Here is a 68,328-nt window from a genome sequence, read left to right as displayed (position 1 = left end):
GGCTGGATATTTAGCTTGGTAACTATAGGTTGGAGCTACATGTAGTTGGAGTTAAATACTTGTAAATAAATGTAGAACTGAAGAACTGAGCAGGACTCAGAGCCACTGCTCTGTCATGCCATCATTTGCCACTAAACTGATCAACTGGTGTAAGTTCACACAAACATATCAAAACACATGTGACAGATGCCACACAATTACAGTCACATTTTCTGATAATAGATTACAAAATCCATGACCAAGTGTATCTGAGTCCATCTTCCTAATGGTGTCCATCTTCTGGAGTCTCAGAATCAACTCTAACCCTAACCCAACGTCTGCAGGCATACAGAAATACTAAGCACCTTGGAAGTGCCCGACCTTTAAGGGTTTCAGATCCTCACAGGTAACTCGCAACACTTACCCACTTAAGAAAAACCCATCAGTAAAAGATCATTTCATGCATGAAAAGGTTGAATTTATTCTGAGAGCAGTGATTTCTGTTTCTTTGCTCTACAAACATTGTTTTTCCAATCCTAAATTGAACCGGGACATCTTTAGTGTTGAACAAAACGAGCTGTGAGGTTGTAATGCAAGTGTTTTCCAGTAGTCATCTGACCACAGCCCATGACAACAAACCATTATGCAGCCCATACCGCGGGGTATGCTCCTGTATGAAACGTGCTTCTTCTCCCCATGGAGCAGCAGCCCAACATAAATGACATCTGGCTGGCCACCATCCTGCTCCTGCTTAGCTATGTAAGTCATAAGAAGTGCATGCATGGATTTATCTTTAATCCTGCATGTCTGACAGTCTGTTCGGCAAGCTTTCACAAAATAAAAAATAACCAACATTGGATGCTCTCAAATAGAAATTTGCAGGCGTCTCAAACATTCAGTCACAAATAATACAGCTGTATCTAAGCCCCTGCAGACTATGTAGATGCCTCACTGACTGTGCAGATTTAGCAATATGATCTGAAGAGCTGACATAACGGAAGATAAAAAATGGTTTATGCAATCGACGGGCTAAAATGAGGTCTTGTTATTGAATGACATTGGCTCTTCTTAGCATATGTGAATAGTATGTAAATCTCTATATAGGGTAAGTGCATTGTCGGTGGAGATCGTGCATCAAAAAATGCAATGCAAGCATTTATGTGATTTATCTTAAGGCTTCCCGAAAACACGTGAATAATACAAAAAGACAGCTTCTGCTTGGCCTAACAAGAGCAGGATGGACTTTTCTTTTCTTCACCTGTCAACATTTCTGACAAAAGTTATTTATTTATTTTTTCTATAAAATAAGAAATGCCTATAGAGCCATATAAACATATTGAAACAGTCCATGGGGTAGATTTACTACTGGTGGCAATTTTCACCAGATCTTTGACATAAGCTCCTACATGTTATGAGAAGTACCAGAGTGTAATTAATTACAGATCATTATGTTGTTGTCCAATTAAATTGTTAAAGCCAAATATGAGACTAAATTATATAAAATTTAGTCGGCACCTGTATGTCTTCATACGTCTGTTCCTCCTCTATGAATATAAGCCGAAGGCTCAATACTCACTACTGCATAAATGTAAGATGGTGCTTAGCCTCCTTCACTCAAATCCCTAAACTCCAGTCACCTAATTACCAAATGAAGAATACCTGGGTATAATTTAAAATAGGTTCCTGTGTGAAGACTTCAGAGGTTTGATAGAGAAGATTATTGAACAAACTGAGGAACACAGCAGAAGGGTCAGGGATAATGCAGTGGATAGGCTGAAAGCAAAGTTAGATTATAAAACAATATTCCAAGCTTTGAGCATCTCAGAATTCTGTTCAGTCCATCATCTGAATCTGAAGAAAATGTTGCACAACCACAAATCTACCAGACAAAAATGTAGGACAGCTATTAGTCTTTCAGTCTGCAAATGTGGCCCTTATGCGATTTGAAAGCCATTGTGGAAAGAATATTTTTCACCAGTTATATTAGGGGCACTGCAAATATGATGGTGTTCTGGTCAAAAGAGACACAAATTGATGCAATGTGTGGAGGAAGACTAACACAGCACCAGCAGATTAATTACGTTAAAATGACCCCATCAAAGTCCAAATTAAAATCTGTGCATAGATGTGAAAGGTGATGATCACAGCAGCTCCTCATTCAGTGAACCTCTAATATTACCAGGGATTAAAGGTGACAACCACTGGTGAATAGTTGCAATCCACAAAAAAGACCCCCTGTTAAAATGCTTACAGCTGCTCATTTCACCACCCCAAATACCAAATACCTTAATGCGCATTGATTTGTACGATCTCAGTACTACTGAAGCCAACACATACAGTCTTCCTTATCTCTACTTGTGGGAGTACAACCAATCAGCAGCAAGAAAAATTTATTGTGTTCCTGAATTGACTGCAAATGCCAGCCAATAATGTGTCAAATATCATTGCAATAGTTGGTCCAAAATACCTCAATCTTTGCCCAGCCAGACTGTCTAAAGTTTGCACAGAACAAGATATAATTCAGATACAGTAAATATCATGCTTAATGTGATTACCTCCATGACAATAGGAACATTTCCATCCTTCAAAAGAAATCTTGAACAACTCCCATGGGGGTTGTAATTTAAAGTAAAGCCAAATACATCAGCAGATTGAACACTGCAGAATAATGACGATATCATTTTAGTCAAGAGTTACACTTAGTGTCCTGTCATCTGGAAAAAAAATTAAAACTGTAAAGACATTAATCCGGTACACCCAGATTCATTTTTAAAATATAAACCTCTCAAAGCAATTAACTGTAATCAATTCCAAAAAAGCAAAAATAATTAATAAAGCATGACAAGGGAAAAACATGACAGAGTGGCTCTAAAATATTATTTACCTTCTTCCTAGCTAATTAGGATTTTCTGGCTATGTTTCCAAAGGAAAACATTGATAGACCAGTTGCCTTTTTCCCCTTCTTTGTAACTTCATGAAAGAGGAAACCCAACTTTTCAGGTATTGAGGGATTCTACTGATGTTAGCTGAAGTCAAGTCAAGTCTTCAGAGAACTTGACTGTTCTCTGAAGACAGATCTGTTCCAAGCTTGTGCCAGACCATGAGGTTTTTATATATTCCCTTCTTGGGTCTGACAGCTGGTATTGGATCTTATACTTGGCATTTTACCCCATTAACAGGCTTTGAAAAAGTCAAGTTGTGTTTTAACATACCTGTCAAAGTCTTCAGAACTTTGCCAACCGGGTTACAATGGCAGGCGTCTGGACTAACCTTTGAACAATCCAACTTCAGAACCAAAAGCAATGTTTAATAAGAGAAGAAATAGACAAATGTGATATATAGCAACATATATTTATGTGTTAAAAAAAGTTATTCATGCTGAGGTGTTGGTTTTGTTCTTTTAGAGTTGTCAATGTAAATGACTAAAGGGAAACCAATTCTTGTTTAAATGGAAAGGTTTTACATGAAAAACTAAGCCATAATAAATTATTAGAAAGGTTTATTTTACAATAAATAATTGTTAAACATTTTTCACCATGATATTCATCCCAGTTCAGCTTATCTGCCTTTGGAAGTTTGTAACTTTGGAAGTTTGCTTTTCCACACATTTGGCAGTTTACGGGTGTTTTTACACCTGAAAATCTGTTAGACTGTTGGAATTGGGGCCAAAATTGCCACAATTTGTTACATTTTCAGTTGGTACAGTTCACTTTCTGTCAAACAAACCAAACCCTTCCAGCTACCTATTCACCCACTCACCTGTGGTGGCACTGTACCAAGATATGACACAATAACCTCTGAAGAAGACACTGATGCAACTCCTCTCTTTACAAATTGTAAACAAAAATTGATTTTAGTGGTTGTAAGATTCCTCTTTTGTCTTTGGCAAATGACACAATTTCTCCCATTAGCACTAGACCCACACATTTGTTTTGGTGTATTTACCCAGGATGCCCTAGTCATTTTCCTACTTTTGAAGCGGCCTCCGGTCCGCTTGGCGTCCACATAAGCATTCAAACTGCACTAGAGTTCACTTCAACAGAACCAAGATCTAGTATTGTAGGCAGATCAGATTTTGCTTTTTTGGTCTACATCAGAGTTCAATTGTGTGTTCACATCTAAAAAAATTAACTGGACTTTCTAGGCAAACAGACTGGAGTTAGATTACAGCGGGTTACACAGGACTGGTGTGAACGCAACCTATTACACTGATCCTGGAATTAAGGTACGTCTCTGGTCCAACAAATATAGGTTTCATAGCATTCAAAAGTTACCACTGTAAAAAAAAAAAAAAAAAAAAAATCAATGTCCAGTTTCCTGCAGTGATGTTGGTGTAGAAAAATGCCTTAACCTGTTTTCTGCCCAGACATTTGTCAGTGTTGCCGTTTAGACAGCAGGTACTGTCCGTCAGGGATTATACAAAGTGCTTTCTGTTCTCTAGTTCCACATGCTTTTTGTTCAGGTACCTTTACAGTCACCTACACCAACACTGTCACTACCCACAGAGACTTCTGACTGATTTTAAAAAACAACTTGAGAGGACATTGTGATGGATGAAGTTATTATTAACAAGTTTCTTTTATGTGCTGGTCTTTAATTTGGATCAATAACTCAGGTGAAAGCAATACTCTCTGTGCCTCTCATCCATTTTTTCTCCATCAGATACCTGTCAAATCACACTACGACTTCCTATTGTTAAAGAAAAACCAATGAATAAAATATTAGTGAAAATTGTATTTTTATATATATGAATAATGTAAGAAGGTGCATGCTGTTAACGTCCACGTCTCAAGGTTAGACTATATTGCTAGTTTCCCCACCATGGCTCAGGCTTTGTTCTTGTTTGGTGCAAAATCAAAGAATCCAATTCTATCAAGTTTTTTCTTGTTCTAAGGGACACTTTGCCTCATCTGCCAGGATATGTTATTCCTGGAACTTGAAAGAAAATTCCAGCATGAAATATGCAATGTCAAGGCAGTACCATATGGTATCATTTGGAGAGTAAGCCAAACTTTTCACCTCAGCCTGTTTCCTTCTCTCTGTCACAATCAGCTGCCTCCTACTGGGAGCTAAATTGAAACAGATGAAAAATAAGAACTAATGGAAAGAAATTTGGGATATATGCTCAAGTGATTCGACAAATAACTAAGAACTTTATGCCAAAATTGTTCCCCAAAGGAAACTTTGTTTGATGAGCATCTTTTCTGAAAAATCCACATCATTAAAGTTTGACCTTTTTTTGTCTCCATCAGTACTGAGTATGAGGGAGAATAAACACATTTTCCTGCTTGATTCTGCGTAGAAGGGAAGGAAAGATGATTGCTAGACCTCAGCTTTTTATGTCTTGTAAGCAAAACAAAAACATTGATAACTAAATAGAGTGTAAGGACTTGGGAGAGCAGTACCTGTCTGTCTGTTGATGTCTAAGAAACAGATCTCACAGTATTCAGTTAAACTAAGTCATTAAAAATGTCTGTTCACCATGATGCGCTCAGTTTCCACGGTAACCAACTGTTGTATACCAGCCTGTGGGTGGCGGTCTCCACTCCCTCCATTATTTCATGGGGATTTTAAATCAGGCATTCACACTAGAGACCTGGACTGGATCCCCTGTTTTGTGGATTTCAGTTGTCAGCACTATGGATGCAAGTTATCATGAATGAGTTCATCTAAAGTTGATTGAGCTCATGCATCGACTAACGACTAAATAGTAAGCAGCTATTTTCTTAAAAATATTAATTTTATATTGGAGAAGGTTTTCTTCTCCATAGAAAGTTTTCCACCGTCCTCCAAACATCATTAAAGACCATCGTTATGTCCCTCAAAACACAGAATAACCCTTCTTTGCGGAAACTGATGCAACAACTGAAAACCTGTAAATATGTGTACAACCACAGTATTTAAATCTGATAAGATCCTCCTGACTGTAAAGACCTAGTCGCTTCTGTGTGTTCAAATACATCCTGCTAAGTGTTGCTCCCTACAACCATTCGAGTTAGTTATTTTATTGGTCAGCTATAGCAATTTACTCGATCAAAAGTATCCACTCTTCATCAGATATGCTGTAATCAAATTTACCCTTTTATTAAAAATACTAATAAGAAATGACTCTTTTGCCCTTTCAGAGTCAGAAACACGTGGCCCTGAAATGAAAAATGAGTTATATCTAAATGGACATGAAAAAATGTTTTATCGATCCCAGAGGGGAAATTATTTTTCCTCTGATGTTAATGGAATGTGGTATTTACTAATTCATGAAAGAAAAAGCAAACAATCAGAGCATATGGAAAGGCAAGTCATTGGTTTTATCTATAGAGTTGCTGGCAGATGTAGTCGCTGTAAAGTGTTGTATCAGTGGGAAGGAAAGACTTTTTGTACCGGATCTTGTTGCAGAAAAAAGGCTCCCAGTGAAGCCACTTCATTGTTTAATCAGTTTGCTGTAGAGGGCGTGTACTGCAATGTATCAAGCTGAACATCTTCTGTAACTATTTTCTCTCAAAGCTGTAAGGCCTCAAACACATCATTTCTCTCAGTTTAACTTTCCTCTTGTCTCTGGCTTTGATGTTATAGCACCAATATATGACTGAAAGGACAAATGCACCGTCTATCAAACCCTGAGATGTGAAATCTCTTCTATTTTGTAGAAAGCATAGATCTTCCTTTCCACACCTTTTCTGCTCAGGTGGACAATCATGAAGGTGTGCTGGTCTGCTTTATGTGTGGAAGTAACACTGCACATCATCTTGAAAAACATCACTATGGCAACACATGGTGGTGTAAGCATCATGCTTTGGGATACTCTTAATCAGCAGTGACACAGAAGCTGGTCAGAGTTAATAGGAAGGAGAGTGAAGCTAAATACAGTACAGGGCAATACTGGATGAAAACCTTCCAGAGGGTCTGAGGTTTATCTTTCAGAAGAACAACAACCTTAAACATTCACTCAGAGCTACAATCAAGTTATTTAAATGAATTAAATTGGTCTAGTCAAAGTCTCCAGACCTGAATCCAACACAGAACCTGTGGCAAAACCTAAAAATGGAAGAGGACATACCTTATTGGTGTGAGCTTTAAAAATTTTGAAAAGCAATAAATATTAACAGGGTCACTTTGGAGCAAAGTTGCTAAAGACAAACAAAACCAGACTTGTAGATGAAATTGCGGTAAAAATTTAAAAACACTTTCCTTTGACTTAAAAAACACCAGATAAAATGCATTAAAAAGTTTCAGAGCCATGAATACATCTACAAAACACTGCGATCTTTGCAGATAAAGTCCAATCGCTTTTCACTATATATTTATTATTTACGCACTGGTCACAAGTATTTTTGCAGAAATTAAATCTCTTATTTGTGCTGATGACAGAACCAAGTTCACCTGAAAGTTGTAGAGGATAAAGAGAAGTGCTGAGTTTCAGCTTCCCTGCGGTGCAGCCGTTCTGCCAACCACCTCCTCAAACACAACTCTTCTTTCTTACGAACTGTGATCTGTCTGTCAGTTAGTCAATAATCCAAGCGGTTGTGGGGGCAAGTACCTTTATTTTTTGGAGTTTCTCACATAGTGGTAGTGAACGCTGAATTGTGTAAAAAGCACTGGGGAAATCAAAAAAACATTATCCTCTCAGTGTTGCATGCTCTGTCCAGAGGGTAGTGTGCTCACTGAAGAAGGCAGCGAAGTGCTCATACTGACACTCAGTAAAGAAAACAAAGCCAAGCAAAACAATATAGAATAATATAAAATAGTTGGGATCATAACACTGTTTCCATGAGTTTGGAGACTGGCAGGACCCATCGTGATGCAGCAGAGAACATCTGGACTCATCAGACCAAATGACCCATTGCACTTCTTCAGAGTCCAGTCATTATGCTGTCTATGTTGCCTTTTTAACCCTTACTATGGACAAAGACAATCTCCCAGAACCCCCAAATTACTGCTGATTTTCTCTTGTTCATTTAAGTGTTTGCCAATTATGGTCATTCTAAAGTTTATTTCACTTTTTTCCACTTGAGTATTCCGTTTCATCAGTCTCCTTGAAGGTTGTAGTAATGCACTGAAGCCTTGAACCAAATGTTAGTGTTTTTGATAATATCCTGAAATGTTTTTCCATTTTTTTCTTAGAAGACTAGAAAAGTAAAATATAATTCTGAATCAGAATGGCATTGATCCATAATTTATTCTGCTTTCTTATTATTTCCATCAATAGATCCATTGTGGGGTGCACAATTCACTAAAAACCTTCATGGAGTGTCATGCAGGATACAACAAAATTAGTTACGAACCTCACATTTTACACAAGAACAAATTAGGACAATTGAGGAAAACAAACATGTTCTAGGTAAATGAAAGGAGTCTTTGCATTTTGGGTTGTGTACTTTAAAAAAGTGAATCGGTAATGACAGACCACATTTCATGGTGAATCAAAACTGCTGATGTTTTGTTTAGATTAATCAAATAGTAAAAGTATCACAAACATCAAATTACAGCAAATATAACTTCAAGGCACTTTACAAACAAGTTGTTTACTTATAATGGAAAGTCTTTTATGTTGTAAATTCAGTTCAGGTTAAGTCTATTCATTCCAGTTTCATGCAGTGCGATGCAGCACAATCAGTCAGTAGAGCAGTTGGTCGGTTACTTAGTACTCGAGTTGACATTTTGCTAAATACCTTATCATTCTTAATTGATTAAAAAGATGTTAAAGTTGTGCTGCTCTTACTGGAGCACAGTTTTTGGTTGTTCCACTGATGTCAGCTCCAAAATAAGTTACATTAGAACTGCAGGTCAATTTCATGAGGTCAGAGAGAGTCTGAGACAAAGCAGTTTGTTTTTCAGATGCTCTGGTTCAGCAATAATACTTAATTAAACAGAGAGTAATAATTAGTACTACTTATGTGTGGAAGTATGTAACAATTTGTTGCGTAAAACCTAAAACCCCACAATGTTTTGTAGATTTTTCTGCAAAAATATAATCCCATAAAATTATGCACATTCAAAAGAGGTGGTACAGATTTAGACAGGCACTTTATCAACTATGAAACAATCCTAAGGGCAACCGTAAGAAATGATATGGAAGAAAAATCAGAAAATGATGTGAGCTGTAGCCAGCAAGGGCCGCTTATTGAGCTTGCTGACATTTGCCAAGCACAAACAAACCATCCAACATCTACAAAAGCACATGCAGCAAATACTTACCTTGGTTTCCTTCCGTCTCCAATGTAAATTAAACCCTTGAGAGGAGTCATGGAGATCCCAATCTGCCAGCAGCACAGCAAGGTTTCACTTTGCACCGTTTAAGTGGTCAGCTTGGAGCATGCTGGTGTAAATAATGAGCGTGGCTTCTGAAGCAAGTCAGAAGGATGTGCACCTATATAAAAAAGTGGATGCCATTTCTCGAGTAAGTTAATATGAGAGCAGGTCTGTGTCCGACTACAGCAACATTTTACAAATGTTGGGATTATTTCAGATTAAGGGTCACAACATAATAGTTCTAAGAACAGAGCAAAAAAAAGAGATTTTTCCAGAAGCACTTTTGGAAACGTTAGCAGTTCTGCTTCAAATACAACTACAGATGTAAATTTTGCCTCATTTAACATCTCTCTCTGCATATATGATAAAAACTAACTAAAAGTAAAAAGTTTATATCCAAGTATTCATTTGGAACTGGTATAGGATCAGCTTGTTGAAGGGAGATTCAGGAAATGCACGATACAGTCTGTTTTTATAACTCTTCAAAATGTTTCCTTTACACTTTTTAACCCAGGCCGTCTTCTTCCTAATTTTGTAAAAGTCTACTAAATCCGTGTTGAAGAAAGATGTGCAATGTCCCTTTAATGCCGACCCCGCCCACTCAGCATGTGACACAACAAGGAAGTCTAAATACAATATCCTGACAACTACAAGAGAAGTAGTTCTCTTTAAAGCAACTTCTCTTTGAAATCTCTTTATTTTTAGTTTCATATCACCTGACAGCTTCATGTTTTAGAGTCTATAAGTTAACAGAACAGAGCAAAAATGCTTTTATCTCTTCATTTTTTATTTTTAATGCTGTATTTTCGTCTTGGACATACCTCGCTACCGCTTGTCATCAACACATGGCCATTTAAGAGTGCAACGGCTGCAGGTAGGTCACAATCCCCTCTTGTGTGTGTTTACATGTTCACTAAACAGATTTGGGAAAAGTGGGGTCCGCACCATTTATACGCCGCTGGAAGTAGCGGCGCCGCAAGTGATGTGGGTGGAGTTTAAACACAAATCCCTGGACACATAAGAATACGGTCCTCATCAGTTTCGAAACGATACGTTGGTGCATCCGCCTAATTATGAGTAACAAATATACTTTGAAAACTTAGTAGGGTTATATTTTCTAACTGAGACTTCCTAATAAAATAAACATGACTGTTTATGTAAATCAAATTTGAATTGTTTTATACCAACAATATTAATTTTAGTTGCAAAAATGGGGGTTGAGATAAAAATGATTCATTGTTTAAAATCAGATAAAGCAATGAAACACGGATTTACCTTCTCTGATTAATTTAAGCTATTGTTATAATTGGATTTTTTGCAACAATATTTTTTAATACTATTTAAAATAAATATACTTGCAACGATCTATCAACGCTCTTCTGCCTAATAGGACAAAAAGTCCTTATGGAATGAATAAAATCTCTCTGTCAGGTGAATCATGCTGTAAATAACTCGATATATTACATATTATTATTTGGTTTTATTAATCAGTTTTATTTGAATTGCATACATTTTCTTTTGCGTTGATGTGAGATAAACTCCTCCTTCACAGCTTGTAATTAGCGCAGCTGACGGCTGCTGGGAAAGAAGCAAATCCATTCCTTTAGTTTATGCTCAATCATGTGACAAAACGTCAATACAAGACAGTTTTTAATGTAGAAATGTTTTTGAATTGTTTTGACAGAAAATATTGTTTATGTGTTTGAGCAGAAAATGCTGCATTTTTACCTTGTTCAGTTTGATTCTCCTTTAGTCTTTAAAATTCAGTTTACTCAGCAGTTAACCAGCATTTAATATTTACTGTTGTTGTAAAATTGTATATTGAATAATTACGTTTATACTTTTTTTAAATTTCAAACAACCTTCTTAATTTTCATGTAGACTTTTGTTGCTTTACAGATATAATCTTCAACCACTGTGATATCTGATTAGCTGACTGAGTGATTAGATCCATCTCTGTTAATTATAACAGGTTTAAATGTCACCTTTACCTTTGAGAAATTATGGACAATGACATTTCAGTGAATATTCAAAATCCCTTACCATTCATTAGCAAAAGTAATATGTTTTTTACTTACCTCTTGTGGACTAAATGATTAAAAAACTAGGAAGTATAATGAAAAATGCAAATGTTGCAGCTCTGAAAATATTTGTGTTGTCACAACTTAGCTACAAACTTATTAATGCCTGAGAAATGAATCCCTTGGACTAATTTTCAACCATAAAAGCGGAAAAACGAGTGTGTGTGTGTGTGTGTGTGTGTGTGTGTGTCTGCAGAGTGTATGTGTGGTTAAGTTCAGGCCGTGGCCGATTCATAACTGCTACTTTCACGTTTCTCTACTCACACCATTAATTTTTTTTTCTTGTATACTTGTGACTCAGCTAGAGCTTATCCGTATGAAAGACCAGCCGAGTCTTAGATGAGGGTATGAAATGGGCTGAACCCACGAGGCTTCATAGCTGCCTCCAGCAGGCCTGCCCTCACTCTGTTTGATTTGCTTCAGGGTGATACATTGGACATGTTCAAATTGAAACTGAAAATATTTCGCTGTCGCTTGTGACTTATCCATCAAGTCGATTTCCGGTGGGTGCACAGCTCAGCGCCAAAAATGATAGAAACGGTATTCAAAACATCTTAAGCATCAGCTCAGGGCCGTCGATGATTTAAGTTCAGCTCAGAGTCTCACTCTTGGATAGATGGTTGCCCGTTAATACATCAGGTGTCTGTCAGCTCTTTCTTTTTTTTCATGCAGAGGAAATGAAATTGAAAAATACACCCAGGATTATTTTGTGTGAAATATTTAACGATGCAAGCCGCAAACGTTAATTTACCCCAGCAACTGTTTTCCTTTGGGGGATTACAGTAACAGGCATCAGCGGGATCATCTCCACTTCTATTCTGCTTGTTTTTGTAAAAGAGAGGGGAAAAAAAAAACATAATTTAGGTTTGGACTGAAAAGAAAATAAAGCCGAACTAACCAGAGCATTTAATGGGAAGATGATGGCTGTAGCATCAGTTGGTGTGTTGATCCCTCAGGGGCTCTTAGGGGATCAGTGACCAAATGCTAGTGAGCCCCCCTGTTTAGCAGGAAGCCGTCGCATTGGTCATCTCGGAGATCTTGCAAAACTGACTTGTTTTGGCTCAGCACAGATTTGTGTTTTTGCCAAGTGTGGCTTCTTTTTCACCAACTTTTCCACATTTTGTCACGTTACAAAAACAAAGTTTGCTGTACTTTGGGGAGATTTTATGTGACAGACCAACACAAGGCTGTGCAGAAATGTAAAATGAAAGAAAATTATAACTAATCTTCTTTTGTTTTTACAAATAATAGTCTAAAGTCTGGCGTTCATCTCTATTCAGCCCCCCATTACTCTGAAACCCATAAATAAATGCCTGTGAAAACAGTTCATGGATCCATTTTGTAAGATTATAAAAGAATACTTCCAGCTTTGAGCTTTTCAGGAAGAACTGTACAGACAAAAAAATTTAAGAATTACCAAATAAAGTCTTGCCAAGACAAGTAGGGCAAAAATCATAGAAGAAAGCAAAAGGCCCATGGTAGCTCTGGAGGAGCTGCAGAGATCTGCCACCTGAGCGAATCTAGTGACAAGAATCATTCGTTAAGAGGCCAGAAGACGATGTTCTGCTCAGAGGACCTGAGAGGCAGAAAAAGGAAACCTTACACCTGCACATTACCCAAAAAACCCCACCCTCACCACCAGACATGGAGGTGGCAGCAGCATTCTGTGGGTTCACTTTTTATTAGCAGGTACAGGAAAGCTGTACAAGCATGGGAAGTTGAAGTTTTTTCTTATTATTATTTTCAAATTGGTGTTAAATACACCGGAGTCTGTGGTTGTCAAACTATTCTAGATTCCAAAAACAACAAATATTTTCTATTATTGACCTAAAATCAGCTACTTTCTGTTGGTTTATAATATTTCATTTTAAGGCTGGTAGGGTAACTTTTATCTCACAGTTTTTGACATGCAGAGTTATTCTCATGCTGTTTGTGGTATCTTAAACATATTTCTGACCCTGCATCCTGATTGGTTGTCTTTCTGTGTAGCATGGCATGCCCTGCAGTCCGGCGGCTCCGTGTTGGACGCCGTGGAGAAGGGCTGCGCCCGCTGTGAGATGGACCAGTGTGACGGCACTGTGGGCTTTGGCGGCAGCCCTGATGAGACCGGAGAAACCACACTGGATGCCATGATCATGAACGGGTAATGGGCAGACACCCTGCTTTTACACAAAGAAAAAATTAGAATTTATACAGTAAAATCATTTAGAAAACAGATACATTTATAAGTGAAGTCGGCATTATGAGCAGGAAATGTTTTTCTTATATGGTTATTATTGATAACTAGCTACCATTTGCACACCATGTCAAGCCACTGGAAACAAAACCAGCTCAAAGCAGCTTTGTTTTAAACCATAATGCTTTAATATTATCTGATATGAGCGTGAAATATATTGAAATTGACAGAAAAAATGATGCGAAGAGGTTTAAAATTAGAATGTATGTTTACATGATTCACATCTTAAAAATGCTAATCAGTCACATGCGGCTATCAACGTATTCCTTTTTATTTATTTACTTATTTTACGATTTGTGCTGCTTATTTCCATGTATCTTTAACATTTCCACACTTAACTGGCTGACCTTTCCTTCAAGCCGTCTGCTGGGAAGCACTAATTAAGAGTCTCATTATGATCTGAAAGCGTTCCAGTTATTAGCTCCTTAAATACTAACATTTACAGTCTCAGAAGTTATAATGAGAAGTAAATGTCAGCTTACAACAAAAGACGAGTAGCAAGCTGTTTACTCTTTCCATAGTGAATGCCCCCTGAAATTTTACCCTTTTTTGTTTCTCAGTTATGACTATGTTGTGCTGGGATATTTTCCATTACACGATTCAATATACATGGAGAAGAAATTTAATAAACACTAGCAGACACATTGTACAAGCAGGAATCTAGACAAACACCTGCCTGATGATCCAGTAAAGCAGTCAACAGATAAATACTATATATGTAAAAAAAAACAACTATGCGCACTCTTGAGATTCAAGCTGTTTTATTTTTGGTTAAATATGATCTTCGTAATCTTCCCCAACACTGATTTATAATGGAGATATATTGCTCACAGATGGTATTTGGCTGCAGTCAACCAACAGGAATGTCTCCTGTCTGTGTGCTCTCTGAGTAGTAACTCGATGGAGGTGGGAGCAGTGGCAGACCTGAGAAGAATCAAAAATGCTATTGGAGTCGCCAGAGCCGTGATGGAGCGCACTGAACATACGTTGCTAGTGGGAGAGTCAGGTATGTAGGGACTGCTGTTCATACATCCTGGGTGATACAGCCAGGAATAATGGACTCATTTATTTCAACAACGCACAGAATGTAAATTGCATTTCACACATAACGGCCTGTTTTAGTATAATTCTATAGAGTGTAAAAGGAACCACTTTCAGCGTCTGAGGACGCTCGACTCTGCATTAATGATCTCAATTAGAACCCAAACCTTTTAGACACAGCATAGGCTTTTAAATGAAATGGCAATCATTAGGAGTAAGTGAAAAACACATGGGTCATATAGTCCTCTAAGCCTGGAGAGCATAATTGTGCAGTAGTCATACAAAAAGAAAAAAACCTTCTTCAAGAGCTCCCTTTATGCTGTGGATGAGGAGAGAGGGATGAACAGGAACTGAAGGCTAAAACTGAATCTTTTTCCCCCAGCATGTAGTTCTGTTCACAATGTTAGCAGTCAAACATCACTGCTTACAAGCAGCAGGAAAAATAAGTACCAAACATCTCAATGGTTTTAACTGGAAATATGTTTTGAATATTTAAATTTAGATGAAATTACAGATGTAACACACACAAAGAAATAAAAAAATACACAATCAATCAATCAACTTTATCATAATAATAAAAAGCCTGAGCCTAAAAACCAGCTGTAGGGTGACTGGAGACGGCCTGCAGGTCTCTGCAGCTACCTGAAAGCACTGCAACAATCAAAAGACAATCAGAAAAACTCCCTGCAAAGTCCCATTGTTGACAAAACAACAATGGTTTGACAAACCAAGAGATCTTAAACACCTGTAGAGTGCAGTCCAGTCATTATGGGCTGTTCACCTGTTCATAGGTACTAGAAGTTGTTTGACTCGATGCAGTCCAGATACAAAGCAGTTGTCAAAAGCAATGCTTATGTAACTAAACGTTAGTTCAGGGATTCACAGGAAAACTCAATCTCAAGCATTTTTCAGTTTATACAGGAAGTGTTTGAGTTTGCATAGAAAATTGCAGATGCAATTTTTTAAACAACCTATAATTCCTTTTCCTTTAGAACATTTTTATTCATGTTTTTTTTTGTAACAGAAGGAACGTTGTTCTCAACGTCTGTACAGCTTTAGATGGAGCTTTACTCTCCATTATTATGAACATGACAATATCTGGGAGATTTAATCATTTCTTTTGTGCGTCATGATATCCTTCTGATGACCAATTCATCATAGTTGCTACGCCATTCCTCCCAAAGTTGAATGATGAAAACCTTTCAAAGCAGCAGCTCTTTTTAAACCAGATAAACCGATGCTGAAATGAACTAAAATTGCTTGCAGTCCCTTCTTTGTCTGTGAACCTTTTTTAAGTCCTAACCGGAGGTCAAAGTGGTCTCCTATGTGCAACTTGACCCCAGTGTTTCCCCTCTCTTCGTAGCCTCTGTGTTTGCTGAAAACATGGGCTTTGTTGCAGAAGACCTGACTACCAACGAATCTTTGAATGTTTTCTCACAGTGGCTGAAGGGCAACTGCCAACCTAATTATCGAAAGGTAAGTGCATGTGTGTGAGGCGGTTTCTTTCCTCGCTTGTATCTGCCACGGGCACACTGCTTCCAAAAGATTGATTTCAAAAAGGAAAATTGACAGGCATACTAAAGTACCTCAGAAAAAAAATATCAGCTTTTGTGGTAAAGGTGATGCCCTACAGCAATGAGCTGTTGCTTCTCTTCAAAAGACTCCCCTTCATTTCCACAACAATGTCACAACATCTATAGAATCAGGGAGGCGTTATGTATCCAGAGATCATCCACTGTTCCATTGATCAAATTCTCTCTATTCATACTTTTAGGAGTAGAACTTATGGCTCTGAAGTTCCTGGAGTTATTATTGGAAATATCTGCAGTGCAGAAAACTTCAGACTGAGTGGATAGGAAGGTTGGAAGTTGGGTTTAAAACGTAACTAATCAATTACTCTAAAATTATTCATCTTTCTATCTATGATTGAATTAGAAGACTTGATTGCAGAAGAAGACCTTCCAGCAGACCAACCATCCTAAACATACAGCCAAAGAGGCAATGGAGAGGTTTAGTTGAAAGTACTTTCATATGTTAGAATGGCCTAGTCAAAGTCCTGATCTAAAGCAGTCTGAAAAGCTATGGAAAAGAAGACAGAGCAAAAACCTCCGTTTTTAAAGCAACATGATTTACTCAACTTAAACCTTACTCTGTCGGGTTTAAAGTCTTCATTTGGTTCTTTAATACAACTGAAAACAGCTTTCCTGAAAATGGACTCAAAGAAGAAAGAGAAGGAGACACTGAAGCTTTTGATTCTTTTGAAAAACTTCTGCTGTCGGCTGGTTTATGCTTCTCATGAATTATTTGTACAGCTGTTGAGAATATCAGTTTTACAAATGTTTAGTTTGTTTTCTTGGTTTGTTTTGCGGATCAGCTAAGACGGGCAGTAAGCCAGAGAAACGGATGTTCTGAGTTCATCACAACTGACTGAACTGAAGTTATTTGGAAAAAGAAGATGACTGTACAGCAGTACCTTAAAGACTGCAGCTGGAACTGCAGCCAGATGTGTTGAATAGAAAAGCAAACCACACATTCTTAAAACATTTTGGTGTTACACTGCACCGGCTCCCTATAGCTACAGAATAGACTTTAAAATACTGTTGTTAGTTCATAAATCACTGAATGGTTTAGCACCACAAAACATTTTTTTCATTAATATCAAAAGTGGACATTCTTTAGTTCTTATCAGAATAAAACTTCTACATTAACTGGGTAGAAAAACTGATCACACTATGCAGCTTAAACTAAAATGCTCCAACTTGTGTGAGGTAATCACACCTGAAATGATACCTAACCACTCTGAATGAACACGGAGGGACCTCAATTATGTCTTTTTTCTTTTAGTTGTCAGGTTTTAGACCTGACAGCCAAAATTACATTTTAGCTGCGAAACCATTTCCACTGAAAATCTGCTGATTTTTTTATTTTATTTTAAACTGCTTAAAATTTGGGGTACTTTGTCATGTTTTGCTGCGGTGAATCAGACCCAGGACAAAAAACACGATGAAAGAAATGATCTCTGTTCATCATCTGTCAACAGAACGTCAGTCCAGATCCGTCAACGTCGTGTGGACCCTACGGACCAAAGGCAGCGCAAACACAGTATAATGGAGAGCGGCAGATTAATATACACTCCCATGACACCATAGGTGTGTGTTGCTGAGCCCCGGACTCAGCTTTCTACTTCCTACGGTTGAATACTTGTGTTCTGGATCGGTTCAGATATGAAGGAATGCTCATTATCCTTTTTCCTCTAAGTATGTCTTCAGGGAACCACTTTCAGCAAACAGAATCTGTTTCAGTTCCATTTCATAATAAAACTTTACATTAATTTAACTACAAGTTAATATTAGAACTAAAAGTCTATGACTTGATGCAATCTGCTGGGTTTCTTTAGATGTAAACTTTTGAATAATAACTAATTTGAATAATAAACTGACTTAGTGCTCTGTTTGATTGTCAGTTGGAATGTATGTGTGATTGAATTGAAACAACTTTATGCTGTGAATTACAAATAAACTGAACTGACTTATCTTGCATTTGTTCTTTTCTTTGCACCAGGGATGATTGCCATGGATAAAGATGGTCACATGGCTGCTGGAACGTCAACTAATGGACTATCACACAAGGTTCCAGGGTGTGTAGGTTTTATTTCACTGATGTTCTAAATTTTCAATGTTCTGGGAACATTTTCTTCCATATGGGCTGATTTTTTCTGCTTATTCTCTTCAATAGACACAGACTCACACTAAACATAATGGAGACTACCGATCTTTAAACCTCTCTTGGCCTTCCTGTAGAATCATTATAAACTTTCTTACAACATCGATCTGAAATGGATAATGCTTCTCAGGGTGACAGAGTGTTTTTTTAATAATTGATCATGTCTCAGGAATGTTCATGAATTGGATTCCGAGTTTCGCCTAATAGCTGTTTGGAGATGACCATGTTGGTGAAGAAAAATACTTTCCTGTCTGTCAAAGAGAGTCTGGCTCCTCTCATGCTAAATACTGAGAAATGTGTGTTTGCCCAGCTCTGTATTTATTTGCAGGGAGCCGCTGTGAGAATTTTAAAATCATGCCTGCAGACTTTTACTGTCTGATGACTGTTCTGTGTTTGAACAGGAAAAATGAAGCAAGTTAGAATTTTATTATGAACAAACAAAAGCAAATTTATCACTCAGTACTTCACATTAAACACAACCAGCTCTGTTTACATTGTCAACAGGTGCTGAAATTTTAATAAGTGACAAAATTTAATTTTATCAAGTAAAGAGCAAGAGAAGAAATTAGAGATGGACATTCTTCCAAAGAGCTTCAATAAGTGCAATGGATGTTCTTAGTGTAATGTAGAGGTGGGCGATAATAATAATTTTATGACAATATTTTGACTTTAGTTCTCAGATTTCCACAATGTCGTTTGGAAATCTGAAATCATTTGACTTAATCCTCCTCTGTATTACTGTGATGGTAATAGAAGTGACAATAAAAAGGAGTTTATTAATTTGAAATTTTTAAGGTAACTGTATCTAAAATCTGATTTTAGATATTTCAGTTGCTGAACTGATGCAAACACTTCATGATTACTTAATTCTGAATGTTTCTCAGACCCTTCAAGGCCCATGTTTACATTTACCATTCATGTAACTTATGTCAATATCTTCTTTTATGTGCATTGAAGCTAAGATTTAGTTTGAAGGACTCTGCATAAACTTCAAGCATCTGGCAACCTTCTGGAAACGAGTGAAGTGGTTCTTTTAAAGCCATGTTTGGTTCATTTCCTCTGATCTGCTGTAAAAACATGCTGCTGGAACACCACTTTGGAGAAGTGATAACAGGCTGTATTTTTGAATGTAAAATCCTCCTTCGAAGGCATTTTCCCTTCAATTGCAAACTAATAAAAATATAGTGGGCTGCATAAATCAAGCATGAAATATTTACTTAGAACTTGAGTTTTCATTTAGGTAGATGAGTCTAAAATAAATAGAAACAAGCTGCTTCTCAGTATGAAATGAACAAATATTTGTTTGCATCAGGTATTAAAGCTTCATGATGGTGTGGACAGGATAATATCTACTTAAAAGCTGATTGCACTAGCTGAGACATACTTGAGCTCAAGTATTTATTTCTGAAAATGTTAAGTTCTGGGAACAAATAAATGTCGGATTCTGGATATAAAGATCCAGTACTGTGTGTATTTTGTTGAGTAGGACTTGTTAATGTTTAGATATTGTTACTATCTGGTGTGCTGCAGCCGCGTTGGGGACTCCCCCATCATCGGAGCAGGAGCCTACGCAGACAGCTCAGCTGGTGCTGCCGCCGCCACTGGAGACGGAGACATCATGATGCGTTTCCTGCCCAGGTGATTTTTTCCTGTTTCCCGGTGATAAGATATAAGGATGGCATCACAGACACAGTCAGGGCTGTGAAAACATGATCAGACCCCTTCATGTTTTCCACCTCTGAATTCAGCCCTGAGTCGATACTTGAGAACCCTTATGGGGTATGTCTGTCAGCTTTGCACATATTCCCAGATGGTTTCTTTTATGGACTTTGACTGGGCCATTCTAACACAAAAGCATGCCTTGATCTGAACTGCTCAGTTCATGTTAAACTGTGAATATCCATGGCAGTTTCAAGTCCTTTTAGCCTCTGAACACATTTTTTGTATAAAAGAATCACCATAGCAAGATGCTGCCACCAGTATGTTGGAGTAGCTCTGCAATGTTATATTATATTAATGTTATATATTGTTCATTTTCTTCCACATTGTACTTTAATGGTATTAGATCAAAGGACATTGAATACAAATTCAAGCCACACTTTTCAGTTTTTTATTAGCAAAAATTCCCTTCCACTTCAGAATCGAGTACTACTGTGTGTTGGTGTTTCACATAAAATAAGATAAAAAAGGGGGTATGGATACATTTGCCAGTCACTTATCAGTGTATACAATAATTGACTAGAAGCCCAAAGTCTTTTAATGTAGGGAAGGTACAGCTGATCTGTCTTGACCATGATGGCTGGATCCATCTCATGGTTCTGAAGTTTGATTTTTATTCTTCAACTGTTAAAAAACAACACATCTGTGATGTAGTTTTCTGTTTGCTTCACCTCAGCAGCAAAAAACACCCAAAGAATATCAACATTTGTGATGTGTTGGTTTTAAACCCTCAGCTGCTTGTGTCACACCTCAAACACCAGTCACATAAATAGTATGGGGAGAAAAAAAAGAGGCCATGTTGTCCCAAAACTGTCATTGGCACATTTCTGAACAGAAGTGAGATTTTACCCTTTTCTTTTATTTTGTTATGCTATAGCTTTTATTAATGTCAGCCCAATTTGGTGAACACATCTGAGGGCTGTCTGTTTAAATGATTGTTGTTTTTTTCATCTACCTTCTGAAATAGCTGCTTATTAACAGGCTGAGATGTGTTTATGTAAGCCCACATTTCTCCTCCTAATGGTGTGATTGGAGGCCAAACTGCTAACCATTATCCATATTTTTATAACCGTCTCTGATGTGTATACTGGGGAGAAACAACCTCTAGTTTTAGATTTTAATAACATAATGCACTGCTTCAAAAGAAGAAAAGCCTGGTTTCCTGGTATCTAACGCGTAACAAACAACACCTGGATGGATGTTCAGAAGAATTCACAAGGGAGCAGGATTTATAAATAGCATTTTGAAAAAGCCTTGGTTTTTCACTTTAAGATTTTCAGCTCAAACAAATTCAAAGACAAAAATAACTGGACCCAAACAAATAATTTTAACCTTATCTTATTATAAAGAAGAAAACAATCCACACCAACCATGTGAAAAAGTAATTGCTCCCCTGTCTTTTACATCTCTGGAGGAGTTCTGGCCCACACTGTTTACAGAAAACATCAGTCAGATTGGAGAAATTTTAAAATGAATGACGTGTTTAAAGTTTTTCTACATCATCTCAATTGAAGTTTAAGCCTAGACTTAGACTAGGCCGCTTCCAAACCTTTTTTTTTCTGTCCCTGTAAGATGTGAATTTTTTGGTGTGCAATTTCTATTTTCAGTTATGGCCAGGTTAGTTTAGTTTATTTTTGCTCATTTTATTAATAAAATAATCTTTCAAAAACAGTGTTTCATATTTAATTGGATTATCTTTGTTTTATTCCAACACTTTCATTTAAAAGTGACAAAAACAGAAGTTATGCAATGTGTAAGGGGACATTGTAGATGTACCATCAGTGGTATTTTGTACTGGAAATGTCTAATGGAATGAAATGAAACTCTTATCACTTTGACCTCAGGCTAACAGGGTTAACAACACTGGTACTTAACATTCCAGCAAACTTAAAAGCAGAGGAAACTCACTGATTCACTGTTTGATGTGTATTTTCTGTGCTCATTTCCAGACAAAATTAATATTCTGAAGGCATTGTTAGCTTGATCCCGGTCTGTGACCCTCTGCATCCTTGTTAGCTTTGCTCATGTCTTCTCCGTGTCATGCTGCCAACAGCTACTTGGCTGTGGAGCTGATGAGGAACGGGGCCGATCCGTCAGCAGCCTGCAAGTCGGCCATCTCCAGAATCAAGAGGCATTACTCAGACTTCTTTGGAGCCATAATCTGCGCTAACACAACAGGCCATTATGGTGAGTGTATGGGTTCACAAATGGACTCTTTTTCCAAAGGTAATGACGCATACCCGCTGGGATGAAGGAGGGGAAACTAAACATAATGGATTGATTTTCACCTAATAGTGCTATGATGTTAATATACAACTTTTTTCACAAGACAGTCCTGCATAAATGAAGCCTAAAAAGTTCCTTCTCAGGCATGGATATTGACATCTTCTCCATTTTTTTTAGTCCAGAGCCAAAACATTTTTAAAGGAATAGCAGCCTGACACAAACATCGCTCTTTTTTCTGCAGTTCAATTTATGAAAATTGTTTAAATGTTCCCTGCCATAAAAAAAACAACAGAAAACCAACAAAAAACAACACTTGACAGATATTTGTCTTTGACGGGAATGTTTGATCCAGTGACATGCAGTGAAGTTCATGACCTGTGAAGTAACGATTCCTCTGGAATCAGACGTACAGAAATTAAATAAAACCCAAAACTGAATCTTATATTTCAATTTTGACCTCAGTTGAAACATTTAGTTACACTTTCATTGATTCCATACTGTTCAACAATATGATAACTTTAAATAAAGTCTATGTAAGCTCAAAATTTACATAATTTTTTGCTTGATCTCTCCTTTTAAAAAAATAAATAAATAAAAATTCTAAATCATGTATGATCTCATCTTTATTTGTATATAAGGTCCATGCATCTTTCCTCTCCACAAATTTCTCCGTCATCTGTTGCAAAATCTTCCTTGCTTGGCTTCAGTTTCTAAATAATGCTGCTTCCTACAGCATGTTTCTGATTGTTCTCAGTTCTTTCAGCCACTGCTGCCCATTTTGCCTTTGGAGCTCAACACTGCCCCCTATCAGCGCTGCTTTCTGCCTCACCCTAAGAATTTTCACTGCACATTTGTGGCTGATCAGAAAGATTCAGTGTCACGTTTATAAAATATATTCAACAGATTGTGGAGCTTCAAGTACATTTTGAATGAAACATGCTAAGTGATATAAAGATGTAACAACTTTATTGACCATAAATATTTTGAAATTATACAGAAAACTGGTTTACAGGACAGTGAAGTGGCAAACTGATTTTCCACTTATACTTGCCTCTTCTGACTTTACATTACTGTTTTTAACACATTTCCCCAACTGCAGTGCAAGCTCCAGGCACAGATGATAAAACAGGTTATGTGAACAAAATTGGTAATTCTGTGTGGTTCTGCTTGATGCAGAATGTTATACAAGAAGGTAAACACCAGAATAGCTGTTTAAATGAGAATATATCTGACTCTAGACTGCAACATGATACTGTGAATAAAAGCTTAAAGTTTTGGATGAATCTCAAAGCTCCTTGGAAAACAGAATAAACAGTATATTTCCCCCTGAATCAAGTGGAGATATAAAAGTTTTCAAAGAAAGATGAGACCTAATCTGAAAGAAAAAGGAAAGTTTTAGCTTTAGTTTTTTAACAGCTGTGTGATGTTAGTCAACAATCAGGATTTCTACATATTTGCATGCAGACACCAACTCAAACTTTGAACCATTACAAGTCTGATGGACAGATTTTGATTTGGAAAGTATCTTTTCTTTATTTCTTTTTTCACCATTCAAAACCAGTATAAAATTGAACAAAGTCTATTGTTCAATTTGAACCAACAGACTTTAAGATTGAACAATGGACTTAATTTACTGAGTGTATTGAACGATCCAAGGGTAGTTGGAGCAGATATGGTGCCAATGTCAGCATGAGAACATTAGACCCAAGATCTAATCTGTTAAATTTAAACACCCTCTCTTTCTATTTTGTGGCCATTAAAAATGAGCAGATGTACAGAATTTTAATGATGAAAACAGAAACTCACCAAGAAAAAAGGAAATAAGTCGGCCAGTTTCTGGCACCATAATGTGGATGAGGAAAGTGATGTCACTTCCTATTTATGACTGGGCTGAGAATGAAAAACAAACTATTTTTTAACAATCCTCATTTAAACACTGTGGTGTACAGAAGGAAAAGCAACTCCTGGTTATGAGTCGAGATTTGTCATATTGTGAAAAAAAAAAATTAAAAATTTAGATTTCTTGAGTTTAAATAGAATTTTAATTGTGAATATTCCAAAATCCATCTGAATTTTTTCAATGTTTGTCATGAAAACATTAATACATTAACAAATATTATTAAACACAGTTAGTGAAGCCTGTTTCAACTGAGTGTTATTTAAGATAAATATCTGTTTGTGGGATTATAATTACTGCAGTTACCTAAAAAAAAATATACAAAGAAGTAATCAATACTTTTTTAAAATTATTATTACAACAGTACTACAAAATAGTGTGATCAGATTTTAATTACATATGACTCACTCCTTTTCCAATTAGGCACCTTTGTTCGCAAATGAAAGAACTGATTCATGTTTATTCTACAAATTTTGTCATTTTTATTTTACACAAAGAAAAAATAATACAGAATAAAACAGAATACCAAACCTAAATTTCAATTCAGTTCTGAAAACAAAAGAAATTTCCGTGTATATTAATATTAAAAAAAACTAAATAAATAAATAAAAGGCCTATTAATCATTAATGTGAATACAGCAGCAAAACAAGCAGTGTTCACATGATGTGCTTAGGATTATAATGGTACAACTGAGGAGTGAATTTTCTATTTGATGTTTTAGAAAAATACTTTTTTCTTTTCTTTTTAACCAGAGGTTCTGCATTAGTTGCATCGATTCATGTTTTCGCTAAAGGTTACTGGATCTGAGACCCACATCAAAGTATCTTCTGCTTTTAGGTTTGTCATCCATTGTTCCTCCAAGAGCTCCCCCAAATCTGTCCAGCCCTCGAATTTAGTTCTCATGGCAACGGTGGCAAACTTTGAAACCCACACATTTTTTTGGCTTTCCTTCTTAATGCAGGTCTTAACCCTCTTTCAGCTTCAAATAACACATTTTCTCTGATATTTACAGTATATACACTATAATAGGAAAGAAGCAGCAGGATTAATAAGTATCTGAAAAGCAGGTAGAGAAAGATTTCAACATGCATTAAACAGGAATGTAGGAAAAAATAAACAAAATCACATTGTTTGAGTTATGAGGAAGAAGTTTAAGTATTTTTGTCTAACAGGTGTGTTTATGTTTTCTCAGGTGCAGCGTGTAATAAGGTCCCCACCCTCACAGAGTTCCACTACATGGTGGCCGACTCCGAGTCAGACACAGCAGTCCTAAAATCTGTGCCTTGCTTTTAAACAAACTCAGTCAGACTATCTCTGGATTACAAGGTGAAATTTTATTCTGGTGATTTCATTTAATAAAACAAGTATAAAAATACACAAATAAAAAAATTACAAAATAAATGGAAATATATTATTTTTATTGGGTCATAATCTGAGGAGGGATCACAATCCAGGTGTCATCAAAATTTTTATTAATTTTAAATTCACACCACAAAGGCACTAATTATTATAGATTCATTCAAAATGTTTCCATCTGTTTTTTATATGTATATATATTTCAATATTACATCACACCTGTAAAGTAATTTAATATTTTTTTTAAGAATTACTAACAGAGAAGTCACCAACACTCTGCACAAGGAGGGCAACCAACAAAATGTTGCTCCGACAGGATTCAGGTATACTAATGAAATTGAAAGTTTAGTGGAAGGAAAAAGTTTGGTAGCAGAAGGTGTGCAGTCAATAGGGAGAGATTGCATGTAATTCAAGACTTTCAGAAAACATTGACTGACTGAAGTCACATAGATGAATCGATGACATGAGCAAGAACTGAACTGTGTTCAGAACCAGAGACCTCCTTACATCTGAAAGACTGAACTGCTTTCACGGTCTTTCATGTAGAACAAAGTAAGTTTTGCATTTCAGTCTGGAGATGCAAACTTCCTGGAGTCTCTTTTAGGCATTTTCAAAAACTGTAAATAACCAGAAATTTATTGCCTTAAATGTGTGTAACATCTTAGTTTTGCATTTTGATTTCAGTGATAGAATAAAAAAATAGAGATTTTCTATGATTTTTCTAATGTATTGCGATGCACCTGTGAGGCTTTGATGAGTTAGCAGCCAGGGAGGATGGAAAGTCCTGGTCTGTTCTCGGCCCACTGGAAAAAGTCGCATTGTTTACCCTTTTGAAAGCTGCAGGTGTAGAAATTCCTGCCATTGTTTGGACCCAGCTTCAGAACCGTCCTCATTAAACAGCGTTTCCCATGGTGACAAAAAGGAAAGTGCAAATCAGCCCACTGCAACAACGGAGGGGAGGGGAAAGTTGTTTCTTTAGTTTTAAACTTCTATTGTGGACAAGTTGAAAGAAAACCCAACAAAAAGAAGTTAGTTTTCAGTGTCACCTGAAAGAAGTTGCACTTGTTCTCTCTTGGCAGGGAGCAGGAATAAAACTGCCGTCCTTTATTCTCACCCTCCTTGTGGACCACTCTGAGGACGGAGGGACGACGATGGGATGAGCAACAAGGGGGACTGGGAGGAATGGAGGCTGCAGTGTTTGCCGCCTCTGTTCTGCACACACTGACAAGAGAAAAAACAGTCTTATTATTGTGAAATATGTTGCAGATAAAACACAGGAAATGCCTGTCACATCAACACTTATTAGCAAGCGAGGGCCATCTTTTCAGCCACATGTAACAATGTTTGTTGGCAATTATTGTATATGGCCGCTGCAGTGCCATGGCGATACGTTTTTGAATTTTTTTTTTTAACAATGTTGCAAAGAATCTTTTCCATAACTCATCTGCCTAAACTTGCAAACAAAAGGAAAAAAAAAAAACTCATCTTATTATAAAGTTATTCATTATTTGGCCAAGGAAGAGGTTCACTCACCCTGAGTTGGGGCTTCCATTTTGAGCTTTGTTACTGGGAAGGGGGCTGTGATCAATTCTCATTTTCTTGGAAGGGTGATTGTAGGAGGCCAGTGATTCCCCCTTGGAGAGCTCTGCACTTTGCTTCTGCCAGCCACCAGAGGCATAATTGGCGCTTGTTGTCCCTTGGCAGAAGCTGTTTTTATACAAACCTCGTTCTGCCGCCAAGGAATTCAAATGACTGCCGGTTGGGGAGAGCGGGGACTTTACAGGCTTTGGCTTCTCAGTCATGTCGGAGAAAACGAGGGTAGAAGTCCCGAACGCAGACCTCCAGTTGACTTTGAGCTCCTCTCGCGGCTTCCTGAAGGCGTTGCAGGGGTATTTAATTAAATCAGCAGTGAAGGGCGTTGCTTCGGTGCTAATGTCGTCTTTGTGAACTGTGGAGATGGAGCCAGAGTGAGAAACTCAATTTATGTTCAGCAGCTGCAGCTCATTCTGATGCACTGGCTGCTCTCACAAAAATCCAGCTTGTAGTTAGCTTAAAGTGGTTACCATAAAATTTAACAGCAAGCAGCACGACTGCCATGCTCTGCTTTTTAATAAAAGTACCATAATCTGTAGAGATGCAGAAATTGAGCCAAAGATTTGAAAATCTACCTGCTTTTAGTAAACAAACAACAAACTCTGAGTCAAAAAGAACAAACAGAATATTTATCGACTCTGTTCCTCAAAAACCTTCAAAACAGAATTTTTATTTTTATGCATAAAAATGTGTATGTGTTGATGCACACAAAGTAGGATTTTAAAGACTTTGCACAAAAAATGAATTTAATCAGAATCAGTATTACTGCCAGTTTTATGCTGTTAAGCCAAGATAAAATCATACTCCCCAAAAATCCACTGTGTTTGTTTGGGATGGGAAGGAAGGCAGCACTTTTATAAGACTGGTTGGAATATTTACTCTGTATGGTGAGGACTGAAGTTAATAACTGCATACATAAAATAAAAAAATCAGGAGAAAAATGATCTTGATGAACTTTCAACGGCATACTTTGTTGAGCAAAATGAAGCTGCAGCAACATATTTACACCCAACTTTGATAAAAAAATAAATCTCTGAGTGGATGTTGCTGCCACTTTCTGATTCACCTGCTTGATATTATTTTATAAGTAAATAAAACAACAAAATAAATAAATAAAAAATATACAAATAATAAATAATAAATTGTCACCTTTCTTAAAAATTAAAATGTAAAAATTTTACAGAAATGATAGAATTGATTTGTGGACTCCCAGTAATTTGTATTTTTTTACTCAGATTTTTTGGTGAAACTTAACTACAAATTATTTGAAGAAAATCCACCTATTTACAGTTTTTTTTTTACAGCAGTTTAAAATATTTGAAAGAAAGTACAATTTGGGAAACTGAAGTATTGGCTAAAAAACCAGGTAATCCAGGTGAGCCGCTCATTTTTCTTTGGCATTGATTGGCTGAACCCCAAAGAGTGGAGAGAAAGAAAACCTTTGATATTAGCTTCTGTTAAGACGGTTTCTATCGAGTTTTAATGCACATTGAGGAATATTGATGTTTGAACTACTAAATATTCAGTTATTAGTGTTTTTATAGGAAGTCTGTGGCTGTGGTCTCTAACCTCCATGAAAACCGGGGGTCACAATGTTACTGTAATAAATATTGTTCATGTAATGAAATGGGAAATTTAAGCAGTTTTCAAATCTGTTTAAAACCTTGGAGTGCCTTCATACCAATAACCCTCCTGCTCCCAGCGCTCAGTCAGGTTTGTGTGGAGCAAAATATTTATTATATTTAATATTTATTATTATCTTCAAAGATTTTAGAGGATTCCATAAAAAAATGCAACCATTCTCATGTATTATTCTCACTCATGCCTAGTGGAAAATGCAGGGTTTTACATAAACACAAGCTGTTTTAAAGTCTGGCTTCTCATGGTTATTATTTTAAAACAGCTCAGAGCAACATTGTAAAAATCCTGATGATTACAAGTGCAGTTTCTTTTGTTCATCCCTCCTTTAGAAGTGAGAAATTCACTTCATGAGATGGGACCAAAGAGGATTTGTTGTGGCACTGATTGAATAAAAAATCCCTTAAATCCAAAGCTGTAAAAATGAAACTACAGCCCCACATAGAGCAGCTGTGAACTGATGCTATTCAGCCCTTCAATCTGCTGTGATCTTAAAGAAAAAAAGAATTGATGTATTCCAGATCGAGCAGCATGGTCTCAAAGAGTTGAAGCCATTCAGCTGCAGATCGGCTGCTGCCGCGGCGACAGAGCGAGGACACGTCTTTCTGAGCAAAAGTTCAGTGCAGCCGTGAGCGTCTGAAGACAGCCGGAGGAAAATGACCAGCTGACAGACGTGGTCATTATTTGTGGAGCAACATACGGCCGCTCTCATCACAGAGGAGTCCGCCCAGTTGACTCCGATTGCCACTGCCTCTCAAAGCATTGAAGCATTCACGTCAAATTGCATGTTGTTATTCTGCTACACAGCAAAAGAAAACTTGCTCTTATTTTATCGCTTGTTAACAAAGCTATTCTGTCACCCCATTAGATAATGTGACAGTAAAAGACAGAAAATGTTCACTCACCCTCAGGTTTTGGAGTGAGGCAGGCATCACAGGCTCTGGTTCCTGGCTGGTTGATGAGCGTACAGAGTTGACAAGCCCAGTCCTCTTCCTCCTTCTTAGCCACATCATTCCTGGTTCTGTCGTGAAACGCCCAACTGATGAGGCTGTTTCTAACTGGGAGCGCACTGGGAGAGCAACACAGAGCAGCCAAGGTGGTTCTGGTAAGTCTCTGCAGCTGAAATGGACATTTTCCACCACTAAAGACTAACAGAAAAATGTGCGTCATGTTCTTTGCTAAAGGTAGTTGCTATAATGTAAACGGAACATAAAAGATGTTCTTCACAAAATGTTCTCCCTTTGCATCAAAAGGCATTTGTCCATAACCTGTAACATTTTTGTTCAACCTAAAAATGCAAATCAAAGTAGACAGGCTGGCCAAAAATCCACCTGGATTTAACTAAACAAATGGGTACAAATGTATTGATTACTGGATGGGGGATTATCTTTCAGCTGGCAACAAGTTGTTTTTATTTATTTTTATCTGAAATAGGAAAGATTTTAACGGTTTAACAGTTTGACCCGATCATCCAACGGAAGCAATCATTTAAGCGTTTGGCCAGGCAGTGTGCAGCTGTTGACTGATGTGCGTTTGGACAGGAGATGGGGAACTTCTAAGACTTCTAAGAGTTGTTGCATAGAAAAAGTCTGATTTCCAGTATTTGACCAGCTCTGATCAATAATCAGAGTTGAGAAATTGTTCCATTCCAATATCTGTTCAATTAATTTCAAGCTTTCTCCTACAGACTTCATGCATTCAACAATACTTTTGTACTGAGTGGTTTTTATTTAGCATCTGATGCACATTGTCTATTCAAAAATCCCAACCAATCAGACTAAAGATGCCTGGGTAAGTTAAGTTTTAATAAATCAGTGGCTGATCTTGTAAAATATTGGGGCAATACTTTTCATCTCAAATAGACAAACAACTGGATCCAACTTAATGAATTTCAAACAAAAACCAGAGTTTTTTTTGTCCCTTAATCTATGAAAAAAAATCAGATATAACCTGATTTAGTATATCAGGTTAATATTTACCATATGCAAATTGATTAAAGGTAGAAAACATTTTAATCACCCTAAGTCTGACTGTGATTTCAGTATAAAATACAACTTTTTCCTTTTATTATATTTTATAAAGATGTTCTTTTGTCTTCAAAAGAAAAGATTTCATTGAGCTGATGGATATGAAAGATTTAACACAACTGAAACAGCAGCTTTTAAAAGAAATAATGGGAAATCAGAAGGAGAAGCTCATTTCAGTAATGAGTGGGTGATAATGATAATGATCATAATGACTTCTTCATGCAGCCATTTTGCTAGCATTGCTTCCTTTTATGTCAGGGTTGTTTTTTATGAGCTCTGAGTCACAGAAAAAAGATTTTCATAATATTAAAATCCAAGTAAGCTAAAGAAGGATGCAGTAATTAATGTTGCAGTTCAAACATTGGATGCAGATATGAACGAACACAATGTGTTTAAAAAAAAAAAAAGAAGCTTTGAGCATAAATGTTCTCACTCTGACATGAAGCTGTGGTATGTTTGACAAAAAGGCAAATCTTCAGTGCCAACCGTCATGGAGAAGGAAAGAAGCAGCAGCTTTGGAAAACTTCTCACAGATTGCTTTATCAGCTGTGTAATGCATTGTAAGGGCTTTGCATCCTAACCCCTCAAAGCTTTGCTCAAACACAGCCCAGGAGGTGTTGAGCCTGTGCCCTGTCTGGCAAACACAGTCTTATATGCGCATTAATTCTCACCCCATAACACTTCCCACTCCCTGCCAAGCCCATCTGCCTGCAAAGATGGCCTCTGTGAATGTGAGCCTAACATCTAAAGCGTGGCGCTACTTTTGCAAAGTTAGGGTTTGGAACTCAGATCTGGCTCAGCCGACGCTTCCTGCTGGGTGGGTGTTTCATATTCCTGACAAAGACAACAACAAGATGATTTCAGGCTTTTAGGGTTCATTGGACCAGTTTCCAAATGGGAAATCTACGTTTCTGGCATTAAAACAAGATGTCACAAAATATTTCAGGGATAGAATCAGATTTTCTGCGTTCCCCTTTTTTTTTATGAAAACTGCTAAAAAAATAAATAGAAAAAAAAAATCAGCTACTGAGCGCCACAATGAGAGCTCACATCACACTGCATGGAAAACCTCTGCAGTGGCTACCCGTATGTTTTATTGTTTTTCTTAATTCAGTTTATTTATTGTTCAATTTGCTTTTATTCTACCAGTCCAGCAGAGCCCTTAATGCTTTTATTTGGACCTGAAATGAAAAAATAAAAATAAAACACACTTTATTAATTCTGGCCGTCAGCTTTGGAACAGACCTGAGGGCAGCTCAGAGAGGTGATGCTTTTTACAAAAACCAAATAAAAAATTGTTTTAGCCTGGCTTTCACTTGAATTTCAGAAATTTGGTTTTATTTTATTTATCACAATTTTAACACATCTTCATCAGCTTGTGTTGCATATTTTATTTTGTCTTGGTGTAATCAGTAATATTCATTGTTTTAATTTAGTTTTTACCACTACTTTGAATTTCACCATAACTGAAGCATAATTTTATTTCTAAGTATTTTTTTTTATCTTTAAGCATTTTACATTGCTCATATATTCTTAGATCTTCTTTAAATTTCATTTTTATGTAGTTATCTAATTATTAGTATTTTATCTACTTACTGTAGCATTTTAAGAATGAATTTTAGTTGTTTGTATGATTGATTCTTTCTGTTACATTTGATTATACTTATCAATCACTAGAAGACATTGATTAATTAATTGATCAATGCAGAGGAAAAGGCACATGTGACTTTTTCTTACAGTCCAGCTTTTAAATTTTGATTTCTTTGCTGATGCCTTTTTATTAAGAAAAAGAAAAAACTTTTTAAAGAAAAAACTTTTTAGACAAAAAGATCACCCAACTGTGTCACTGCGCAGAAACAGTGAGGTAATTCAACGGAGTAACAACCAACACCCCAAACCTTCCAACAAGAAGCTTTTACAGGAATGCAAAACAATAGTTTCTCCGTCAAAGTGTCAAAAGTCTACAAGGACGGTACCTGACGTCCACCCCGGTGGGATCTCCCTTCTGACAGCGCTCACAGAAGTACGTCATCCTGCCGTTGTCTCCGAGACGACAGACTGTAATGACATGGGAGCACTGGCCACAATGGGGACGCTTGTAGACTTTGTAATGTTTGTAGAGAGGAGAGCCAGATTTGCGACACTGAAAAAAAAAAAAGATTGTCGAAGGTAAAAAAAAAAAAATTACAAGTAGCTCTTAATAACCACATATTATTTACAAAATGACCAACCTTGTAAAACAAAAGAGTAAAATCACGAGTCATCTTCACTAAATGGTGGATTTGCACGTTTGTCAACTGTTGAACCTAGAAATGAAGGTTTTCATGAAACAACAAAGAGTCAGAGTCAGCAAGGCCACACAAACACATAAATCATACAGAAAACAAAATAGATATGGATAAAGGCAGAGGTCAATGATTCAAAAGATGAAAACTGCATGTTTTCATGGGGATTGCAGCAACTTTGCATAAGAGAGAAAAATATATTTTTTTGCTCTTTTAGGGACTTGGAGGCTCGATAATGGAGGGGAAGCTTATAAACATTAGGCAGCCCCAGGAGAAGACGGGGCTAAAAGTCCGAGATTAATGTTTTGGTCCAGCGTGCCGATACACTCTGAGGAGGCCAGACAGCCTTGTACAACAAATCCTCAAGTAATAGTTGAATATTAGAAGCATCTAATTAGTAACAGATAGGTCAATAAAGTTCTCAATGTGATCCTCATCAAAATAACTACTTTATTAATGTTTATTTAATAACTCTATGCAGCTAACCGGAGGGAGAATCCTCTTGGGTCTGTATGCAGTCATATGCATTCAACGTGCACAAAAATATAGAATATATGTGCCGCAGTGCGCTTGTTTGTCTTATCCCCTTTTCACCTTCCTCATTTCCATGCAGCGCTCAGAAATACATGAGCTTCCGCTATTCTTCCCTGTGAGTGTTGTCTTGCATTTTTACCCTCATTTTTTATTCCTCTGCTGAACACAATCCATCATCTCTTCTATACCTTCACGGCTGGGTGGAGGCCCGAGTCAAACAGAGCTTCGTTTTTAATGATGTTGCCGACTCCCGGCATGACGGCTTGGTCTAGGAGAACGTCGCAGAGCATCCTGCTACCCTGGCTCCTCACCGCCTCCTCGGAGCGGGTGCAGCTGAACCTGGAGGAGCAAACATCCAGACTCTCCATGGCCCTGACCTTCTGCTCGCAATCCTCCGTCAACCTGCAGGAAATACAGTTCCCCAGCACCGGGAGGATTTAGAAAATACATGGCTGCTGTTTTCACTCCAGGTCAACCGGAGATCTAGAGAGGTTATACTTTTCTAAATTGTTTGTTGTTTATTATTGTTGAGGTTGTTTATTATTAGCCAGAAGAGCATAGGTGAAATTCTCAGACAGTACAAATGATTGTCTGTCTTGCTTCTGAGCATAACACATGAAAGACTATGATCATTACAAATGCCGAGCAAAGAAAGCAGCATTTTTCATTCAACAATAGCCGCTGTCTTCAAAAGCAGCCTAATGTAGGACATCCTCACTAAATCAGACGCATACCCCAAGGTGAACTCCTGTCACCTCAATCTATCTTGCCTCCACTGTTGTCCCCATTACCTTATTTCCACTGCGCTGTCATAAAAGGCCACAGTGTCGTCACTAAGGCGTATTTCCAGCGCGGCTGCTGAGCCCGCTCCAACCCTCTTCTGAGCCGGATTTATACGGATCGAGCCATTCATGCCAAAGTGGATTCTAGATGTTGAGAGAGAGAAAAATGGAAAATGGTTTTAAGTTTTGAATATCTGATTTTAATTAGAGTTTGACAAAATAAAGAAATATGGTTCTGAAGACTGAGTTGGGGCTGCATGTGAAAAATAAGGAATTTTACCGCTGAAACTTGTGATAACGATGTTGACACCATCAAATACTTTCTTTCTTTACCATTACACAAACCACTCTGTAAGATTTGAATATACATTAGGTGTGGATTATGGATGGAAAGATGGATGGATGGAAATTAAATTTCTGTAGTTTTACAGATTTCTTCATACTGGTGGTGTCCGGATTTCAAGCTGATTCATTATCAATCTGAATAACTGGCCAAAAAGATTTTTCACAAATAAATAAAACATGAATAAAACTAAAAAAATCAGCAATTACTAAAACAACACTACGACTGAACATGCTCTTACTAATATTGCTGCCAAACAAACACTGAGAGGATAATATATATTTGAATTAAAGACCTTCTAACTATCTACAGAGAAAATGTTTCTTTCAAAAATAAGTTCTACTACCACAGCAAACATTTCACATTTTGCCTCCATAAAAGATGCTATTTACAAGTTTAACCTTTGAAGAACTTATACAAGGTTACTGTATTAAACCTTGTAATGAAAATACAAGTTGAATTACAAGCAGGGGAAAAGAAACCTGTGAAAGCTTTGGAGTCATTGGTATTTCTGCACAAATTACTTAGTTTGTAAAAAACACAGAATATGAGGGGAAAAAAAAACTTTTATAAATTGTTTTTGAACATTGAGTAAGATGCAGACTGTGAAGCCTGAAAACCTGGGAGTTTTTGACTTTTCCCAGATGCACCTTAGGAGTGAGGTCTTCCAGTAAAGGACATCAAATTGAACGAATTGCTCCCTAAAAATATATAAAAGGGAAGATTGGTTGACGTGAGCAAAGCCTCAATTACAGCAACTTTCAGTAGACCTGAAAGCACCTTATTCTCCACATGCTGGATGTTACAAAAAGCTAGAAAAGCTTTTCTAAAGAGCTAGGGTGTCATCGTTCCACAATGAGGAAAAAAAGGTTCAAATGGAGGAAATTCAGCACTTTTGCTGCTGCTGCTGTGAGTGGGTATTCTTCTAAAATCATAGCAATAACCAGACATAAAATCCTGGAAAAAGGGAGGAAATGCTCAAAGGTAATGGAACAAAAGCTGCTTCATTCTGCTACTACTGCTAACACTATCTCACACAATCATCTGGACATGCGTATCCTTGCAGGTTTGTGGAGGGGAGTGGAACAAAAACCTTTTACAGTGGACCCCCGACTAGTCACGGTTCAGTATTCACACATTTTCATTTGGAAATTATTGTGAGAAAATCCTGCTATTCAGAGAATTTTTTATAGAGCATATCTAAATATTTGACAGATAATCCAGCTTAGAAAGCTGGAATACCTCAACAATGCTACATGACACACTATTAGCTAGCCGCACATTTGCAAAGCAGCCAGTCCAGGAGTTGTATACCCAAGAACAGAAATAAGAACGTTGATGTTGGCTTCTGTGGTCATGCTGGTTTCCATTTTGTGCACTGATACATTTTAAAGAGGAGTGTTATGCAAAATTTTATTTAGAGTTTTCTTGTGCTATACAATTGTACTATGTGCCTGGAAAATACATTACACACCCCTTCTAAGGTAAATTTGGTGTTTGAACTGTTAAAAAAGTGTGTTAAGTGGAGATCTAGAGTGTTGATGAATGTTAGCTATTTGTAAGTGGCTGTGGTCCCAAACTCCCACAAAAACAGGCATTCCCACCATATTAGAAAACCAAAAGTAGAAATACTCAGTTTTTTATTTGAAACAACAACAAAAAAAAGCCACAAAGAGAACACATTAAAAAATTGGACCAAGCCCTTCTTGGACTATGCTGAAGAACACGTGTCTACCATCCTGTCTCGAGCATTTATGAATGTTTAGATGTGTACTGTACAATGATGGAAGTATGTATGCCCCCCATCTTATATTTCTTTTTATCTCTGGACTGCACTGCTGAGCTTTTGTTTTGTTTTGTTGTTGTTGTTATTAAACAAAAAAAAATCAATAAACATATCTACAAAAAAAATAAATAAAATTGGACCAAAAAAAAGTCAGTACCAAAGTCTACAATTTGATACCAAGTGGAGGATCAGGCAATGATCCAAAACCCAGCAGACCATCTGACAAGTAAAAAGCACATCCACCTTGAAAGGTCACAACCTTCATGTAATCATAATGGTGTGGCATGACCTGAAAACATCTGTTCATGTTAAACTCATACAGAGGGTGTCAACAGTGTGAAGGGAAGGCCCATGGTCTGAAGGCACAGTATTTTTAGTCATTTATAATAAAATGTCAAAAGAAAAAGAAAACAGAAAATATTAAAAAGACCTAAATTTACATTTATTTCTTCATCTTCAATAATTTTGTCTTCCAAGTTATTAAAAAAAAAAACCCTGCTCATCTGTTTTAACATATTTGAACATTTTTTTCCCCAAAAACATCTACCAGAATAAATGAACATAATTTTAGAGCTCCAGACTTTGACTAAGTTGTTCTAACAGACGAATAAGTTTGGTATATTTATGAATTATCACAATTATGCTCTATTTTGTGTTGGTCTGTCACATAAACCTCTAATAAAATACATTGAAAGTTGTAGTTGATTTGCACTGCGTTAAATGTGAAAAGGTTCCAGGGTATAAATATGTTCCCACTGCAGAGACGTGTTGAGTTTACTTTACCTCAAGGCTCTTAAGCCAAAGTACATGAAGAGCTCCTTCCCAAGAGTTTCCACACCGGTGTACTGACATCCAGAGAAACTGTGGAAGACATTCGTCTCTGTGCCGTTTTTCTAAAAAGATACAGCAGCTTGATTAACATTAAACACTGATACTGAGTGACAGACTGCATTTTTCATAACCTTTCATTGTCAAGCCCTCAAAAAAAAACAAAAAAAACAAAGCAGCTCACACAATAAAACATTTCACATTGAATTTTTAGAAAACCAAATGAATATTTGCTGTACCAAAGTTATCCAATGTTTTACAAAAATGAATGGGGTGTATTTTAGAAAAAATGAAAAGATTTAATTTTATTTTTAGCTGTGGTTTAGGATTTTGCTTATTTTTACTACTACTGGATTAGCTCTTCTGTTTCTATGTAGTGCATCTGCTTTGTTTCCTCAAACCCCAGTCGGTCATGGTAGATATCTGCTCACAGTGAGCCTGGTTCTGGTTCTGCTGGAGATTTCTTCCTGCTACCGGGGAGTTTTCCTCTCCATTGTCGCTACATGCTCACCCGGAGGAGCGAATGCTGAACTATCTAAGGAAATCTTTTGGGTTTCCTTAGATAGAAAACATTTTTCACAAATTTGAGTACTTAACCTCACTATGTTATTTGATCATTTGGAATTAATGTACGACTGGACAAAATTGACTTTTTAATAATTTTTTTTTTATGCATACTGATCTTAATTAACATTGTAGTTAGCTGGACAGTGTTATTGGACAATCCAAGACTAAAATAAGTCAAATCTTTCCCAAATGTGATTAATAGAAAATTCCCTCAGCAAAAGTACTCTCTATAAATTACTGTCAGAACAGTCTGTGGCTGAAATTGTTATAAATTGAGAAATTCTCTGCAACATTTATTTTTCTTTAAAACTTCCACGTTACTACCAGAAATAAATATAGCTTCTATGTGCCATGCATTTTCAATTTAGCCAGATAAATGAGGTTACAGGGTGAAGCAATGTAGAAACAGGCCGTTAACTTACAGCTGACGCAGTCAAAGTGCCCCTCACTTCCTTCACTTTCTGACCCGTTCGGACTTTCGAGCGGATCTTCTCTCCGTTTAACGTGCAGCCTGGACCTTCCACCATCCTGCTGAACACAACCCGGAATCAGTCGAACCAATTCAGAACCAGCCAAAGTTCAAATACCCACTAAAAATTCAGATAAGCAGCTCCTAAGCGTTTGTTGACGTTTATTTTCCCGCCATACGATTCACAAGCGCGCATGCGTAGTGTGGTTCATAGTACTCCTGATGGAAATATTAAAGGTACAGTAACCGATTTGCTTGTTAATCACCTTTTCCTCCGTAAATACTTATTTTATGTTAATAATACATATTTTATAATTACACATCTACAAAAAATAAAATAATGGCGAACAACTAAAATAATAAGGACAGTTTCATTCTGTATCGTTTATTCGTGGTTTTATCATACTAAGTATTTCTCTAACAGATTACTTTTATTTTTACTTATTTGTGACGTTTAAATGTTCCAGATGGTCGAATAAATGTTAATGTAGGACAAAGTTAACCCGAGTAAACTGAAAATGTGGTTCTAAGATAATGATTCCATTTATTAAGATATATATTTATATTTTTTTAATCATTTGTATTTTATCGATTTATGCATAATAAAAAATCATTTTACAATGTGCAAAGAAGCCGATTAAAATCCAATTTTCTCAGTTTATTACATTACAAATGCATAATTCATGGTAAATATGAGCAATTCCCTTTAAATTTCACTTGAGGGCGATATTGTAACATTGATGAATAGCTGAATTTGCCGGACGGACTGAAGGATGAGTGGATGGATAGATAGATAGATAGATAGATAGATAGATAGATAGATAGATAGATAGATAGATAGATAGATAGATAGATAGATAGATAGATAGATAGATAGATAGATAGATAGATAGATAGATAGATAGATAGATAGATAGATAGATAGATAGATAGATAGATAGATAGATAGATAGATAGATAGATAGATAGATAGAATTCATATTCTCCAGTCAAGTGTTCAGCCATGGCGCAGGCATTTTGCTTGTTAAAACCAGCTGCTCTCTCCATTCAGCTCTAATGTATGAACCTAAAAGCAGCATATTCCTGCAGGGTTCTGTTCTCCCATAAGGTGTCACATAGCAAAGAGAGATATTCCTTTTAAACAGTATATTCTAATCACCCTTAAACGCAAATGTGCCTTGTCACTATCACTTTAAATAATGCACATCTTCTGAGAAAAGTAGCAGCACATACTAAATTTGAGCTACATTAGAAGAATCCATGTCAGTGCCATAAGAATAAAAAAAGCTTATGACTGTTTTGAGGTCAGATTCTAAAATAGATTTTTCCTCTACAGTACACCACTTAAATGTATATTGATCACACGCCTAATTAACTAAGTTAGTTAACTTTGATTAAATGCCAGGCAATTAGCTGAAAGGCTTAGGTTTTTTGTTTCTGAGGTACAAACTGTGAGTCATAAAGGACCGTAGATGTAAGCTCAGGTGTGAGCACTTTGAATGTGCTTGTATAACAGGCTGACACAGCATCTTCAATCCTCAAATTTAATTAAAACTTTTAAGTCTCTTAACAGATTTGTCTAATTATCTCAAGATCTGAAAAAAAACTACTCCTCATTCTGCTAATAGTCTCTTCCTAATTGTTGTAATGAGTCTTCTAATTGTTAAATAAAACCTTGGACTTGCAGCTAATGTTTCTCAGGATGTTCTCAGAGCAAACATATATGCTATTCTCATTTGTTTTGTTGGTTCAGTAGTAATATAAATAAAAACACACATAGTAAATAATATGTGTTTTAAAATCACTGCTGCATGATGGATAAACACTAAAGTGATTACTTTCCTTTTTTAGAACAATTGACAGCCAATTAAGCTGCTTTGATTATCATGAGGACCAGACTACTGATTGCATGCTTTGCTGGTTTACCACAAAAAGCCATAAAATCATACGTCCATGCTTTAATCATTTCAACTGTGAGCATTTTTAATTACATTAAACTGTATGGGAAGCAAAAAAAATAAAAAAATAAAATCCAGTTGCTTCTGTGGAGGAGGGAAGCTTAACTGCAGATGGAGATGTGTTGCTATGCAACTGGGATTTCATCACCAGGGTCACATTTGACTGTCTGTCTCCAGCAGCTTGGCAGGATATGATGACTGCTAACGATAGCAGCATTTTTAAAACACTTTATTTACCTATTAAATCTCAATATTTTCTAACTTGCATATTGCAGCAGAGCCATTTACGGTTTATGGATGTTGTTTAGGAAATGGGCTACTTATGACCAACAAAGATCTGTGAATATAGTGTCTCTAAATAAATATCTGTATGAGGTAAAACACAAAATGAAACCCATAAAATGTAAGAAAGAATGGAAAAGTCAAATACTCTACCTTATGTATTAATCTGGCTCATTTACCATAGCTCTGATTATATAAAGACATAAATAGAAGGTAGCAGCTGCCTACGCCTTCCTATAGGATGAAATATTCAAATAAATTTTTATCTCAGACCAAGTCTTACAGATCATCTTTCATGTTTATTATAAAAGGCTCAACATGCATTAATAATCATGTCCCAGTGGCTGGTGCCTGTGTCCAGTATTCATTCGGCCAGAGACAGGACAACACAGACAACAATGCACACTCTCATAACTCTGGGAATCTTAGAGTAACCAGTTGGACTGACATTTGTGTTTTTGAATTGTGGGAGGAAGTCGGAGTATCCAGAAAAAATCCACTCCTTCTCATGGAGAACATTCCAACTCCATCCAGACCCCAAGCTGGGATTTGAACCATGGACCTTCTAGTCTAACTGTGCTATGCAGCACACAAAGCTGCATTAATTAACTATTAAAAATATATATATCAAACAATAAACAATAGTTAAAAACTATCACTATGTCTTGAAAGTAGAAGAGACAGATAATCTGTGAATATATTGAGCTCCTCTGCCTCCTCTCTGTTGTCCTACTGCCATCTGCAGAAATACACCACTTGGTCAGAAACAGCCAATCAGAGCCAGAATGGAGGAGATGATTCACGTTTGGACTGCAATAAATTTCACCTATAAGAGATCTCTGATGATCTGACCTAATCAAAGAACACCACTGAGATTGTGAAACATTTTCAGGAAAGACTGCACCTTCTGAGGAACATAAAATCAACATCTTCTAAATACACAATGTGTTGATGTCGTGTGGTCCTGGAGACCCAGGATGTTACTGGACTGTCCTCCTCACACTCTGCTCATGATTGGTTTCATGATTGGTTTCAGAGTCGCTGCAGGAACACGGCTCTGAATACTGACTCTTCACACCTCTCCATGAACATTTTGAATTCAGTAACCAGGTAAACGGAACCACAGCAACAGAAGCAGAAGCACCAGACTGGAACAACTTCCTGGCTCAGGTAAATTTCAAACTTCTTTTAGGATGATGCACTTATCATTATTGCACAGATTTTCTATTTCTAATGTGTTTAATGATTTTAAAAGAAAACTGTTCTTTTATTGTATATTGCAGAACAAAAAAATTGCCTACATTTTTTTTTTCTGTAAGTAATATATATTTTTTTTAAACTTGAAAGATGCTCATATTGTGAATTATTTGGTCATGATTGGAGGATTAGAAGTCACTTTACCAAAACAAAACATGCAACACAATAATATTTATCTGCAAAAGTTTTAGTGACAAAAAACAAAAGCTGTGGTAGACAGTAAATTTACCAAGAGCAGAGAGTTTTATTTTTTTGGCTTTATTTCATCCAGCACAAAATGGCTGCAAGAAAAAAAATTAATAAATGTAGGCTGTTGTGAACAAGTTTACCCTCTAGATGGCAGTATTTCCATTTTAATTTAGCTTTATTCTCCCCTGGTAATGATCGGATGAAAACACATTCCTCATCTCCATCACTGGCACCAGTCTTTATTTTTCACTGGGGACTCGGCTGAACATGACAGTATTAGAATAAATCAAAGTGTTTGGCTTGTTAGGATCATCCGAAAGCTGCTGGTATCACAAGGAGAACTTAAACTTCATCTTAAATCATTATTTTAACTGTATTACCCTCTCATGGTGCATCAAAGACTCAGTCTGATTTAATAATGGCGCATTTAATTGGATATAAATAATGACACCCGCAGTTAAAGGGACCAAGCACTGTCAGTGAGAGCATAAAATCAGCCTTTGATCAGAATGAAAAGCTAAGGTGTTCCCTTGCTGAAGGGCGTGTTAGCAAGACATAAACAAGGGTCTTGTAATGCAGATCATATCTCATCTCCAAAAAGCCATGAGAACATGAAGCTGTAGGCAAAGAAAATCAACTCTTCCCAGCATTGTTCTTGTTTTATTCAGTAAGGGCAGTTTTTTCACAGAAATTTCACGTTTAGGATAAGCAAACAGGATTATGCTGAACAGCCTCTGGCCAACAGGAAACGAGGAAAGAAATAAAAGCAACAAGCTTAAAGTGAAGATAAATAACTACAAAGCTTTCCTATAGTTAACGTAAATATACCTGATTTGGCATGTTTCAATCCACCACATTGATTAAAACAAACAAAGCAAAACAAATACAAGTACTTTATATATGATGTGTTATATTGTATTTATAACTATTGCAACATTTGTTGCAGAGTTAGTTTCCCAATTCATTGTGCAACAATTTCTAAATAAATTGGATCAAAAAATAAATAAAAAAATTGCAGGTGAAATAAACTTTCTAAAATGTAAAGACAGAAAGTTAGAGCCATGGTGACATTTTCCTCAGAAACAGAAATGCCTTGGACGTCTCCCTGTTGATTTCAGGGAAAATACCATTAGTAATTACATTTTATCCCAGGGAGGATTTCTGTGAAGCTCTTGTTTATTAATTCAAAGCAAACTAAGCCCTGCCAAATCCAAATCACACTGATTGATTAAGTAAACATTTCTTATGATGATTTGGGATTTAAGTGACTTATTTTTGAACATTTTTTCACCAGTCTTGTCTTTGGTTTATCCACAGCTCATTGATCATCGCTAACATCTTAAGTCCCTAAGGCAGTGCTGGAACTTGTAAATCACCTTTACTATTTAGTTTCATGTTAGTAACACACCTACTTTTAATATTTATAATTTCCATTCAAAAAAGAGAGAAAAAAGTTCCCTTTTACTCAGTTAAGGAATTTGTAATATTTCCAGATTATGATCCGACCCAGGTAAAGGGGTTTCATTTACAGTGATTGTGTCCAAAACTGAAAGTAGTTTCATGGTCCATGATGCAGCGACATCTGGAGAGGGAGAGGAGACAACACATGAAGTGAACGACAAATAGATGAATCTGAAAATATGAAGGATGAATTAAGATGCTGTAGTGTTTCAAAAATCTAGTAGAAAAAGCCAAAAAAGTAAGAAATAGACAACTGTTATAAAATCTCATAAAAGAGATGGAAAGTAGCAGTTACTGAATTCATCAGTTCTGTAGAATTAAAGATTTTGTGCAGGAAAATAATTTTTTATTTTCAGTCTGCTGTAAATATCAGTTTCAATACTTATTTATTTGATCAGTGATTAGCTATTATATTTAAATAAAACACAAAAGCTTCAGATTTAATAATTATTTCACAGCAGTTGTAGCACAGGTGTGCACATAAATCTCAACGTGAACTCCTTCTCTGAGCATGTGAATTATTGTCATGCATAAGAATTACCTTGCTGTTTCCTATGCAAGTAAAATTTAATTACACACTGACTTCAGCATCACAAACAATCAGTCATGACTGTATAAGTGCCACAGGAACACCAGCCATTCTGTCATTGCTACATAGTCTCTGTTTCTCATCTCTCAGGTAATCATTCACCCATGGGTGGAGACATTTATGCTGCATGGTCATTATTTTGCCTGTTGCATAGCAGAGCACAAGTAATCCTTTGATTTGAAACCTTGGGTTTTGGGAAGCGGCTGTGTTCTCAGCATCTTCTCTGCCTCAGGCGGTGCTTGAGTTCTATTATTTATCACTAAGTATGGCGGGGAGCTGAAGGGAAGACGGAGGGGAAAACAAGCTTCATACTCACAAAGAAGGCAGAGAATCTGAGAGAATCCAAGTGGTAGGGTAACTTTTAATTGAAATATCATTCCTTTGGCGACATTACGTCTCAAGCAGTGGAATTCTTTAAGATCTTAACATCTTAGCTGATGTATAACTACTAGCATTTTAATTTCATGTGGTACAACAAGATTGTTGTTGAGCAGCATGAGGTGCTTTATTTAGCTGTGGTAGATTACAGAATATCAGAATATTACAGAATAGTGAAAGCAATTATTTTCCCTCCGTTTCTTAACTTGTATAAAGTAATTTAGTAATCCCATACCCAGCAGTGTTCCCCAAATAAAGCTGTTTTTCTCATTTTGAAGGGCAGTTCCTGATTGATGCCCTAAAAGTGGAACTTTTTTTTCAACCTAAGATTTGATTAGCTCACACCTTTACAGTGCAGAGGCACGCTGATGAGATCAGGCCATGTCTCACTCAAAACCCATTCTGCTTACCTTTCATTTTGGCTTTCTTCAAATAATTGTTGGATCAAACTGTCAGCATTACTGATGAATTTCAATGTTTTTAAAATACTCTTTCTAAACTTCCTAATTTATGTTTATCGTAAATGATGAAAAATTTCAAAAGAAAGATGGTAATAATACATTCTGAATTCCTGTCCTCTCGCCAGATGCTGGACTGAACTGGTTCAAAGGTCACATTCCTCTAACTAGAGTTGGATCATTCATGTTCTTGGAAATTAATACATACCATATCCTTATGTAAACTGAAAATAATAATACTGTTTGCTTGCGTCGTAAAACCTTGAATGCAAATGAATATATTATTTGCAAAAAATCCAAAGGTCTGTAATTCTCCAGAGCTGAACAAATGCAGACCTGCATGATCTATCATGTGTTTTATGTCTACAGCAAACCAAAGATTTGCTATTTAATTAATTTAAAATCATGATATTCACACCCCGGATGCCAGTTTACAAAAAAATAAACATCACATAGCTCCTTGCAAAGTGTCATTTACTGTACAACAAGTTTATATAGGGAACAATCTGATTCAGTGAAACATATAAACAAATAAATCAAAATAAAATTTAAACCATCTCAAAATGAAGTCCACACTTTAGAACATAGAAAACCTACAGAAAACTAAAAAATATGATGAATTACAAAAAAATTTAAAACAAATGCCTTAAAAATTAAAGCGAAAAGTGATGACACATCTCTTGAAGATAATTATATATCATTCATAGCTTCTACCTGCATCACTGACTTTAGAAGAAATAATTGTAACCATTTAATCACACAGATGTATGAATGGTAAATATACTGCAGCTGTACAGCTCTGCACTACCAGCTATAAAGGCAAATTTAATTAAATTGTTGTAACTATAGTGCAGAGAGGTGACATGACACCATGCTTAAAATGCCTCCTGTTGCAAATTTTCAAAAATAAACTGATAAAATATAATGACTCCTACATTCATTGGTAATAATTAATGGTGACAGAATGGTTAAAACATCCTCACTAGTGTTCAGAAAGATTAAACATATAGTTTAAAATAGTTTTATTTAAATGTATATAAGGAAATTTCCGCTTTTGACTCAGATTTAGGTTAAACATTTCATTACCTTTCATTTATTAAATTCAGATAAAGGTAATGATGTAAGAAGCTAAATATCAGGTATAATGCATAAACAATGGACTGAAAAAATATAATTAGTCAAACTTTCATTCTGCTGCTTTTCTATAACAAATTCAGTATTCAAAATATGGTAATCAGATTAGAAAATAATGAATAAATTCCTAATTGTTGTAAAAAAAAAACGGTAGGAAACATAAATGTGACTCTGTCCATTAGTATCAGCATATTTCTCCTGAAACACAAGTAATTAACTAATTATCTCCTAATTTCCAACAGAGTCTGTGGTAGAAGAGTTTGTTGACTAATTGAAACTGCTTTGTGCAAAAATAAACGTTAAATGAGAAACTATTGATTTTACAACCTGACTGTACATGTGAATATTATCAAAATGCTTGCTAGGAGAATCAATGCGCTGTCTAACTTAACCATGCTGCCTGCACCTCTGCATGTCAGCCTCCACCCACACTAAAGTATAATAAGCATGGGTCTCCTGTCTCTGAGCTGAAGTTAAACTGAATCTATCCCTCACTCTGACCCCCATGGTGGCTGTGCTATTTCCTCCCTGGTAGCCTAAAAATGTATGAGCAAATTGCAAAATAAGTTTAGTACTTCTAAGTAAGTGAACAAATAGAAAAACCACCAGCTGCAAATGCATTCTGTAATCCATATGCATCCAGGTATAATTATTCTCCAGAGTCGGCAGTAATGACTCGGGTTTAGAACGTAAATAAGTCCTGCGGTGTGCTGACAAAGACAAATGACACAGTCTTCATCCAACTCTTAGCCCTCATGTTTTGTGCCTCTGTTCTCCTCTGGGCCTCCAGCTGAGCCACTACATTATATTTTTTCAAGCTCAAGTCCAAGATTTCTGTCTTGAGCCTGTGATAGAAGAGAGGCAAAGAGAGCTCACAGAGAAAAAAGCTGCTCTAATTGTCTAATTGGCCACTTGTGTTCTCCAGTGGGTGGAAATATCCTGGCGAGATCTTGGTAATGACCTTTCTCTCACACAGGTTCTCCCCCAGCAGAACTGAAGGAACTTCATCTTAGTCTTCCTTCAGAGGTCATTTGTGTTTTCCTCTTATATTATGCTTTAAATCTTGCCCAGGTGGTTTTTGCTGTTGCTTAAAATAACCCTTCTCCATCATAATTTAAATAATGTATTTGACATACATTATAACACTGTTTGATTTTTGTTACTCAATTAAAGCACAATTTTTTAAACAACTCTTAGGCCTCGTCTACACAGAGATGATTTTAGTTGCAAAGTTTTTGAATCTGAATCTGCATAAATTCATCATCGTGAGGGAACTAAAACGTTTGGCTTTGAAATCGGGTTCCATTGTGGATAAATTTCAAAATGCCGGTTTCATGTTTCCTTATGTTGATGCAAGCCTAGTCATTTTTTATTTTTATTTTGTTCCACAGAAAAAAACATGTTCAGATAGCATCTACAAAAACCATAAATGTTATGTACAAGTAGGCAAAATGTGCATTTGACTCATTTTTATTCTACTTTGGTTTGAAAGATGTCTTCATAGTGAGTTTTATCTTCCAAATAATACAAGAAAAAGAAGACAGCATAGAATGACAAGTTAAAATCCTCTCAGACATCTCTCTGAAGCTGATGCTCTGGAAGCAGACAGAATTATACTTGAGATGAATATCAATGTGAAGTGAAACAAGTTATCGGCACTCAGATGTCAGACACCACAACAGATCGGTCAGGTCAGCACAGAGTAGCATGGAGCAGTGTATAAACTGACAGACAGGCTTAATTTAAAGGTCTGCACCTGAGTAAAATTTGTTCTATTATTACTAATAGATATAGAATAATAGTCAGCTGTAAGCTTCATAAATAAATTATCTGGGCTCATTTTCTGACAAAGAAGTTTGACTTCACATTAAATGTTACAAGGGGCAAAAAGCTTGAAATGTTTAGCAACACCATTGGTTTGCTGGTCCGAAATGGTTATGAAACCATTTTTTTTCTTTTATTGCATACATGCTTTTTCACTTCTGACTAAAATGATTTCAGTATTTGCTAATAGAGTTGTCTTCCAATTTAAAGCTATTTGGTTTTAATAGTTAGTGTTTGTTTGTGTCCTGGGTTATATTTGCTAATGTCAACAAACCACTAGAGCACTGACAGTTTCTGTACACTATTAAAACGTCCTTTTGCATTTTAGTGGGGATGTTGTTGTTAGCCATTTTGCCTTGGAATTAACAAGCTTGTTCTGTTAATCCGCTGCTCGGCACTCTTCCTCAGCTTTTCTGCATTCCTCTAACAAGACGCACCTGACTTCATTGCCAGTCTTTATTCTTCAGTATTTAGGGACTTTGGTTTCCATTGTTGACTGCTGGTTTCTTCTGTTGTCTTCACCATGGTTTCATATCCTGTTTTCTTAATGCCAAGATCTGTATTTTTTCTTTAATTGTAAATCTTTCCCTTCACAATCGTTTTCCTAAGTTCTTCTCTGTATTTAGGTTCTGGACTTTTGTCATTTCATCAGCAGATTCTTATGAAGAATGTCTTGGTAAATTACTCCATTCATCCTTCTTTCAGTTATATAAAGCCTGTTAGAAGAAGATGCTATAAATCAGCCCAAATCATGATATTACCACCTTCTAACAGTGTTCTGTTTTGATCCATTCTTCCTCCAACCACAGTGTGTGGGTGTGTGTGTGTGTGTGTGCGTGTGTGTGTGTGTGTGTGTGTGTGCGTGTGTGTGTGTGTGTGTAACCACACTGAATAAGGTCAGCTTTGACCACGTTTGACCAGACTATATTCTCCCAGCATTTCGCTGGGTTGTCCAAATCTCCCGCAGCAAACTTCAAACAAGCTTCATACTTGTGCAGGAAGGACAGAGGCCATTTGTGGTTTAGTTCATTGCTTATTTTTTTCATGGAAAAAAGAGAATCTAATATTTTCAAGTCTTCCTGAAAATCCTCTGAGAGTGCTCCTTGGCTCTTGGAAAACTTTTAATTGTCCTTTTGACTCCTGACATAAGTGGCTTTTACATGATGAAATGATATTGTTTCAGTTCAGGTTCCAGCAGGATTCGGTGCTATGAGATTTGCACATAGCAGGAATGCTTTCAAAGTGCAGACCAATTTCATCTGGCTTCTTGGTGAAATAGGTTGAAAATGTGCTTCTGACACGCTAGCATTATTTGTTTACGGTGTCATTAACGGATCGTTTCTGAAGTGAAGAATTACTCAAGACCTGAGGAAATGTCGCATTGTGTTTGTGCTTAACAAACTGAGATAACTCACAACCAGGAAGGTTACAGAGGAAGTTCACTAGTTTACTGAAAAGAAGTCAGTAACACATGATGCACTTTTAAATAATTTTTACAACTTTTAATTTGTGATTTTATTAGCCATTAGCATCTCAGCTGTAAGAGTTGTCTCTGTTTACCTTTTAGATTATAAATATTCCACCTCGTTTCAGTCAGACAGGCTACCACCGTTTCTAAATTCTCTACTCCTCCTGGCATAATCCCCCATTTCTATAAACCAGCTGGATTACAGTCAGTTACTGTTGGATTACTTTCTGTTACTCTGTAGAGCTCCAAGGATCCTCTACTTGTTTAGTGTTATTGTAACAGTGTGGCAGGACATCTTGCTATGAATGTTTGGAAAACGTGCCAAAGTTATCCCATGTTGTATTTTCTCTGTTCACTGCAGACGCTTGGAAAAGGTTCTACCCATTTATTTAAAGTTTAAGTAATGTGCTGAATCTAAAAACAAAATCCACTGATATATTTAAGACAGTTTAAGAGATTAATATAAAAATGTTATTATATCAGTTTGCAACAATTTCTTTGTATTACGTTCAGTCAATATATGACCATCAGCAACACAGAACCAGATCAGTGGCCTGACATCCAATCCAGCAATGACATCAGTATCGGTTCTGGCACCAAAAATGGATTTGATTGGTTCTGTTACCTGTAAAATAAGAGCAATATTCCATCTTTTTATGACTGTGGCAATCTACTCAGATATATTAAAGACATCTGTGCAAAAAGAGGGGTTCAGAAGCAAGTAGAAAGACATGTACATAATGCATTATATCTAAGCTGCTGAAGGCAAAAATATATCATAGATTAATCATCAACGGGCAAGAACTATGAAACTAGTGCATATAATTAGACTGACGCCTCCATTTTTAAATGCATTTAGTTTCTGAGTGGGTAATGTGAAGGATTAAAACGGAAAGAGTGAGAGAAGTGCAATAAAGAAATGAACACAGAGAACAATCTAAATATGACTGAGTCCAGAGGAGGCCAGAAGGGTGACATAAAAACTCTGCAACCTTCGGCGTACCTGTAAATCATCTGACTGCTTTATGCTGAAACCTCTTGGTAAGCACAGCCATAAAGGCCAAAGAGGAAAATACAGACAGAAAGTTGGTGTGGGAGGAAATTTATCTCCAGACCAGACAGCGGATCTTCAACAAGGGCTCAATCACATCCAGGCATTTTAATGGACACTGTCACCCACAGGCAGAACATTTGTAATGTCAGAGCTTGATGCAGGAGAAAAACCTAAATGTGTTATATCATCATGCAGATTGAGTGGAATTGTTTTCTGCTGTTTCTCTGGTTGATCTTGTTTTTATTTTAAGCCATGTTCTTACATGGAATTCCTCATTTTGTTTGGATTGCTTCCATTATGGAGGATGATATTCCGCAAAATGTTTTTTAGCTTTTTTCTCATTAAAACTGCAGAAGTTGAAACATTCTTTTACCTTTTCTGAAGTGTTTCATGCTTATTCTGCACTGTGTTTGGCCACTTACTCATTTTCAGTTTCTGTATTCTGATCTATGCTTCTTAAAAAATGAGAGAGGATGTTTAATGCCTTCCTTCGGGTCTTGGGTCATCATTTCACCTGACATGTTTATTGTTACATATTTTATAGTTTCTTGATGTATGACTTTTTTATCCTTCCCCAGTGCTACATTCCTAAAAGACAGAAAAAGCCAAGATGTGCTGTTCACTGCTTTATCCTCTCTGTCACCATACCATGAACTCTAGAGTAAATCCTTCAGTGTATGATGGCAGTGAGATCCCTTCTAACCGCTGCACCCCCAGGCAGCTTTTCTGTCATTTATGCTCTGCCTGTGGGTGATCTTCACATTCACAGACTCTGCTTTTAGAGAGTTTCTCCTTGTGTACTTGCCAGGATGCTTATTACCATAGCAACACAATCTCTCACAGAGCCAGAGGAGAGCTTTCAACAAACAAGAAGGCTGTTGCAGCAATCCCTCCAGTCATTTGCAGAAATACCGGATCAATGGCAGAGAAGTCACTTTATTCGTTTATGGGCCTTTAGAAAAGGGGGGGTGTATATTCACAATACTATATTTAGCTTACATAGTTCACTTTTGTGTGAAGGCCTTTAAAAACTTCTTTCCAGCTGAGTTATATAGAAAGCATTGAGTTTTATGTGATGTGAAATTAATTGTTAGGAAAAAAATATTTCTTTTTGAAATTTTCTCAGCATTAAGAAGGACATTTTTGCTTATTTTCCTTTCAAAGTTGCACAGATGTGTCCAAGCAGTGGTCAGCGCTCCAGTGGTCAAAGGTGTGGCTAGCAACAGGAAAGAGTTTGTTTTAATATGTCCATTTGGAAAATCCTCGGGGGAAATAGCACGGATTCTGCTGCAGATGTTTCACTCTGTTTGTGTGCTTGGAATTGGGGTTCAGCCCTTTGATCTAAGAAAAAAAAAACGTACCGCAGGGGTTTGCTGCACTGATGAGTCAAAGTTCTGTTCAGAGCGAATTAGAAACCCTTCCCACCTCCGGATTGTCCCAGTTTCCCTGCAGAGTGTACCTTCTGTGATCAGGGATGTGGGAATACCGCAGCCCATTGCCTTGATTCATCTCTGTCTTGGCACAACCTGTGACCATTTGGCATCTCCAGTGGAAACACTCTGTCTGTGCCAACAGCGACAGACCACCAACCTGCATGCTTCCTCCCACAGAGTTCATTTTTATTTTGTCTCTGCTCTATAATCAGTCTGTTATGCCTGTGTTGTTTAACCACACACTAAATCTTTAACAATAACAGATCCTTGCATTTCAGCCAATGGACCTTACCACAGGGGCCGCTTTTCATTGGCTGATGCCCATTCTACGTGGTCACGTGCGTGGCAGTCTCACAAACACACGCTTCCCGTTAGCTAAGTACAGCATAATGGCAGCCAGCACTGATATAAATTCTACACCTTGAAGCCTGTCTGCTACACAGTCTTACGTTAGCTAAACAGATCAATATGTAATGTGTTCTGTATCTGACACACACTGAAGATTTTATTTTAGCAGAAAATACTTTGGACTAAACTGTTCCTCGTGTTAGCCTCTCTAGCACCAAGTACAGCTGGTCAATCAACCATCGCTGTGTTCAGGGAAACGCTGATTAAAACTTGAGAAATAAATATCAAGCCTGGAAACTTGATATCGTAACGGACTGAATATAATGTTTTTAACATAATCTTTGGTCGTCTTGCGGGGCGCAGGCGGTTGCCACGGTAACAGGTGTGCTTAAGCTACAAAGAGAGAGCGAGTAAAAAGGTACGGGTGGTTTTGAGTTGAGTCGCATTACAGCCGCTGTAGTTTCTAAACTTTGGACTAATTACCTCGTTCGTTTGTGAGTATACGTCATTACTCACAAACAACATCACATAGAACAAATATATTTCATAAAATTTTAACAAACAAATTTTGTTACCATGGCTTCTACCGTGGTAATTATGTGAAATTAAATTAATTATATCCCGGCTTCAGAAGATTTGCCTTTACCTTTACAGAGCTCTCTGGTTCCTCCTATCAGTCTATAGCTTCTCATATTGAGGTCATCAAACCAAATTTCAGATCTACCATAACTGACTGACACCTGCTGGCCTCAGGTTTGAAACCAGCTTCTGACTGAGAAAGCAGTAACCTCCTCCCAGATGAGGACATGAACTCGTTAGTTCTTCTGTCCATTGCAGTGACTGATATATTGTGAAAATCCGGTAGAAATGATGCACTAATCAGTCATGTTTACATAGAAACAACGTTTGTGAGACTTTTGGTCACATGGGTCGGTTGTGGGCGGAGCTTGGTAAAGGCCATTAATATGAATATCTGTAAAAGGGAAATGGGCAGAGAAGCATAAACTGAACACACAAGTTGAACAGATTGGTTAGTTAAAGGTGCAGTATGAAACTTTCAGTCTTCAGTTTTCAGAGTTGTTATGGCATGCATCAAAAATGCACTGCTGTCCTTTGTTTCACACTGGACAGTCAGAACTGTTTTGAGCATGGCCAAACTTCCAAAGGGAGGCCAAGATGGTTCATTATCATGGAGCAGCAGTGACAGCTTATCCCTCAGGTCTGATGTCTGCACCCTAGCTTCATTACAAAACACCTGCACCAAACTTTAAGAGGTTCTTGAAGGTAAGAAAAGTTCCAGCTCTGTTAACTGTTTGAAACTCAGTTATCATAGTGTCACTGCAAAAAACAGAACAGACTGACATTCCTTTGTTTGTTAAGAGTGGCTTGCTCAGGAGATATTCCCATGGGAAACTCAGTGATTGAAAAGGAGACGCCCCCAGGGCACATCTGTCCTGCCTTCAAGGTTAATGTCTGCAAAGGAGTGTGTTTGAGATGGTGTGCATGGCAGCATTCACATGCATGCTGCATTATGCTTTCATATCTCCAGACTTTGAACTTTAGCTTTTTGTAGATGTGTATAACGTTGGCCTCATGAATCTATCGATTTATTGCTAAAAATTACATTTTGTTTTAAATCTGTCATTATAACACAAAAATTTTCAAGCACCGACCGTGTGAAAGCATTTCACGCTGCAGCTAATTGACTGAATGAGTCGCTGTTTCTCTTCTCACATCTTTAAAATGCAAACCAGAGCTTATCTCATCCATAATATATTTCTTCAGTAAATAAAGCCTCTTACCGCACATCCACTAGGATGTGAATTAGTCTACCAAGTTGGAACCTTTTTAAATGAAAACTGAAATTACCTTTACCACAGTTATGCTAAGGATGTCTATTACCAGGGTCTATGTGTGCGAGCTACTGAAACCTCAGGCATCATTAGACATTGCAGGGACCCCAAACACATCTGGCGGTAAAGGTTTTATCAGCTACAGAGAATAAATAATTGTTTTGTGGGTAAAATAATTACAAACTGACTCATTCACCGCAGAAGCTGAAAGTCCAGACCTCACAAGCTCTTTAACTCTACAGGCTATGGTTGCTTGAGCTGAACCCAGCATGAGCTTAACACTAAGGAGCCAATAAAAGCAGCCTCATTTAGGTTGCTGCTCCTTGCTGTTCAGTGCACTTGCAGATGAAAATGAGCCTCTCTGCTCTGTCAAAGTTATGTGGTTCTTTGTGACAACCTGCCAGATTAACCTAAAAAACTGAGAGAAATATATATTTTTTGAAACATGTACATTTCTGCCAGGTAATCAGCTTAAAATACAGTTTACCAACTTTGGTAAAGGTTAAGTTTAAAAAGGTATAACTTTTTTAACCTTATTTTAGAAGTCCCTTAAAGGGGAGCGGCAAAAGTAAATGAGGTGGATTAGCAGCGCTGATGGACAGGGCATTGAGCTGTTAGCATGTCATAAGGCTGTCATACAGCAACAGTCTTCAGTCAGAGGCATCTTAAGTTTATTGCAAGACTGACTACTACTGGAGAGTCTTCCTGCCCACAGCATCGCCATCCTCAATGACTGAAAATGTTTGAATGGTTTTAGTTATGACCTTTAATTTCTCATTGCAATAAAATATTCGAATTTTAAGTTGAATTGAGAAACTTGATCTGAATTAATTTAGCTCAGGGTAAAATGTTACAAAGGAGAGATAGTTAAAGGCATCCGGTCATTCTGGTTGAATGACAGGATGCTTTAAAAAAACAGCGGTGCTTGAAATCATTTTACTTTTGTCAGTCCTCATCACCCCTAAGATTTCATCACTGCTTTTCATCAAAAGGGTTTTACAGAAAAGAAGATTGCTGCTGTTAATGTCACACCCAAATCATTTATTTATCAAATCATCAAGGGTGCCAGAGAAAATCCCAAGACTCTCTCCTTGAGAGGATTCAAAGAGAACGACATCCTTGTCTTTTTGGTGCATTCTCTATTTAAGTATTTTCTAGTTTTATAATGTTTGATGTTATCCAAGTGAATCTTCAAAGGTATTTTTATCTAAAAACTTGATTTGGTGTTTAAAAAACTGTGCAGACTACTAAGCACCAATTCGTCTCATGAATAAAATGAGCTCAAAGTCGAGGCGAACCTTTAGATTCAGGGCCACTCTTATCACTCAAAGATCAAAGATAATTGTGCAGCAGAAAGATGTGAATGCAAACCAGAACACAATGTGATGTGACAAATATGGTCGAGGAACAAGCAAAGACTGGCCTGGGATGAAAGACTGCATGGAACTACTGACAAAAAAAGAAAAAGAGAAAATGATGCAAGTATTACAGAAACCTTTGCATGAATTGCAGTAACAGAGTTTTATGTTTCATTTATGGTCTATGTGCTTTGTAATATAATCTGGTCCAATTTACTTAAAAAAATACTTTAAATTTTGATCAACTGCTTAAGACACACAATTTACCTTCTTAATACAGTAAAGCAAGATAAGGCAACACAAGACATGAGAAGGATCAGTTTGAAGGGTAATTTGGTGCAAGAAGTTCATCTGATGAGCAATACTGGGATGGAAATTGCTGGAGTATCTGGTGAACAGCTATGGACGCATGGAGACAACAGACAAACTCCATGCAGAAAGAGTCCAGGAGGTTCTGGCTGCAAGGTGGCAGTGCTAAGAAGTACCAGGATTGGACTGCAGATCTGGAGAGACGAAAGTAGAAAATGAAAGCTTGCATGAGTCCAGTGTTGGGGAAGCAGTGTGGGTTTGTGTTTAAAAAAATGATTTTTCTCTCAGCATATAGCTGCTTGTTACAGTTATTGGCTCCTGTCAGGATCAGTCTCTGCAGTGGTACTAAACATAAAAGACAATGGCAAAAATGTGCAAAGCAAGAAGAATAATGCAGAGGAAATTCAAAAGATGACAGAGATTTGGCTTGTGTGAATTCCCAGCTTTCATTTTTGCCAACCATTTGATTTTAGAAGAAGCTTGTTCAGACATCGGTGTTCCTTCCCTTAACGGTAGACTGTTCGCCTATTGTTTGTAAGATTATGTGATTTGAAAGTTTATTTTACCATTACTCAGGATTTATTTGAAATATGTCTAGATTTTTGAGAAGCAATCAGAGAAAAGTCCACTTCCACCTTCCTAAATTAAACTGTATCAGTTACAGCTGTCTCTAATGGTTTGTGTTGTTTGCTTGACTGATTTTACTCAAAGCTGTGCTTGAACTCGTGATGTTGGGTGTTCCTCTTTAATGTACCTTGCATAATTATGAGTGATGTTTCTTTTGAGGTTTTCCAGAAGCTGAATGACTGGAAAGTGTGCAGGAAAGAAATAGGCTTATGTCATCCTCTGTGGCTGGTTTTCTAAGTTTGCAGACTTCTGTTACTAGTGAGTAAACTGACCCCGGTTGTTGTGATTTTTTCCCCCCCCATGACCACATCAGTCATGCTGATCTTTAAAGATCTACCCCGGCAGCGCCTCGACATGAATGAGACATTTAGTGGAGTCCTGACTGGGACCTGTGTTGAGCCTCCCTTGTGGTCTGTGACCCTCGTTTCAAACGGTGCAGGAAGAAAAGAAAACAGGATGTGTGAACCGTTCCACTCAGCCTATTTGTCCGGGTGACTCAAAGTGTGGTGATGAGGCAGTTGCAGGCTTTCAAAAAACAAGAATAATTTATTAATACCTAAAATATTAAAAATTAACAGGGTTTTATGCAATGTTTTATTTCTTTACCACCTCTTTTGTGAAAGCACCATTTCCACAAAATGTGAAAATCTGACAAAACTTTTCACTAGGACAGTTTCACAATAATACACACCGTCAGAAATAACTTCTCTGTCCTCAAAATAATTCAGCAATATTTGATTTTGAAGGGGAAATGATTTATTTAAATTCACAGAATGTTTTTGAAAAACTTGAAGATAAAATTTCTGACCTATTTGTTTTTTTGTAATTGGGGCCTGCCATGCAAAGCAATGGCAGGAACCTATTACTCTACACCCAATAAGGTGTCTCTTTATTATTCTTTAGTTCTTCTTCCGTGAATAGAGCTCAAAACGCTGAATTAAACCCTACAAAAGTGGTATAAAAACATGCGGCTTGATCCCGGCATTGGAGCCATCACTTCTGGTGGGATTCTGAGTTAATATGGCGAGAAAAAAAAAGCAAAAAAGACCCCCATAAAACCACCTCCATTAGTGTGTATTGCCAATATGGCTCCTCTGAGCAGCAGCTCCTATAATGAGCTCAAGTTTCAGCAGCTGCTTGCTAATTGCTGCTGGCTAGTCTGAGAAGCCGAGTGGGGGAGGAGCTGCGCCTCAAAGGTGAAGCTAAGTCCACCCAGGCATTTTGCACAGTTGAATGGTTGCCATGGAGATTAAAGGCGACCCTCCAGGTTTGTTTCAATGAGGGAACAACATTATAAGATGATGGACAGATAAAAAAAAATTGATTTTACAGAATATTTGATCTGTAAGGCAGCAATCATACCAACCCTGTTTAGTCTGCTTTAATCCAACTCCAGTCTGCCTGTCTAGTCAAAGTTCAGTTTGTTTGCGGAGGTGTGAATACGTAAATAAGCCATCAAACTGAACTTTGGTCCCTCTACAAACCTCAGCCTGGGTTTGGTTGAGGTGCAGTCTGGTACGTTTGAATGCGTATGTGAACGGACCGGAGACCGCTCCAAAACCAGGAAGTGGACAACAGAGCAGGGCATTCTGGGTAAGAACAACTAAAACAATAGCAGGAACCTATTGTTATGCACTCGTTACCGTTAATTAGGGTGACCAAACGTCCGTATTTCCCGGGACATGTCCGTATTTCACGTCCTGTCCCGGGTTTTTTTAGAAAGTGAGGAAATGTCCTGTTTTTTAAATTACCTTCATTGGACCATTAAATTTACAGGCACTAGGGCCCTGCGCACAGCGCTGCGTGTGACGTAAACCCTGAGCCGCGTCAGTGCGGGCAGCCCTGTTCTTAATCAGAAGATAGATAGCGTGGCTGTCAGTAACAACATGCCAAAGCGCAAATGTATGTTTACCGACGATTTACAAAAGAGTTTCCCCGCTTTCAGACCGGGTTCGTTTTTGGTACATTTTGAGTTATTTTTGCAACACAAGAGGTATTTTTTGTTAATTAGCTCATTTGATAATTTATTTTTTCCAATAGTCTACAGAACAGACATTATTTCGTTCATTACTGAGTATCATGTTATTGGGAGCGGAGAGTTATTGTTAACTTTTATTAAGTGAGGGATATTTAGATGAGACATTATTTCTTTCATTGTGCTATTCATTCATAACAGGAATTGTTAAGCATTTTTTAATAAATACATTTTGAATAAAATTATCTTTTGTTATTGGAGACTCCAATAACAAATGATAATTTTGTTATTGTCAACAGCAATAACTGCACTCACCAGTAGCCCCTCCAGGACTTAAAAAGGCTGGATAAACAGTCAGAACCCAACCCAAACCCGTAGGTAGAGGTAGAAGCTGTCTGCCCCCCCCCCGTCTTGTTGCACCAAGACGGGGGGCAACAAGTCAGCCCACTCCTGCCCAGCGCCTCTCACAAGGGGCAACTCCAGGGTGGGGCCTCATGTAGGGGCCAGCAGAACCACTGTTTCCAATGGTCGTTTTCTTCATCAGGATCTTTGGGCTGCACTTGGTCTGGTTCCTCACCTTGGACCCGTCTGCACTGGGGGGCCCAACCAGAGGCATGAAGCCCCCACAGCAAGACTCCTAGGATCACTGGGACACTCAAACCCCCCCACCACGATAAGGTGGCAGCCCATGGAGGGTGTGTGTGTGTGTGTGTGTGTGCGTGTGTGTGTGGGCGTGTGTGTTTGTGTGTAAATATGAAGTAACCTGTTAATTATGTAAGAAAGAGAGAAAATGAGAGAGAGAGGAAGAAAGTTGTTTTTTAAGATGAGGAAACAGATTCTGACCTTTGGTCCAGCTGTGAGGTAAAATGAATCTTTTTAGTTTTTTAAAAAGATTTTTAGGCTCTAATAAAGTTTTTTAGGCCATTATTTAACAGGCTGAACAGGAACTTGGGAGGAGAGAGAAGGAAACGACATGCAGCCGATTCCCCAGGACTGGGAATTGAACCAGGTTGACAAACAAAACCTAGAAGAAACGTCCTAAATAAAACATCATTTACAGTTTTACTATAAATCTGGTTAAAAAATAACTGAATTAGACATTTCTTAGCCCCTTTTCCTTCTCTTTTAAACAAGCAGACAACATAAAAGCTTGATATTTATTACAAAGTATTGATTTAAGTATCGATTTCTGATTAAATTCTCTGTTTTCATGCTTTCATTGATTCTTCTTCTTTTTACCTTTTCTACAGTTTTTCATATTAAATTGCACTTTTTTGTTAAGTTTCTTATATTATCTTGAATCTGTATTTATAAATAAAGACTAACGGAAAGATCTCACAGTAACTGTTATTTCTGATAAAAACGTTTTTTTCTTATAACAAACAAACCAGATAAAACGTGTTTCAGCTTCTTCATGGTCCAGAGTATTAAATTATGATTAGATTAAACTCTAATCTTCAATTAACATCCTGGAACCTGAAGAAATCCAAACCTGTTAAATCAGCTTTTAATGTTTGGTATAAAAACATAAACAGGATTTATCAAATAAAAACAGGAGAATGAACTGAACTTGTGTTGATCCTTGCTGGTCATGTTGACACTCAAAGAACTTCACACTACAGTCACATTTACACCCACATGCAGGTCGGGGGGGCAACTTGCCACTAAGTGCCCCGCCCTGGGGCAGCTCAATATGTGGCTGAGGAAGCTGGAATCGAACTTGCAACCTTCTGGTCACAAGACGACCACTCTACCCGCTGAGCCACAGTCGCCCTAAAACAGCCACTGCATGATCCTTTTTATAATCTTTTTAAAATACAGATTTAAACAGTTTAATGAGCTACAATTCAGTGCAATTTAATATGAAAAGTGTGTAGAAAAGGTCAACTAAAGGTCAAACCATTAAAAGCACAAAGTACAGTGAAAATAAACAGAAATCATTACTATTAAAAGAAGAAATTTTAACTCTTAAATCAATACGTTGCTATAAAATTGAGCCCAGTGTTGTTGTGGCTCTAAACCAGTGAAGGGAAAAGGGCAAAACGTAACGTTTGGCTAATTCAGTTAATCTGACCAGTTTAACAATAAAACTGACCAGTTAATCTGACCAGTTAATCTGACCAGTTAATCTGACCAGTTTAACAATAAAACTGAACTTTATGGTTTGGAGTTTCTGAAAGTGTTTTGGGGCGATTTGCAGCGACCAACTGACCTGACCGACATGTTTTAGGAGATGTGGGGGAAACCGGAGCACCCGGAGAAAACCCACGCAAACACGGGGAGAACATGCAAACTCCACACAGATGGTCTCTGTGAAGGCGCAGCGCTAACCGCTGCACCACCGTGCTGCCCACGTTTTTTCCAATTGGGTTGGGAAGGGATCTATTTTCTAGGGATCTATTTTCTAGTTTGTCAACAGGGGAAAAACTTTTTAAATTTGGTCTTGATGGAGCGTCATGGCGCCCCGTTCACAGAGGCTATGACCTCCACACGTTCGATTCCAGTCCTCGGTTCGACTCCTGCACGTCTTTCTCCTCCTCTAAATATCACAATCCAGAACTTTAGGCTTATTCTGGATGTTCTTCACTGTTCTGTTTGTTTTTTGGCTTCTTCCACCGCAGAGCGTTTTGGACCTTTTTCCAGAAGGAAATTTTGGATTTCTTCTTTTTGCGGTCCTCCAGGATTTGGGCCAACAAATCCCGGAGGTTTTGTTGGTCCAAATTCTCCTGGACAGTTTCTCCAGAGACCTTGGTCTCTTCTGAGGTTTCTGGATCGGTGGAACAACCAGATAAATGTTCTCCTGAGAGTTCCTCCTCAGAAGAAACCTCTGGACTCGACACTTTGACCGGGTCCTCTTGGTTCTGATGATCTTTCTCCATCTCTTGGGAAACTGTGAGTTGTTTCTGGTGGAAATTTTCTTCCTGAGCTCTCAGACTGTCAGCCAGCAGTAAATAATTTCTTGCTGTTTCTAGATCATTTTTGACACATCTGATCTCCTCCTTGTATTGATCTGCCTGATGTTTTAATGTAGTTAATTCGGTTTCGTACCGACAGTTCAGCTCTTGGTACAAACCGTTTACCTCCTCCAGCTCAGCCTGGGTGCTCCTTTCCTTGTCCTGCAGGAATTTGATTTCTGTTGTCTTGTTTTCCTGGAGGATGGCATATTCAGCTGTCAGATTGTCCAGAACCATCTTGTCCTCCACTGTTTTCTCCAGGTGAGCTTTTCTTTCCTGCTCGATCTGCTGCTTGTAAGTTTCGACCTCCTGCTGTAAATCCATAAGGTCTTCTGACATTTTCTGGAGGAGCTCCTCCTTCTCTGCTCTCATGGTGTCCAGAATCACTTTGTCCTCCTCTATTTTCTCCATGTGATCTTTTCTCTCCTCCTTCATCTGTTGTTGTATGTCCATGATGTGTTGTTCAAATCTACATTTTAGCTCCTGGTTTGAAAGGTGAACCTGATCCAGTTCTTGGAGCAGCTGTTTCTCCCTCTTCTGTCGGATGGTGATTTCTTCTGACATGTTTAGGGAGAGCTCCGCCTTCTCGGCTCTCAGATCTTTGATGAGCTGCAGATTCTCCTTCTCTCTTTTAATGTTGGCGTGTTTCTCCTGTCTCAGCTCCTCCTGATATCTTTCAGCGTCTTGCTTCAGTTCAGAAACGTCATTTTCATATCGACAGTTCAGTTCACTGTATGAACGTCTGAGCTGAGTCAGTTCTTCTTGCAGAAGTTGCTCGCTGTTTTGCAGGAACTCGATCTTTAGGGACATTTCCAGAAACATTTGGTCTTTTTCGGCTCTCAGGTTGTTCAGCAGTTGTTGTTCCTCATGAAGCCTCGCTTCATGAATCTTTTGTGTCTCTGCCTCCTTCGTCAGCAGAGCATCGTTGGCTTCATGCTTGGAGCTCAGCTCCTCGAAGGAAGTCTGGAGTTGGTCCAGTTGTTCTTGGAGCGCCGCACTTTTCTTTCTCTCAGCCTGTACTTCAGCTACAAAAGCTTCCCGGCTGAGGAGGTGGGCCACCTTCAACTCCTCAAAGACTTGCTGCAAGGACTTCTTGTTCATGTATTTCACGTCACTGTGAACCTTGGAAGCAATGACCGCAGCGTTAAGGACTGCTGGGTCACTGAACTTCTCTAATCTCTCTAGTTCCCTCTTTGCCTCTTTGGCCTGGTTGATGAAAGATTCTTTGAGATCTTTCTGTTTCTTTAACTGGAGTTTTGTCTCTTCCAGTTCGGCCTCCAGGTGGGACAGTTTTTGGTCCCTTCCGGCTCTCTCCATTTCCAGGAGGTAGTTGAGTCGCTGAATTTCCCCGTGGAAGACAGTCGGGTGTGCAGGAGGGAACCTGCCTGGGGGGTTTTGCTGGCCTCCCCGTCTCCAGTGGGATCCCATCGATCCACTGTTGAATCTCGGTGATTGATGAGACATTTTCTAATTCAATCACTACAATCGTTGATCTGTAAACTTCTCTAAAGAGCTTTGCGAACGTCTGAACTGGTCAGTGTTATTGCGAGCAATGAAAAATATGCAGAATTGTGTTGCATACAATTCTGCAGTTGATGACATCACAGCCTGTGACGGTGACATCACAGAGTCTTCCATCACTGGTGGTGTGACATCATTCCACCACCAAATATCTCACTCTTTATTCTTGTTTACATTCAAAATAGTCCAGGATTCTCTTGTTTTTATCCCAGATATCAGGGCATCAAACTCATTTCCATTTGGGCCAAATTAAAACCCTGAATGTTCACAAACCGACACGGTAAAAAGCTCCACCAGGATCCAAACTCCTCTTAGAACTACCAGAGGTTCAAACTCCTGTCATTCATCTTTAGCTTACAGAAAAAGCACCAAGCCGCCCTATTGGTCAGTAAACTGACCAAAAAGATTTAAGCTTCGGCGTGCCCTTTGACCCCCACAGACTCAGACGTGCGCTACGTACAAGATGTTTTGAGACATAAGATCTTTCTTTTTCTCCACTATTGTAAAGAGGATTCGATAATAAAAATTTCAGAAATATTTCTTTTCTTTTTTTACTTCAAGGTAAATCTTAAGTTAGACAAAGTGGGTGCAGCCTGCAGGCGCTGCTACCCTCCGATAAAATCCAGCAGGCGTCTGCGCAGTTCTGAACTTTAACCATAGAAAAGAGTTTTATGCATAAAGCAATTTATTTTAAACATTTTTTGTAATTTGCTTTTTAAAAAATCTAAATATAAACAAATGTAATTAATTCAATGTAAAAACATTAAATTAAATAATTTCATTGGCAGTGCTCCCGATGACGATTGCTATTTTTAGAACTTGCTCCGCGGGCAATTGACAAGATCCCCTCGGGCAACAGGGGGCCCGACCCCGCGGGCCCTGTGTTGGTGACCCCTGCACCCCTGCGCCGCCTAAGCTAATGCAGTTCGCTAGCATTAGCCTGTTAGCTTAAATAAGCTATTAGCTATATTTCTGACTTACTAGCCATGTTTAGTTTGCTGAAAGGAGTAAGTAAAGTACAGACAACATGCTAGTGATGCCCCACATGCTACTGACAGCATTCATGCTAACATTAGCATTTTGGCTATTTTTAGATGATACACTTACTTTATCATACTGAATGGTGCAAATCCATGTTAGTGAAGATGCTTGTGACTTTCCACACACTATTGACTACTATTTAGCGAAGGTTAGGCAGTTCATTAGCATTAGCCTTTTAGCTTAAATAAGCCATTACCTGTTTTTCTGACTTATTAGCCAAGTTTAGTATACTGAATGGAGTAAGTGAATTACAGTCAACATGCTGGTGATGCCTCACAGGCTACTGAAAACATTTAGGCTTCTGTTAGCATTTTGGCTAATTTTAGCTCGTACGCTCATTTTAACACGCTGAATGGTGCAAGTCCATGTCAGTCGACGTTCTCGTGATTCTCCTCATGCTGTTGATCGCGCTGCAGCTTTCTATGGCCTCGATGCTAACTTTCAGTGTCGGAACGCCGGGTCCAGACCGATGGGCGCTCTTTGGCAGGCCCCGTTTAAATTTCTTCAGAAATGTTCTAGTTGTATAAATAACACTGTTCATGTAGCTTATATTCCTATTTTCAGTATCACAGATATAAAGTATATCTGTGATATAAAGTGTATTGTTATCTGTTAACAATATACTTTCAGCAGTAAGAAAGATTGCAATAATCATTCTAGGGCAGCTGCACTTTGCTGATAACCCACTTATATCATGGTTTCCCCCCTGATTTTATTTTTTTTCTGCAACTTTTTAGGAAAAGCTACATCAATTTTGCACAGATTGCAGCAGATAAGGCTGCAGTCAGCATAATTGGAAATAGACTTTTAACACAAAGAAAGTAAACTTTACTAAACAGTTTTTCAGACTTAATGAAGGAACAATAAAGTTTCTGGAGAACTTTAAGTTTGGTGATACTAAACGGGTTATGTGAACCGAACCACAGCAATGCATGATGAGCAGCAGCAAACATGAAGCAGCTTAGCTGGTGGTTTCACTCGACCTATCAGACTGTTTTGGACTTTGTGACTCCAGTACAAACCAGTATAAACCTGAGCCCTGGTTGAATGATGGAATCCAGCTGTCAGGATCATCGAGCTGAGAAGAAATTGAAAAAAGGATCAAATGCAGGAGTCAATTCAGATATTTCAGGGCTGTTGCTGTACAGTAAAAACCACCTAAACAAACATAAGACATGTTGATTTTACTCCGTTTTGTTTTTGTCATTTTATCAGTTTTTCTCTGTGTGTTTCTCAGTAAGCCCTGGAATTTTCTTTTATCTCATCTCAGTGTCTTTTCCAAGTGTGCCAGTTTGGTCCCATAAGAAGTTGCTTTTATAATTAAATCTGAACTGGATTGAATGAAACTGATGAGCAACTGAAAGACAAGACAAAGCTGCAGAACATCCATGGAGTTCGACACTGAAAACCAACACATACACCTCAGTTATGAACTGTTACAAGGTAAGAAGGACAAGTTGCATAGAAATATTACATCTTTCCATTTGGTATTTTAAATACTGCTCAATACAAACTAATTAGTTTTCTTTAGGAATTGCCTTAAACGTTTTGCTTGGTTCTTTCCCATCATTTTTATTGGAAAAAGCTCCAGAATTTTAAACATCACATTCCAAAATATTAACTGTACTCTTTGTCCTTTCATGTTCAGGATTTATCTAGAGCCCAAATCACAGATGGCAAAGTTTCTTGGCTCCAGAAACCAGAATCTTTCCATCCAGAATTTCAGTCACCATGTTTCCCAAATGTCATAAACAAAATGACAACATGCTGTTTCCATACAAAAGCCTCTCATTTAAAACATAAACCTCTGTGGATGATATATGAGAAACAGACCATGGCGTTCCGTTTAAGAAGCTAAAGCAACTCTTAAACACCAGCCCATTTTCATTCCCCAGGCATTGCAAGCTACTTATTCTTCAAAGCGAGTAATCTCTGAAACCGCACAGTGTCCTTTGGCTCTGAAAACATGATCACATCAGGTGCAGCAACATTTGACATTGATTTGAAATTTTCATTTGGAGGCTGAAGCGCTGGAAGCAAAATGAATTGCAGGACTTTAATCTTGGATATGGTGAAATGTTCTTGTTTGACTGTCGCTCTCTGGATTTCTATTCCTTGAAAAATGATAGCTTGTTTCTTCCTTAGAAATGTAGGCAAGAAATGTTTGGTTCTGCCTCAGAACTGTAGTTGCTTATATTTTGAAAATAAATTCTTCAATACTCATTTTCAAGACTTTTTGTGTGATGCATGCTGTATAAACAGTTTTGATGAATTAATTATGACATTAAATATTGTATACAATTATTCATTTTTATTTCATACAAGGTTCTGGGCTGAACCTTTGCATTCTGTTATGCCCATAACTCGGATGCACAAGCAACATCTACAAACAAAGCTGCTTCTCTTGCCACACTGTAGGTTCATTTTTATTTTAAAAAAATCATCTTATTGGACACTATTGCTGTATGGAACTTGTGTAAAAGTAGTTACTCTATCAGCAAAGCTATTCAAACCTAAAATACCATCTCAGTACAAAACATGTTGCAGCAGCGCTGATTTTCCCAGCACTACTGTCAGCCTCCACAGTCCACAAGGAAGATTTTTTATTTTTTTTGCCAAAATGTTCCATGGATGTTCAAGGATTTCCTGAAGGCTGAATGGGTAAAGTAGCACTTTGCACTAATCTGGTGCCTGAACTTAAATAACAGATTAAAAACAATGGTTATCTCTTGTGTTGAGCTCATATGTCTATTTATTCAAATATTTAGGAGCAAGAAGATGAGAATGTTGCTTATTTAGTTGATACATGATTTTTGAATAAAATCTGATACAATTAACTGGACCCTAAAATTAACTGGCTTAAAAAAATTATTTAGTTCTGTAGATTTTATTTAAAAGTTGCCCTCTGAGGTCAATACCACACAGATACAAAAACGATAATATTATAAAGTAGTGATGAAAAGAGTAAAATGATTTTGTCACTGGTAAAAATAAAATTGCATTTTCTTCATGACAAATTTCACAGTTTATTGATGCTATGAATCATTGATCAGAGGCTCATTTCAACCATTCTATTTAAAATGAAGATGGAGAAAATGAAGAGGTTTCCTGACATTCCCAGCACCAATATGTCACAAAGACTGTGGAAAGATATCTGTCTGTAATCACTGAAGAATGAGGATCCAAATCTCTTAGGGCCAAAGGAAGCTCAAAGGTGAATGATTATCTGCAGATGTCTTGAAGATATTTGTAACATTTTACCTCCTCTGCTCTTCCAGGAAGAAAGAAGGACACACATGCACGTCATCAATGAAGTCAGAACACGTCACTACTTTCCATGGTGTGTCTATATTAATATGCAGAGAATTTCAGAGAGAAATGTATAATAAGTTTCAGTTGTTCTTCAAAGATGTAGCACTTCTAAATGACCTCCAGAGGAGAATGACTCTGAACATGTTCCCAGTATAAGGAAATTTCTGCAAACACAGGAGCGCTGCAGAGAATGTAGTAAAGCGGATTGTGATTATTATTAAACGGCTGAAAGAAAAAGTAGGAGAAATGAAACTAGTAATCCACGTCAATAGGTTTGTGTTACAGGCGAGTGAGTTTGGTATTCAGGAACAGTGGCTCTTGCTCAGGTTTTTGAGCTTTTAAAGTATTGTTAGACCTCAACCACAAAATACGTATTATAGTCATATTTTGCAGTAAAATTTTTCTCCAGTTTTTAAAAAATCCTTTGGGTTCATTTTTGTTTTTAAAGGAACTTTGTAGTGCATGAAAGAAAACATCTCAAAACGACTTATTCTTTATTGCTGGGATGCTCAGGTGTTGTACCTAAGGAGAAAACAATCATCCTACATGACAGTTTTGTTTGTGCAAAATCTTTTGCAGCCTGAGGCAACAGTAGAGTTTTATACAGTATCCACTGAGTCATATTTGGGAATATAAAGGACATGAGGAATCGATTCCTGTGGGCTATACAGAGATTGGAAGCTTTTTTATTCATACCAGAAACGTTCACACTGAGTGAAAACTACAGAGCAAACGACACAATGTTCCATCCACATGAAGCACATGAATTTACACATATGATTTACAAAATGTTGCACCAAAGAACAGGTTTATGTTCTTACTAAGTTAATTGTTTTACTTCAGAAGTATTTCTGAGAACCAGTATAGAAATGGAAACATGACTCATCTGTGGAGGAGGGTGGAAGTCCAAGGACTTTTGCGAAACTTCTTCTTATGTGGTGTTTATAATACCATTAATTAATTCAATGTGCCCACTTTAATGCCTGCTCACTCCAAAGCCTAGTATTTTTATTCTGCAGCAAGTCTAAAATGAAAAATGCTCAGAAATATGCAGCATGTGTGTATTCTAGCCTGCAGCTGATTGGTCCTCATCAGAGAAGCAAAGACAGAGGAAGCCTGGAAGTGTCAACTGTTGGATTATAGCTACAAACTTCCTCAGACACTTATAAATCCACAAACACGGTCCAC

General features: G+C 37.5%; 3 protein-coding genes across 3 annotated transcripts; 1 reads left to right on the top strand and 2 right to left on the bottom strand.

The window, feature by feature from the left end:
- Positions 1–9,816: 9,816 nt before the first annotated feature.
- aga (aspartylglucosaminidase) lies at positions 9,817–25,550 on the top strand. Its single transcript, XM_044127072.1, has 9 exons — positions 9,817–10,099; positions 13,296–13,449; positions 14,436–14,548; positions 15,947–16,059; positions 17,624–17,732; positions 18,145–18,220; positions 19,837–19,944; positions 22,079–22,212; positions 25,342–25,550. The coding sequence occupies exons 1-9, from the start codon at positions 9,991–9,993 to the stop codon at positions 25,440–25,442; spliced, it is 1,017 nt and encodes a 338-aa protein (XP_043983007.1). The 5' UTR covers positions 9,817–9,990; the 3' UTR covers positions 25,443–25,550.
- Positions 25,551–26,263: 713 nt separating this feature from the next.
- neil3 (nei-like DNA glycosylase 3) lies at positions 26,264–38,576 on the bottom strand. Its single transcript, XM_044127071.1, has 10 exons — positions 38,311–38,576; positions 37,277–37,386; positions 34,374–34,508; positions 33,771–33,984; positions 32,995–33,069; positions 32,740–32,906; positions 29,642–29,805; positions 27,039–27,453; positions 26,552–26,726; positions 26,264–26,446 (listed from the first exon to the last, which is right to left on the bottom strand). Exons 1-10 carry the CDS (start codon positions 38,413–38,415, stop codon positions 26,264–26,266), a joined length of 1,743 nt encoding a protein of 580 aa, XP_043983006.1. The 5' UTR covers positions 38,416–38,576.
- Positions 38,577–55,304: 16,728 nt separating this feature from the next.
- Positions 55,305–63,069, bottom strand: LOC122837328 (centrosome-associated protein CEP250-like). The gene is made up of 2 exons (XM_044127616.1): positions 61,393–63,069; positions 55,305–55,904 (listed from the first exon to the last, which is right to left on the bottom strand). The coding sequence occupies exons 1-2, from the start codon at positions 62,728–62,730 to the stop codon at positions 55,749–55,751; spliced, it is 1,494 nt and encodes a 497-aa protein (XP_043983551.1). The 5' UTR covers positions 62,731–63,069; the 3' UTR covers positions 55,305–55,748.
- Between the last annotated feature and the right edge of the window lie 5,259 nt (positions 63,070–68,328).

This window comes from Gambusia affinis, linkage group LG09 (assembly GCF_019740435.1).
Source record: "Gambusia affinis linkage group LG09, SWU_Gaff_1.0, whole genome shotgun sequence".
Taxonomy (NCBI): Eukaryota; Metazoa; Chordata; class Actinopteri; order Cyprinodontiformes; family Poeciliidae; genus Gambusia; species Gambusia affinis.
This window is presented reverse-complemented; position numbering and strand designations above follow the sequence as displayed.

What these genes read in the sequence shown, in the direction of transcription:
- neil3 (XM_044127071.1), bottom strand. Translation starts at nt 38,415, where the DNA reads ATGGTGGAAGGTCCAGGCTGCACGTTAAACGGAGAGAAGATCCGCTCG. An exon ending in TTTGGCTTAAGAGCCTTGAG is followed by an intron (nt 34,509 to 37,276) that starts GTAAAGTAAACT and finishes CTCAACATCTAG; the next exon opens with AATCCACTTTGGCATGAATG. An exon ending in TTACTCTTTTGTTTTACAAG is followed by an intron (nt 32,907 to 32,994) that starts GTTGGTCATTTT and finishes TTTTTTTTTCAG; the next exon opens with TGTCGCAAATCTGGCTCTCC.
- aga (XM_044127072.1), top strand. Translation starts at nt 9,991, where the DNA reads ATGCTTTTATCTCTTCATTTTTTATTTTTAATGCTGTATTTTCGTCTT. An exon ending in GTTGCTAGTGGGAGAGTCAG is followed by an intron (nt 14,549 to 15,946) that starts GTATGTAGGGAC and finishes CTCTCTTCGTAG; the next exon opens with CCTCTGTGTTTGCTGAAAAC. An exon ending in TAACACAACAGGCCATTATG is followed by an intron (nt 22,213 to 25,341) that starts GTGAGTGTATGG and finishes ATGTTTTCTCAG; the next exon opens with GTGCAGCGTGTAATAAGGTC.
- LOC122837328 (XM_044127616.1), bottom strand. Translation starts at nt 62,730, where the DNA reads ATGTCTCATCAATCACCGAGATTCAACAGTGGATCGATGGGATCCCAC. An exon ending in CCCAGGCTGAGCTGGAGGAG is followed by an intron (nt 55,905 to 61,392) that starts GTAAACGGTTTG and finishes TCGTCTCTCCAG; the next exon opens with ATCTGCAGTCCAATCCTGGT.